The 60,948-nt window shown below is 54.0% G+C and overlaps 1 protein-coding gene across 1 annotated transcript; it reads right to left on the bottom strand.

Moving 5' to 3' along the window:
- Positions 1-33,121: 33,121 nt before the first annotated feature.
- SDC1 (syndecan 1) lies at positions 33,122-55,777 on the bottom strand. Its single transcript, XM_063078600.1, has 5 exons — positions 55,464-55,777; positions 36,845-36,926; positions 35,359-35,837; positions 34,668-34,803; positions 33,122-34,511 (listed from the first exon to the last, which is right to left on the bottom strand). The coding sequence occupies exons 1-5, from the start codon at positions 55,527-55,529 to the stop codon at positions 34,342-34,344; spliced, it is 933 nt and encodes a 310-aa protein (XP_062934670.1). The 5' UTR covers positions 55,530-55,777; the 3' UTR covers positions 33,122-34,341.
- Positions 55,778-60,948: the final 5,171 nt, after the last annotated feature.

Genomic DNA, 60,948 nt, shown 5'->3' on the forward strand with positions numbered 1-60,948 from the left:
CCACTGGAGCCTCCCCATCCTTGGAACTGTCCCCCTGAAATGTCCCCTCCGTTCCCCACCATGCCCCAGGCAGGGCGGGAGAGCCCTTGGCTCTCGAGTCTCCAGGCGAGCTAATGTGAACAGACTTGGGAAAGCTGCCTGCCTGTCCACACCCGGGGAGCACCTCCTCCTTGCTCCGGGCTTCCTTTCCAACTAAAAGGCCCTAGAGAGAACACTCCATTCAGGCCTCTCAACCGCACCTCTGCTGCACCAGCCTTGTGGTCCCTGTCCCCAGAGCATGTGACTTCAGGCCCTCCCTGTGTGGGAGTGGACAGTTCTGAGGGACAGCTGTGACCTGCAGCTTCCCATCAGGGTAGCTGTATGATATCAAGGGCAGACATCTTCTTGTGATAAGAGAGGGAGGAGGAGAGAGAGGCATTTGAGTGTCAGAGTCATGGTCCTCAAGGTGGGGACTGACTCAGCAGCTAGGCGTACCTCCAGCAACACAGCCCTGGGCCTGGCATGCTGCTTTGATGATGATACTTAACTTTTTATAGATAATTCTCCTGCAGCAAGTTAAATCGCATCTGCTCGGGCAGACATCCCGGCCCAGGGCAGGCGGATGGAGTGTCAGGGCTGAGGCTCTGGCAGGCAGGACTTCCTGCCATACTGCTCCTTGCCTGATAGGAAATCCAGGTGGGGTGTGGGCGTGGGCAGCCTGAGTTGCTTCTTTTATGGCCTGAGAACCTCAGATGACATGACTTTTTCTTCTGTAATCTTTTAGTGTGGCTTCTGGGCAAACTTCCCCCTGAGAAAAGCCACAGGTGGGTGGGACACACAGTCAGAGCTGATGTCAGACTGTGGCTCGTACCACCAGCCAAGCAGGGCAGTGGGGACCTCGTCCAGCCAGCTGTGATGGGCCTGGAGGTCAAGGAGGCTGGCCACACAGGCAGCAGAGGTTCCGCCAATGGATGGGGAGCCGGCTGCGAGGAGTGGGGCCCCCAGCGTGGGACCCTATGCCACAGACCCAGCTGCATGGGGGCAGGTTATTGCCACAGGGATTTGGTCACGGAATATGGGGCACGAAGCGGAACTGAGGTGAGGATGCTGCCCTCTAGATCTCCTCTCCCCACAGGGAGGGCAGAGAAGGGGCCCCCTCTGGTCCCTCTGCTGCCTGCACAGCAACCTTTGGTGGGGCCACTACAGCTCACAGCCACCCTCGATCCTGGGCAGTCTGGCCATTCGGTGAGACACTCAGAGACACTCAACATTTACTGGACATCTAACTCTCACCAGACTGTGTGTTAAGTTCTGGGGTCACAAAATAAACAACACAGAGTCCCCTCCCTAGAGGAGTTCCTGGTTTGTGTGGGAGCCAGGGCAGTAAGTAGATAGTGTGATCACACGGGACAGCAGGATGCATGCAGGGAAGGTGGCCATCCAGGTTCAGGGCAGGCTGCAGGTCCTGCTGGGACCACCTTGGGGCAGCCCAACCTCAGCCCACTGCTTCCAGGCCCTCCTCACCATCCCCACCTTCCCGGGACACCTGTCCTGGCCAGCAGCCAACAGGAAAAAGTGCACCCTCCCTTTTGGGTCTTCCCCCACCCGGCCTGCTTCAGGTCAGGACACAGCCTCTCTCCAGGGAACCAGACAGGTAGGCTGGGCTGAGGTGGCTAACCCTCTTCTCCAGAAAGCCCAGACGGACTTAACTGAGCTAAACAGAACTCCTGCCAGGTAGTGACCAGGTCACCCTGTCACATGACCAATTTTCAAGTCGCATGTATTCAGTCTGGTGGAGTGCCCAGCACGTGAAAGGTATTATGCCAGGTGATGCTTACAACTTCCCTTGAAGGCAGGCAGGGTGCTCCATGATTGTCTAATGCTCATAACAAGCCACCCCAAACAACAGCAACATTTACTGTGCTCATGAATATGTGAAGCGGGCAGGGCTCGGCAGGGCCAGCTAGCCTCTGTTCCACTTGACCTCAGAGGGGGCAGCTGGGAGGCAGGTGGCTGTCATCATCCCAAGCTGCTCTCTGCAGGCCTGGCTCCTGGGCTGAGAGGACCCAGTAGCCAGGGCAGGAGAAGCTGGGGTTCCTCGCACACCTGCTCTGTCTCCCTGTTGTTGGCCTCCTGGTCCCTCCAGCACGTTGGCTATAGCCAGACTTCTTACATGTGGCTCAGGGTGTGGGGCATGTGTCCTGAGCAAGAGCAAGCCAGGTGGAAGCTGTAACTCTTTTTCTAAACTTGACTCTGAAGTCATGCAGCATCACTTCTGCCTCTATTAATTCCAAGTGTCTCATAAAACCCAGCCATAGTCGGGGGGATGACTAGATTCTTCCTTTGGATAGGAACAGTGTCAAAGAACATGACTGTGAACGTGTTTTAAAATCACTACACAAGACAGGGTTGGTGTCCTATTTTAGAGAGAGGGCTAGAGAATAAAGTGGCCTGTCCAGTTGGTGCAGCAACTTAGGACTGATGAGAACTCTAAGCCACATCTTCTGGCTCCGAGGCCTTCTCTGTTCACTACTTGGCTTGATGTTGAAGGGGTCAGAGTCCCTTGGAGCATCTGATAAAATCTATAGATCATTTTCCCCCCAAAATAAAAAATTCACATACATAAAAATGTTATGTCTACAAATTTGTGGAGGTGCAGAGCGGTATAACCAAAAATTTAAGGCTGAGCTACCCAATTGTCACCTCAGCCTGCCTCCAGCACAGCCACCACACTCAGGGCAACCAGCATGGCCAGGAACAGGTTCCTGTGCCCTCACCTCTCATTGGCCCAGCCTTGGGGTGCAGGGAAGGCTTTGCTAGTGGTCAGTGCCCTGGGTGGCTTGCTGTGGAAGTCCTGTGTGTCAGCCAGGACCTCCTCCCCACACATACCATGTGGAGGAAACCGAGGTGTTCCCAGGAGGGAGAGAACCAGCATCTAGACTCCTTGCAGCAGCCACCAGTCTTTCCACAGCGTCAGGAGCAGCTGGGGCAGGGCCCAGGGCAGCCACACAAGGGGATAAAAGGCCTTGTGGGGGAGGTTTCATGTTCTGCGTTTGACACATCAAGGGGTAGCATGGGGGTCCCGGCCCTGCTTTCCTTCCACCCACACCTGGAGGAGGAACCTGCACATCAGAACTGCAGGAGGGAGGGGGATGTGTAAAGTCCTCAGAGTGACAGTCATAAATAACTCCCGCCCTAGCCTTGCCGTGGAGAATCACACAAGTCACAGAAGACACAGAGGCTCTATACGTGAAAAACTGGGATTCAGCGCCCAATACTGAGCACGTGACCTTCAACAAGTCGCATCCTGGGCGACATTCCCCTAATCCGTAGATGGAATGAAACGGGATTCCCAGTGCGCAGGATGGGGAGGAAAGTGCCCATCTGAACTGACTTGATGGGGAGTCTCGTAGTGAGTTGCTTTGGTGGTCTGTGGGCAGCCTTTTCCATGAGTTGATTTGCCCGTGGGTTTTCTTCTCCACTTTATTCTACTTGGGGGTGTTGCTGAAAGAAAAGGGAATCCTCAGGTGCAAGAGACATTTGGCTAAGGGGTGGGGGGAACATAGGACAAGGGAGATGTGGGAGCAGAAGGTGCCCTGCCCATCCCATGGGCTAGTGTTTGAGGCTCTGTGGAGAGAGGGGGTTATAGACAAAGACTGGGAATGACTTCATTTCATTTTTTTAATTTTAATTGAAATAAAGGGCTTCATGGGAGCCTGGACATCAGTATCTTGCTACCTTAAAGCCCAGGTGACAAAATGTGATACAGATTGGAGGGAGAGAGGACCTCGATGTAGGACCCAACCCAGTGGGGCCTGAAGGGAAGGCGACCCTGGCTCAGTACCGCAAGGATTTTGCCACTTTGGAATGCAAGGGCAGAAGTGGAAGGAGCAGGTGATCAAGGTGCTTGTGGGGTGAGTCAATTCCACGGGGCCTGTGGGGAGAGAGCATCAGCACCCCAGGTGAGGCTCGTTCTGGAAAACACCTGAGACAGTGTGGGCAAGGAGGGGCCTCTGCACTGCCCTGAGGTCCTGCAGTGGGGACAGAACAGCGGAAGGTGGGAGTTGATGCTCGTGTGACCTCATTTGTACCCACAGGGTGATGGGAGCTGAGAACTTTCGACCGGGTTGGGATGCTGATGGAAGTTTTAATGGCCGGATATGCAGAAAGCAAATAAAGTTGGAAAAATACAGTGAAACCTTGTGTTCAGTTGGGAAAAAAACATTTGAGCTTGGCCTTGAAAGATCGTTAAGGGCTGAGGCATACAGAGATAGAAGACCTGTCATTCCAGGTGGAGAAAATGCACACAGTAGGTGTAAATAACCTCAAGAGCATAGATAATAGTAAAATATTTAGAGAGTGGTGACTTTTGAATACTTATTACCTTTGCTTTTAATATAATTTATTTAATTATGAGTTTAATTTCATTGTTAATAATGAAATTGTTAATAATTTTTAATACTTTTCATTGTTAATAATTTTATTGTAATAATGACTGTGTTTATCAACTGACTCATAAAATCCCTGAAGACTTAACAATTGTTAAATTTGTGGCTCCAGCACACAGCTGATTTAAACCCAGAACCTCTCCCACCAAAGCCCACGCTCTTAACCCCCATTTAACACTGCCAAAGGTACAGAGACCCACAGGTAGTAAGTAGTGCCACTGAGATTTGAAACTAGTCTGACCTCCAAAACCAAGTTCATAACTGCTGTCATTTGTATAATAATCTCCAGTGTTTTTCTTTGGCCCATATGTCATTGGTGGGCCTGACAAGGGAAGCAAGGAAACTTGCCAGGTTCTATGTCCCTGTACCCCAGGCCCCTGGAGCGTCATTAAACCTCAGTCACAGTCGAGCAAGATTCCCTCACTGTAGAGTGGCAGACCTGCCGAGGGTCACATGCAAAGTCTGGGGCTGTACTCAGACTAGAATCCAGGTCTCCTGCATCGCCCCTGGGCCACAGCAGATACACAGCCCCAGTGACATGTGCCCAGTGGGGACTGGCCAGCAGGAGCCACTGCTGCAGACAGATGTGAGCTGGAAGGAGTCCCATAAGACACACAAATGCAGGACATGAACCCCAAGGCCGGCTGTTGCCCAGGCCTGGACAGGACCCTCTTGTAGTTTGAAGAAGAGAGCAATGGTGGACAGACAAGACTCCTGCTCACAAGCCACACTGTCCAACATAATCACCACTAGCCCCATGTAACGATCTATATTTGAATTCATTAACATTCAGTACAATGTAAAATTCAGTTCCTTAGTGGCAACAGCCACATTTCAAGTGCTCAATAGCCACATTTGGTTAGGGGCTATGGTACTGGATAGTGCAGATATGGAACATTTCCATTATCACAGAAAATTCCACTGGACATCACTGGCCCTAGAAGGAAGCCAGATAAAATGAAAATCAATGCTTTGACCCACTGGACTTGAGCCAGATGCCCAGGAGTGGTTCTTGGAGGGAGAAGTCCTTGAAGGCCCACCTGGCATGTGCCGGGTCCCACCCCCAGGCCCTGGCCCTTCCTCCAATCCCTCCCAGCCCCAGCCCCAGGCCTGAGCATGCCTGACCGGAGGCCTGTCTGTAGCTGCCCTCCACCACCCAGGGGCGGAGGATGGGGCTTGTGGAGACCTGCAGGGAGCTGACCAGGAGCCAGCAGTCGTGGGAGTATCAGAGCCCCCATCAGCCTGCAGTGATGCTTCCCAGCCAGGGTGAGGCCCAAAGGAGCAGCCCACCTGCCTGCATCCCAAAGCAGCCCAGCAACCTAACACCCAGAAAAGGAAGGCGCTGGGGGCTGGAAGTGATTCTTTGTGCCTTCAGAAGCCACTCGCCTTCGTCATGATGATCAGCCCAGGGTGGGGCAGGTGCTGCGAATTTGCTTCACGGTGTCTTTGATGCACCTCGGACTCTTTCATGTTGGAGAAGGTCCTCTGCCAAGCGCCCCATGTGCTGTTTGCTCTGGGGTTTTCCTTTTATTCATTTTTTATTCATCTCATTAAATTGGTTCTGTACAGGGCAAAAGAAGGAGCCCAGCAGAAAAGAAATGCTATACAGTTTATAGGGCTGGGAGCTCACTTCTGGCCCGGCAGGTGCAGCCCAAAGCAGAGCTCTTGCTCATCCACCCGCACTTCCAGGCTTCAGCTCCCAGCATGTTCAAATTGCTTAGAATCCTTCTAGAATCTGTGTATACTTCTTATGTGAACATAAAATACTTATGAGGTCTTAAAGGAATCCATTTAGAAGCCTGATAGGACCCCTTTAGAAGCAACATAAAATCCTCATAGAATTCACCAGATTGCTCATAGAAACCTAGATCCCTGCTGGCACGCGCGCGCGCGCACACACACACACACACACACACACACACACAAACACTTTGTCCCCTCTAGGTGAAATAGCACGTCACCTTGAAATTGGCCTCCTTTCCTCTGAGAAAGGCCACTTGACAGATCTATCTCTTATGCAAACACAGGGGCTGAAAACACTGTGGGGAGTTAGGTTCTAATGCCACCATTCGTGGTCTGACCGGAGCAGGTCTCTCTTAAGGCCCCTTGGCCTGTGAACCCGGTCCGCTGGGAAGAGAGGGATAATGTGCATCAGGATCGCAGGGCTTGTGAGAAGAGAGGAGCCCTGAGCCCCATGAAAACTCCTGGGCGTGCTGCCCACTGGAGTGTAAGCCCCGTGAGGCAGGGGTTTTGTCTGTATTGTTCCATGCCCAGCAAGTAGTAGGTCCTCAACAAACATTTGTTTAGTGAGTAAATGAATGAAGGTGCGCAATTGGGAAAGGACTCCAAGGGCCCAACGAGTAGGCACCAGGATGAGGGGGGCAGGCAGGGCACCAACACAGGGTCTGCACCCGGTACTGGCATTACTGGGGACTGGGTAGGAACCAGACAAATGAGACCTCCTTGCTGGGTAGATGGATGGAGACCTGGCTGGTGTGGGGAGAAGCCAAGGAAGGCATTCTGACAGCTCAAGGGTGAGGAGTTTTTGGAAGGCGTCTTGCTGGTAGATGACCAGGAGCAGCACAGCTGGTTTGTAGCCTTTCCTGGGCATGTGGGCTGAGACAGCTGAGGATTATGTCCTTGCAGGGTATGGAAGAATTTTCTAGCTATCTGTAAGTTTTATGTGGCTTTCTTTTAGTCTTCGAAGTTGCACTTTGCCAGAGCCCCCAATATCTACAAAAATATATTTTTTAAATCTATATAAAAAAATATATATATATTTATATAATATATTTATATATTATATTTATATAATATTTGTATAATAATATATATGTAATATATATAATATATTTTTATATATCTACAAAGCATCAGGAGCTTTGCAGAGATGTGGGGACAGGGGCTCACCCAGCAAACCTGGCTGTGGACCTCAAGTTGTAAAGAGGAAAGAAATTCTGCTTCTCCACGCAGAGAAAGCAATTCTTTAGTGGGAACCCTGGGCTCTGAAAAGTCCCTCTGGGGAAGCTGAGGAGCTGACTCTTGTCAAACAAGCTGAGCTGTGTGTGTGTGTGTGTGTGTGTGTGTGTGTGTGTGTGTGTGTGTGTCTGTCTGTCTGTCTGTCTGTCTGTCTGTCTGTCCGTGGGTGGCCACAGCTCCTACACTCTCAGCAGCTCCCTCTGTGCACTGCAGCTGAGCCTCCGCTCTCTGCTCTTTCCTGGGCAGGGCTGAGAATGGACACCAGCCCTCAGCATTGGGGAGTAAGTCATTTTAGTTCTTCAAGAGCAAAGTAGACCCTTGATATATATTTTTAAAAAGAAAGGAGGGAAGAAGAGAAAAACAAAAAAAAATTGGGCGACTTCTAGCCCAGAACTTTTTTCTCACCAAACACCAAACATCCTAGTTCTGCCAACATTCAAATTCAGGTTCCTGGAAGGGACAGCTAAAACTCACGTGAACAAAGAAACCACATGGTTTCAGGTGGTCCCCGGAGCCTGCCAGCACACACACCCCATGCCCCCATGCCCCAGCACTTCCTCTGAGCAGCAGGAAGCGGTGCTGGCCTCCTGGTGGGGGGGAAGGGGTGCAGCGGGACCATCAGAGGTTTGGGCTGAAGCAAGTGGGGCCATGTCACGGAGGGCCTTGAGCATCAGGTTGAGTTGGGACTTTGTGTTTAGACGCTGAGAGCCCTTAGAGGTTTTGAGCAGGGGACTGACTTTTCAGACATGTGCCTTAGAAAGGGTTACGTTTAGGGAAAACAAATGCTCAATGTGCCTGGCTCAGCCCTGGTTTACCAGGACAGTCTCAATTCATACCTGCTCTCCCGGGGTCCAATTCAGTTAACTGCCCATTACACTCTCAAGAGTGGTTTTACTTCCTGGATATATTAGGATATTAAGGAGTTGTTTTTAATTTTAAGATATAAAAGTAGTATAGCTATGTAAAAAAAAAGAATTCTGGGCTGGCCAGTTAGCTCAGTTGGTTACAGTGTGATGCTGATTACACCAAGGTGCAGGGTTCAATCCCTGTGCTGACCAGCCGCCAAAATAAAAAAAAAAATTCCTATCTTTTAGAGATATATATTTACATATTTATAGATGAAAATTGTCTGAGATTTGCTTCAAAATAATCTAGCAGAGTAGGGTGGTGGCACGGAGTGGGTGGGATTAGAGATGAAAAAAATTGGCTGAGTTGATGATTGCTGAGGTTTGCGGTGGATACATGGGGGTTCATTACACTATTCTCACTATTTTTTTATGTTTGCTTAAAGTTTTCTGATTTAAAAATTTAAAAAGAAAGTGTCCCGGAATGAACAATAAATACGGTCACCCTAATTAAATGGCTCTCAACCATGTGAGACTTTACCCCAGGGGACAGTTGACAAGGTCTGGAGACCTTTTTGGGTGTCACAACTTGGGGGGAGAGTATGCTACTGTCACATGGTGGGCGCAGGCCAAAGATGCTGCTGGAAGCTAAATGCACAGGTCAGCCCTCACAACAAAGACTTCTCTCACCCAAAATGTCAATAGTGCAGAGGTCAAACGACCTGGGGGAATTGTCTGTGACTTACTTTAAAGCTCTGCAGTATGAGCGGGAAGGATGATGCCTGTCTGTGAACCAATTATAATTTTTGCTCTAGGGGTGATCAGTTAATACATAAAATAATTTACATTCTAGAAGTGGCTAGCAAGGCTTCAAATATAGTTATCCAAATCTGCTCCACAAAATTCATTAACTAGCATAAAAGGTGTTCGAGATAATTTGTCATTGGTAAAGTGAGTGATGTTCAGGTTTGCCTAAAAAGGATGGTATAGGCATCTATGTCTTTGCTCCAACAAGGTAGAAGAATCCAGCAATCCTGGGTGCCTGACTCCCATGAGCTAGTGCTCTGTGTCCATTCCCATTTGGTCCTGTGTTCCCTTCTGGTCCCCATCTTTTACCCCCTTTGCCCTGCCCCCCACAACTCTGATAGAAGGCTCTGTCTCCTGGCCCAGCTAGAAGGTCGGCTGCTCCTGCTGACAGAGCACAGTCACATCTTTGAGGCACTAGACAAGAAAAGTTAGCATACCTAGGGACAATGGAAGAGGACGCCCCCAAGTTTAGTGGAGGGAGTCAAATGACTGTTCTTGTGCCTACTTGTTATTAAAAGTATGTCATCGCGGCAGAATCTGGTCTGAAGTTTGTTTCATTGTAACATACCTCCTTGTAACAAGGGCCTGAAGTCTCAGCAGCCACCTAAACCTTGGGAACACTGATGTTTACCTGACAATCACTGGATGGCCCCATTGGCTGAGATCAGGAAGATAACAATGGTAGTGAGTGTGTGTGCGCGCGTGTGTGTACAGGATAAATTGAAGAAGAGATTAGACCTTTTGCTTCCTTCAAAATCTGTGCTTCTTTCTCAACTCTTCCAGGTATATCACCTACCTCCCTGGCACAAACAGGCTGTGCCATTGAACAGCCAGATAGGCTGAAATGGAGGAGATAATGCTGGTGGTGTGTGTGGAGGACAGATTAGAGAGGAGATTAGAACTTCTCCACTTCCTTCAGGACCTTTTTTGCATCTTCCACATGCCTCCCTGGCACCAACACCCTGTCTCCCACACACCTCCTCCTGCCCCGCCAGGGTCTCACCTACTTCCCTCAACATCTCTATCTGTGGCTTCAACCATTCCCAAGAGGGGTCTCTGTGCCTGAGTCCTCTAAGGTATGTCAGCAAGCATGTGGGGGAGTCTTGTGGCCTCGGTCTGGCCTCAGGGACTGGAATTCATCGTGGTGGCCAGGATTGGGTTTCAGCTTCCTTTAGTCTATGGCCATGTGTGTCTTCAGTCTCCAGGTGTAGCCAGGCAGGAAAGGCTGCCTTGGCGTCTTATAAAGCAGGGACGCTCCCTTCCTGGAGCTGGGCTCCCTGGTCACAGGCTGTGGCCATGCATTTAGGGACAGGAGGACAGTGAGTGAAGGGTGGGGGTGGGTGCACACAGGAGGCCTTATTTTCAGTTACCAACAGCTCAGGTGAGGTGAACTTCTCTGAGCATTTTCTGAGAGCTCATTTGGATGGAGAGAGGCTGAGAAGGCAGGGGACACTGACCGTTTGAGTGGGGGCATGCCACGGAAGAATGCCAGCACACCGTGGGAGCTGGGAGGATCCAGAGAGGTTTCTGGAGCTGTCATGAGATGACCATTATTAACGTCACTGTTCTGAGGAGCATTGGCACCCCAGTCAGCCCTCAAAGCACATGCACGTGTGTACACACATACACATACACATACACATATACACAGAGACACATGCACATACACATATACACAGAGACACATGCACACACACATGCAAACACACTACACAGAAATACCTGTGCATGCACGTGTACACATGCACATGCAGGTGCAGATATATACACATGCACGCGCACACACAGGTCCCTGAAGCTGCATTCGTTGGTCTCAAGGCCCTTTCTTTCCCAAGGTCTCAGATGATATGTCTGATATGGGTTTTTCCTAGCTGCCAATCCCATGGTGTGCTGGCTCCCCTGGGGCCCCCCAAATGCCCCTACTGGCCCAAGGGCAAGCTGCCTGACTCCGAGGACTCTCCCTCAAGGTGCATCTCTGAAATAGAACAAAGAGCCCCTGGAGGGCAGAGACCCCTCCTGGAGATGAGTGCTCCTGCCAGAGTTCTTAGCAGAGTCTCTGGCACCGTCTCATTGTGCCGTCTCTGCCTATATCACAGCTAGTAGTGGCGCCATGGGGAAGCTTAGGGTGGGAGGGAAAAGGGGATTCTAGACCTCCCATAATTTCTGCAGCTTGCCCCCACCCAAATCCTCCAAAATAAACATACACTGTAGAAAAACAAAACAAAAAGACTGTGCTCCTTCAAGGCCCTTTCCCAACCTTTCCTCCCAGAGCCCCCTAGGGCTCGGTTGCTGTTCTGCTGGCTTCTACCTGGCACATGCAGGGCTCTCCCTGTCTTCTTCTCTGCTGGGGGTTCTCTGGGCCCAGGATCTGGGCTGGGCCTTGTTGATCTCTGTCTTTCTCACAGCGGACTCAGCCCAGAGCCCCTTACCCCGTCCCCACCCCTCCCTGTGCTGTGAGGATGTCAGTGAGTGTGGGCAGAATTTAATTGCCTGACAAGTTCAGGTTTGCATCTTTGATCTGCAAACCTGGCAGTGCTGGGTGGTGGAGAGAACGTGGGATTTGGGTACAGATGGACCTGGGCTGAAACCTGGCTTTGTTGCTTACACCGTGTGACCTTGGGCAGTCGCTTCACCCACACACACACAACACACCCAAGCCTGAATGTCCCTGTCTGAGAAATGGGGAGAGTTGTACCTGACTCACAAGAGGACACAGGCAGGGTGCTAAGACATCATGTGCAAAAGGCCCGGCCCAGTGCCTGGTGGCCTCTCATTTTCCTTTCGGGGATTAGCTGAGTCCAGTGATGAGTTTTAGTCTTGGTTCTGGGCATGGGGGTTTCTGTGTTGTTGGCATAGTAAGCACTTTAAATATATCCTAATCCCACAGCAGTTTTATGAGAGCAGCATTGTCATCCTCATCAACACCTTTTCACAGCCCAGGAAACTGAGGCACAGAGAGGTTATGAAACATGGCCAAGCTCACACAGCCAGTAAGTGGCAGAGCTGTGGTTTGAAGCAAGGCATTTGGGCATTGGTGTCTGTCCTCCAGCTATGCCACCAAGCTGCTTGGAGTCCACCTTGAGAAAGGGAATCTGCAAAGGGATATTCTTTGATTCAATCAACAGTATTTGCTGAGGTCCTAAGGGATTAAAGGAGGTGGTCTTAGCCCCCTGCAGGACGCTCCCTGTGGGGTCCTGGGGAGCAGCTCCAACCCCAGGCCTGCTGGGGAGCTTAGCTGAGACCTGGCAAAGGTGCCCTGCCCTGTCACGTCTTCCTTCACAGCCCACTTGCCTGCCAGAGCACTTGAACAGTGATTAACCATCAGCGGGCAGGCTGGGGCAGGCCAGGGTGGGCATGGCGGGTGAGCTCACCCCTTGCACAATGGCGGCCGCACCCACCGCCCGGCTCAGGGGCCGGCCCAGTGCGGCAAGGCCAGGCAGGCTCCCAGAAGCTGGAGAAACAGTCCTGGGAGGGGACAAGGGACAGCCTGGCTGGACGTGAAGATGTGATCCCAGCCACGTTCTACACCGTGCCCCCCACCCCAGCCTATGCAGACTCTAGCCCCCCCTTGCCAGGCCTCCAGTACTGTGGTGCGACCAACCTTGCCAGAGAAGCTCTTCAAAAAACTGTCACCCCAGACTGGTCTGTGCTGCTCAGCCACAGAACTGAGCCCCCAGACTGGACTGGAAGGGGCTGGTGCTTGCCCACCCACCCCTGCTTCAGCCGTCATAGACAGCTGGCCCCTCTTCCCCTCTGGCCCGCAGCTCGGGGCAGCCCAGGCATGTGCATGGTGCAGGCATGGGCACCCGCTCCCACACCTGCCCTAGGGCCTTCCCTGGGAGCACCTTCCTTGAGTGCCAGAGCCCGCATGGTGGCAGTGGCGGTGGTGGAGTTGAACTCACAGCTCAGGCCTAGACAGATCTGCCTCCAGTCTCGCCGATGTCTCCACACTTGCCTACTCCAGCCTCGCCCGAGGCCCAGGCCTCTTACTTGTTTGTCAAATGGAGCACTAAAGACCTTTGTCCCAAATACACTCTGTGCCTGTTTCAGGTCTGGCTTCACTGCTTCAAAAGCTGGGAGGTCTAGAGAAGGTGGGAGGGGGTGGCAACCCTGAAAGATAATTTTCTGTGAAGATGGGAGGAGGTGCCACAAACAAGGTTCTTCTCCCCACCCTCACACCCATTCCTCGATATTACAGAAAGACGCTCCCTGCTGGTATGATGCAGGGTCTTAGCTGATCTGAGGGGTGTCAAGGCCCGGGCCTGACTGGGCTGCTGGCCCCTCCTTGCAGCCTAGAGACTTTGGGACCCTAACACTCTCCAGAGACTTTTCAACAATAAAAAGAGGGCAGGCTCCTCATGACTAAGAAGCTGTGTCCTGTCTTTGTCCCAGATTCACCTGCCCCGCCTCAGGGACCCCAAGCTCTACACTGTGCCCTCGGGACACCATGTCCTGTTTATTCCTTCACACCCCAAACCGAGAAGACCTGGGTCTTCATCCTCTCAGGACCATGTGAGGCCCCGACCCCAACTCCTCCGCTCGCCCTCTTGGGCCCATTCATTTGTTTCTGAGAACCTCTCTGGGCTGAGCCCTGAGGGTGGAGAGAATAGAAGATGCTCGCTGTGCCCAGGAACCCAGGCCCCAGTGGGGGCACCAGAGCAGAGACAAATGGCAGAATGTGAGCAGTTCCACATTGGGGACACAGGCCCGGGCTGGCTGCTATGACAACGAGGTCCTAAATAGCCCCTTCTGTAGACCAGGCCTTATTCCAAGCAGCTCACAAGTGTTTGTTTATTTTGTCACATGGGCTTCACAGAAAGCCTGTAAAGTAGGTCATTTCATAACCACCCTTTCAGAGAGGAGGAGAAAACTAAGGTACGAAGAAATTCCATAGCTTGCCCAACTAGTAGGTAGCAGGGCCAGGATTCAAACCCAGGCCGTGGGCTCTGGCCCCTGCGCCCTCAGCTTCCACGCAGTGCTGCCTTTGGAGCCACATGCATGTGGAAGGCAGGGCCCGGGACAGCTCACAGACATGCAGATGGTGCAGACGTGTAGACTGCAGAGCAGGTGGGGGCAGAGCCCGGCTCTCAGGTGTGAAGGGAGTTGTTAGGCAGAGAAATAGTACAGGGGCATCCCAGACAGAGGAAATAGTATCTGGAAGGCTCAGAGGTTTTAACAGCAGTCACCCCCAGGGAGGAATGGGAACAGGGGATTCCTGAGCTTTCCCCCATATCCCTGCATTGCTTAAACCTCCTATAATGAGCATATATATTCATAAATTACAGGTGAAATTTAAACACACACACAAGCACAATAAAGACTGAGTAGTATGTCAGAAAGCAAAATCCTAAAACGGGAGTTGGCAAACTTTTCCTGTAAAGGGCCAGAGAGCAAATATTTTACCATATACTGAGCTACTCAACTCTGCCATTGTAGAGCACGAGAGGCTGTAGACGGTGTGTACATGACGGGGTGTGTCTCTGTTCCACTGAGACTTGATTTACGGACATTGAAATGCCACGATTTTCACATGTCACAAAATGTTATTCTTCTTTTGAATTTTGTCAATCATATAAAATGTAGATAACATTTTTAGCTCACACACAAAACAGGCATAGAGGGAGTGATGTGGCCCATGGCCATCGTTTGTGGACTCCTGCCCTAAAGGCTCGGGGAGGTGACAGAGCAGGCAGGCTTCTGAGTACTAGTTACTCAGAATGGCTGGACCCCAGGAGCCCCAGGAGCAAGGGGCAGCGGGGCTGGGCCAAGACTGGGAGGGCTAGGGCCAACCCTGAGACCCCAAGAGGAGAGTCAACCCTGGGCTCAGACTCCAGTGTTAGCAGGTCCCAGCTGTGAGAGGCAGGCGTTTGCTTCTCCAAGCTTCGTTTGCTTCAGCTGTAACATGGGATGTGGCATCGACCTTGAAGGTTCTCGTGAGCATGGGAGGAGAGGGTTTAGGTCTTCAGGCTCATGCCTAGCCCACACGAGAAACCCACAGGGTGCTTATTATTCATTCATACAATTGTTTTGGTTGTTCTCAAGATGTTAAGCAAGAATACATTCAGACATGTGTTCTAGACACATCTCATTGGTGTTATGAGGGCAGGAGTCGGCATCTGGATGGACATCTTCCCTTCACCCCCCCGATGTACCCTCTACCCTTCTCCCCTGCCCTGTGCTCGGAAGACTGACCTGAGTGGACCACATCAACAGGCTCCTTTGCCCTCCCACTGACAGACAGACGTGGCCAATGGAGCCCCAGCTGGAGACGGGGGAGAGAGCCGAACGAGGTTCTCCCCAGCTCCCTCCTGCAGGGTGTCTGCAAGCTGGCCTCATCCTTCCGAGGAGGTCACAGCCCTAGCCCCAGGTCGCCTCACTGGCTCTCCGTGTCTTTCTAAACTCTTCTCAAGTTATCCAAATTTCAGCTCCGCCTGACTGACTGAGGCAGATGGCGTGAGACTGGAGAGAGATACCAGTTAGGAGACCCTTGCTGTCATCTTGATGAAGATGAAGCAGAAGCCCAGGGCACTGGTGGGGAGGGGGAAGGAACCGGGACATATTTAGAAGCTAAATAGTTGGATCTGGAGCACCCGGGAGGTGCAGGATGCTGCAGGAGGAGGTGACTGAGAGGACAGAGATGCCAAGGGGGGACGCCCAGGGAGAAAGGCACGTATTTGGGGTGGAAATGACAAGCTTGAGGTGGTGCCTGCAAGACATATCCAGGTAGACAACTGCACAGGTGTATCCCAGCCTTCCTGAAGCCTTGAATTTCTTCCATCTTTAGCCATGACCCATCCAGTTCTCCCAGACAAGCGCCATGTCAGGAATAGCCCGGGAGCCTTGGCGAGGAGTCCATGAATACATGGTTGGGGGCCTTTTCCTTCCCCTTCAGAGGCAGGGAGAAGGCTGATGCATGAACTGAGCCAGCAGGAGTTCCTGGGGCTCCTCTGAGGCCCCTAGGAGAGGGGAGGTCTGGGAGGTCTGTGTCCCCAGAGAGCCCATCGGTTAAATAAAGCCAGAGCAGCCAGCCCATGATGTTGACCAAAGGCCCTTCTGCCCATCAGCCAGGGAAGCCAGAGGACAAAGCCCTTCCGTGTGGAGGTATTGGGTTTAACACCTCTTCCTTTCAGCCTCCCATCGCTTGTGGCTTGCAGGAGGCGGGAGGTCAGATCTAGGCTTTCCTCCAGGAGTCCTCGTGGGGGTTGACTCCTTCAGGCCTCTCCAGGCTTCCTGTCCTTCATAACTGGGCTGCCTTCTGCTCACGTCGTCCTTCCACAGACACACACTTGACTGAGTGTTTCTCAACTGAGTCACTGTTCGGTTTGCCTCCTCCTGGGAGATCAAACACACCCTGGCTGTGCGTCTTCACCGCTGTCACCACAGCCATGCTTCAGCCTCTCCTGGACAGGCTCTCAGGCTTCTTGACCCCTTCTCACCCACAGGCCCTACGTGCTCAGTCCCCAGAGGGCCTGGGCCAGGGGGGCCCTAGAGGTTTATCTAGTGTCCGCTGCTTTGAGGGGGTGGCAGTCTGCACAACGCTTCTCTCTGCTTGTCCACGATGAATTACCACATCTCCTTCCCCTGAGACGTTGGCCCGCCTTCAAGCCCCCCGCCCCCACACCTCCAGCCCCAGTCCACAGTCTGGTATTCATTAGTGTCTGGTCAAGGCCTGAATCAGCCACATTGCTTTCCAGGCAGCCCAGCGGGAAGACAGCTAATGTCTTGGGCAACCCAGGCCTGACCAACTGGTCAGTCAAGTCAGATGGCGGAGCAGCTAACAGGAACAGCTGGGTGGACTTCAGCCCCAGTAGGCTGAGATAGTGCCAGGGCCCATGGAGCAGTCGCCTGACCTGTCCACCTCACCAGGTGATGTCGAGACCTTGGAAAACTCAGGGAGGCCTTTTTGCCCAGAGAGCTTCCTGGCTCTCGTACAGGCCTGGTCCCTCTCGTCAGTGCAACCTGGCAACTCCTCCTGCACTCGACTGCACAGAGTGCAGGGCGTGTTAGTTGGCTGAGCACTGTGATCTGGATCTTTCTTCTCTGGCATACTGGAGACAGCTGAGGACTCAGGCTTCCAGAACACCCATCCAGGAATCGGCTATTGAACCTACACCATACTGGGCATGAAATAATTAAGCCGTGACTCTAGCATTCCAGTCATGGGGGCCAGACAAAGGCTACACAAGAAGTCAGGGGGTCTATGTCTCTGCTAGAGCATTTTCCTCTGAGAGTCCACACAGGAAGCAGGTCTTCCCACCGCAGAATTCCCCCATGAACACTGGGGTAGGACCATGGGCCCCGCAGACTGCATCCACAGGGCTCAGATTAGAGCTAGGGGCCCCTGGCACACATCAGAACAGCCAGAATTGGGGAGATGCAAAATCTCCTCGGAAATCAGTAGGTAGAGACCCTTCTTAAAGCAAAGCATGGACCTCCCAGCCCGCACAAGCTGGTGCTGAACAAGAGTGTTGAGGTGAGTGTTGCCACCCTGATGCAGGCTTCTCAAAAGCTCCTGGGTATGGAGGGGAGGGCTGGAGACCCAGCTGGGCCTGCAGCCCATCCTTCCAGGCACAGCTCACGGAAAGAGGATGACAACAGCAGTCCTTAACGAAGAGTGGCCTTGCTCAGCCATTCTCAGGGAAACTTCTGGGGCCCCCAGCAAGCCCTGAGTAGGAGCCCAGGGCAGTTTCATACATGCCAGCCTTTAGGGCCCGGGGGCTCAGCACTGGGCTCCCAAGGCCTTGTCGGGCTCCATTTTCCTGAGTGCCCCGAGCAGGGAGGAAGGGCGCCAGAAACATCTTCTGGAGGGAAGATCCACTTCCTGCTTGAGTTCCCCTGTTGACTTCCTGAGCCCCAAGACTATCAAGCTGCTTCTGTGACAGCAGCTCAGAAGAGCACGGGGGACAGGGGAGCCTGGATTCTGGTGCCCAGGTGGGCACACCTGTAAGCAGCTCTGCCTGGAGAAGTCTGACTTCCTGGGGCTCATTCTGACTGTGCATGTGACACTTTTGGGGAGGTGGTCAGGAGCCCCAGGGGCCATCTGAACAGGAAGTTTTCGGGTCACATCAAATGTTCCATGTCACAAACCCTCCATTTAACCCCTTTTCAGGAAGTCATCAGTCTCACAGGCAGGGTGGGGAGGGGCCCGTGGTGTAACTGTCACAAGTCTGAGGTATCCAGTGGTCCCGGCATTCAGTGCTCTTGGATAAAGCCCCAGCTATCTGCACTGGGCACCCAGGGCTGGACTCCCCCAGCAGCCCCCACAACAGCCCAGCATGGGGAGAAACCATCCTAAAATCCCTAGGGACTCCTGGAAAAGCCAAGGAGGGAGCAGCTGGCAACAGAGACCCCTAGACACTGGTATGAGAGCCTGGAAGGCTCCTGTGTCCAGGATGGCAGAGGCAGTGAGGAGGGAGGTGTCCCACCCATTCCTGTCTCTCCCTCTGGGTTCTAAATCCTCCTGGCATGTTCCCAGGCAGCTCACTGGACCTGGAGATGCCACCAGGCAGACAAAGTCCTTTGTCTCTCAGTTCTGAGAACTCCTTAGTCTAGTCCTGCCTTCCTCCCACTGCTGCCATCCTCGCCCCACTCCCACTTGCACCTGAAGAGACTCTGAGGGTCAGAGTGGAGGTTAGGGAAGGAAGGGCCAAGCTGCTCCACTCATAGCCTCCAGGACTGTCTCTGCCTCAGGTCCCCTGATTCCTAGAAGTTTCTGGGGTCACAGACAGGTCCTCCTAGCACTCCAGGATTCATCAGTGACCACCTCCTCCTGGAAGCCCTCCCTGTGAGTGTGATGGTCTTGGAATCAAAGACCAAGTGCTGAGAAAGTAACTGGGAAAAGCAGAGGCCAGAACTACACCTGCGATGGGGAGGAAAGAGCAGGAGGAGAAGCCCAGGAGGCTGGCTCCACTGCTGTGTGGCCCAGGCTCCCGAGGAGTCTTTCTCTGGGGGCCACCCCACAGCATGCATGGAACTGTGGGGTGAGAGGGAGGGCTGTCCTCTACAGGACAAAGGAAGCATCTGGAAGTCCCGGGACAGTGGTCTTCCCAAAGAGGAGGCTCCGGGTGGGCGGAGGACACACTAAATGAGCTCCCCCAGCCTAGGGGCACCAGCAGAGCTGACTAACCTCACAGGAAGCCATCCTGGAGCAGGGAGGGAATGGGGGGTCTGGGGGTGCTTCCCAGCAAGGCCTCTGACCCGTGGAAGCCCACAGCCTCATGATCCCCCAAGCCCATCATGCCCCTGGGGGTGGCTTGCTCTAGCCATGGCTGTAGCTGCTGCAGAAAAACTGCCCCTGGAGAACGAGCACTGACCAGCACCACCCAGAGACACTGGGCTCCAGGCCCTGGTTCCCACCCTCATGCCAACTCACCTTCCTGCCACCCTCGGTTTCCTATTTTTTCAGTCTCCAGACTTTTCCCATGGGGAAATCCTACCCATCCTTCCAGGCCAGCCCGAGAGCCCTCCCCTGACATATCTGCCCCTGAGACCCACAGACCTGGCTCCTGTGGGGCTTAGAGTCCAGCTCACGATTCGCCAAGTCCCCTGGTCTGCTGTGTGTCTTCCCTGCAGGACCGTGGGGTTGCTGAGGCAGGGTACCCATCCCAGAGGGGAGCCGGGGCCAGGCATACCATCGGCGCTCAGCAGGGACTCAGTGATGGACTGAGTCCCTAGTCCAGCCCCTTCTGCACCACCCTGGCTCCCACTCCCACCCGCTGGCCTCAGGTAAGGGCTTGCAGACTTCCTACCCGAGGGTCAGCCCTGTCCCCGCTCTGCACGCAGCACTGAGCTTTGTCCAGCCCAGCACACACCCAGGCCTGACCCTAGGGATGGACCCACTGGGAGCGCTCAGTCACGTCTTTCTGTGGCTGCTGGCTGCCCCTTTCCCTTCGAGGAACTAACTGCTGCTCAGTGAGTCAGTAATTGGGGGCAAAGGGAGGGGGTGGCCTCATGTGACAGCTACAGTCATGGAGTGGGGGCACCTCAGCTTCTCCTTCTCCAAGGGGACGTTCCCCTCCCATGGGGGGCAGGCCCCTGTCACAACACAGGCTCCCTGTGGAGTCCAACCTGGGCAGGTCCAACCCTGTGCAGCAGAAAGAACAGTGGACTGGGAGCAAAGAGACCCAGGGCATCTGGGATCCTCCTGCCCCAACGGGAAAGTCACTCCCCTTCTCTGAACCTCAGTGTCAAGGGTCTCAAGAACACTCAGAACCCTCACAGTTTTGTGGCCTCCGAGAGTCCAGTATGTGGAGAAGCACTGGGGTCAGCCTTGTCCTAAAGGATCCCGTGAGGGGTGTCTCCCGTTAGCATCTGTCTGCCCCAGAGGGACCCTGTGGTGCTGTGATGAAGCTTTGAAGCCAGGCAGTTTCGGGTTCAAATCCCAGCTCTGTCTCTTACTAGCATATTATGCAACTTTCTGGACTTGTTTCCAGATGAGACCTGGGGCCCAGGAGGGAGAGAGACCACCCAAGGTCTTAGGACGAGGCCCTGGGCCCGCTGGCTGGCTGCTGTGTGCTCTCTCCCCTTCTCCCAGTGGTCCATGGTCAGAAGAAGGGCCAGGGTGCCAGGAAGAGTTCCACTTTCAAGGGCTGAAATGAAGGTGTCATGTCTCATAGCCGGCCAGCAAGGCCAGCTCCTCTATGCAGCAGAATCTATGGACACACTGCAGACACCACAGCCACAGAGGAAAGCCCTGAGAAGACTGGCTGGGCTGCCTCCTGGGTGGTGGCTGGGCTGCAGCTGGTCCTGTGCCTTTCATCTCCAGATGCCCGGGCCTCCCTCCCCACATGGTGCCCAGAAGGCGCTTGGGGGCTTCCCCTGCTGGAAGCTGCCGGTGGCAGAACTGTCAGCAGAGGGCCACACCTCCCATAGCCCTTGAAGCTGTAAGGATTTCTGCTTTCATGGTACACTCCAAGTCCCTCACATCCCTTTAAAGGGTGTTTATTAACTTAGGGCTGGGGAGGGCAGAAGGAATGGAAGTTGATAGTTGTATTTCTACAAATGGAACCCTCTCAGTCGGCCACCAGAGGACCTGCTCAGAGCTGCCCGAGGGGGTCTATGCAGATTAGTCACTGCACCAAGGCTGCGTCTGCTTGAAGGAGTGTCCTCTTTTCTAATTGCAGTAAAGGCCATGTGCACCCTCCGAGCCATGTGCCTTCAGGGCTGGATCTGCCCAGAGGGGGTGCTGTTTCTAATGAGCATGCATACAGAGATGCTCTGTATGCCCCTGTGTGCCCTGAGACTGTGCCTGGGAGTCACCCATCCCTGGGCAGAGTCTGGGTGGAGAGGAGGGCTCAGAAGATACACAACAACAGGTGGGAACTCGATTCACAAACTGGCACCCCCTTTCCCCCCTGCCCCGTGCCACAGCATCCTTTTTCCAAATTCCAGCCCATCTGCTTGGTGACCACTGGCACTTGCAGACAGGAATCAGAGTGCTGTGCCAGTCATCTCAGTGCCTGCTGCCCCATGGCTGCTTCTGAGCCAGCCCTGAACCATCTTGAGATGCCAAAGTGAAATGCTACCTGGTTGGAAGAGCCGTCCCACCCAAGGAAACTCCTGCTCTGTTGGTGTCTCCCCCGAGAGAGGGCCAGGTAGAGGGTCTGGAGCCCAGACCCTGCCTCCTGGAGCCATCCCAGATCTCCAGGTTCTAAAGGCCCATGGGTCAGTTCTTTATCTGGAGGCCAGGCTGGACCAGGCCAAGCTCCAGTGGGCTCTGGGATCCACCAAGCCTCCCCTTTGGGATCTCAGACACCCGTTCCCCTACATGTCCTGGGCCGAGTGGGGAGGGGGGACTCAACCTTCTTCCTTCCTGCACTCTCACTGATCACCACCCCCCAACACACGCACACGCACACGCGCACACGCGCGCACACACACACACACACACACAAGATGAACACATGGGAGACCCAGGACCTAACCCGGGTGTGGCTCTGGCACACTGTGACTTGGACCAGAAGCTCCCATAGAATAAGCATCTGTACATTCAGCGCAGGGGCTCAGGTGGTTCCTGGGGGCCACTGTTCAGTGACTCTGTGGCCATGTCTTCCTCAGCCCCTCTTTCTCCTCACCCAGGGCCAGGCACAGCGAAGCAGAGTCGGTGAATGAACACATGCATGGATGGAGCGCGTGCTCCCTCCCCACCCTCGCTTCCAGTCCCTGTTTCCTTTCCCACCCCACCTCACTGGGGCTGCGGGGCAGAGCCCCACATGTTTTTCATTAAGGGTTTTATTGTGGATTCTCAGGCTCTGGCTGAGGAAGGCTGAAGGGCTACCTAATCCTCCGCCCCACCCCAGGCTGAGCCCGACCCAGTAGGAGTCAGGTTACTGCACAGGGGCCTGTCCTCTCCCACCAGCTGGACCCTTCTTGGGCAGCCTCTCCCTCCCTCCAGGAGGTCAGCCAAGGCCCAGCTCCATCCCCAGCCCATGCCCTTCCGCCATCCCGCACACTGCAACAGCCAGGGCAGCCTTCTGGGGAACAAAGAGGATCACCCCATGCCCTTACTTCAAAATCCACCAAAACCTGCCCCACCCTTTTTGTCTAAAACAACTGGCTCCCATTTGTAGCACTAGGCAATGTCCACGGTGTAAATATTCCCATCATGGCCAATTCAAACTCCCAAAGTGAGGTCACACTTATGTGCACAATCCTCTCTCACAAACCAGTAGGAACTGGCTCCAGCACCCCATCACCTACGCCCCTTTATCTCAGACCTAGGACTCAAGCCCTCCTTTCCTTGTCCCTCCAGCCTTACCTCTCACTGCTCTCCTGCCCCCGACACAGACGCTGCATGCAGGGTGGCTCCCTGGGCCCCTGAGTGAACCTAGCACTTGCCAAGGACACCCCCTCCTTCTGTTTGCCTGGCCAGCCCCTTTAGTAATGTCCTATTCAGATGTCTCCTCCAGGCAATTTTCGCTAACTCCCCAAGCTGGATTGGGTACCCTTCATCTGTTCCTACAATACTGCCCTTGGACATGCATATCGTTTAATAATGAATGAGTGTCCTTGACCTGAAGCTGTGGGCTTCAGAGGCCAGGGCTGAGTTCCTGCTGGTGGCTGGGTCCCTGGGCCCTTGACCAGTAGAGGCCTCAGTGACTGTGTTGAAGGGGTGAGATGCACTTAGGGGCATGCTTGGGGCGCAGGGCTCCAGGGGACGAGCTACCTCGGGGGCAGAGCCATTCTCTAGGCCTCCCTTGCAGAGCCCAGTGCTGCTTTCTTGGCCAGTTTCCTAGGATGCTGCAGGAAGAGAGAGGGCACTGCCCATACTCCCCCATTGGTGGGGGCAGTTTCCAGCTTCTGGATCTGAGATACACCAAGTGACACCCCCTGCACATAGTAGCACAGAGCTACCTGGGGTGGGGCAGAAATGAGCTGCCAGCCCACTCCCGGTTGTTTGGGAATTTGTGACCATGGTTCCCTTCAGGGCACATTTATCATTACTGACTGTGGTGCCAGCACCCAGGCATTTCGGGCGGCCACCCTTTCCCATGCCTGGGAATAGCTGCAGGGTTTGCTGGGACAGCTCCAGGCTGGAAGAGCCTCCCCCGCGCCTGTGCAGGTATCCTCTGTGATTAGACCCAGTCAATGGGAAACAGTCGGTCAACGGGAAGCAGCAGTGGTTCAGAGTGTGCTGGGGACCTGGGTCTGCACCTCTGCTCGGCCTCTCAGTAGCTTTATGAAGTAAAGGCTTAGATCTCAATTTCCTTTGTCTATGGGTGCAGGTGAGGACGGAGGTTGGAAAGACAGGGCTGAGGAGAAGGGCTGCTGTTAGGCCTGGATGAGACCGGCCCTGCCCTAACAGTCACCTCTTCAGTCCCCACCATGGGCCACATCACTGAGTCAGGCAGGGGCCCAAAGATGTATCCTGCCACCTCGAGGAAGTCTGTCCGCTCTCCAGACCTGTTTCTTCACCTGTAAGACAGGAGTGGCAACAGTACCCACTCCACTGCACAGCTGCCGAGGTTCTGTGAGAATGCGATGAGCTAATGATCATGCCCAGCGCCGGGCACTGTAGATGGGAGCTCTGTCTGGGGAGGGGCGACCTATGAGCCCTGGGTTGCCAGCCTCGTGTTGAACTGCAGCTGAAAGGCACATCTCAGGGCCAGCCCAGCTCACCAGCAGGAAGCAGGGACTCTGCCAGCACTTTGTGCACAAAGTCTGGTTGGGTTCCCTGCGAGGGAAGCCCTGATTTGTGTCTGGACTCTTAGGCCTGGAAGCCCCTTTTCTGGCACACCGAGGAACCTTCCTAATGGGCTCGAGTGGTAGCACATCTGATATGGCAAAGCACCTTTATTCAAAAGGAAAAAAATAGGTATTTTATATAGCCTTGAGAACCTCGAGGTACAGAGAAAAGCTGTTGATAAAATTCTTCTTCCTCTGTGGACTCTGTCCAGACAGTCATTAGCTGGAACCTGGACAAGTCCAAGTGCCACAGGTTCTGTCCTGGCTCAGGAGTAGCCAGGCTGGACCCACGGGGAGACCCAGGCTGCTTCTGCATTGGGGACCCCTCAGAACACCTATCAGGAGCATGGGTGCTGTGGTCTGCATCATCTAAGTCCCCAGGCCTGGTTCTCATGAGGTCTGGTTACCCTGCCCTGGCAGAATTTTGGAAGGTGTGAGAAGTCATCTCATCTACTGGCACATCCTACAGATGGGGGTAAACTGAGGTCCAGAGGGAGAAAGCACCAGCAAGTAGATGTCCCCTTAGGTTCCTAACACCTTCCCAGCCCTTAGTGCTTTGGCTGGCTCAATGACAAGGATGTCTATCATTTACTGAAAGGCAACAGGAGCCCAAGTGCCATTCATATAACAGCTCACTTCCTCTCCCAGCACCCTGTGAGGTAGATCACACGGCTGGCAAATGGCACAACCAGGATCTTGAGGCCTGCATCTCGCTCCAAAGTCTTTCTCTGAACCCCCATGCTCTCCTGCATCCTCTATGAGCGCTGAAGGAGTAGTCATGACATCACCTTTGCTTTGGAAGCCCTTAGACCTGGGGCAGCTGGAGCAGGTAGTTCAGCCAGAGGTCAGTGCTGGCCAATCAGGGCTCCGACCTAGGAAGGGATCTCCAGGTTAGGGATTGAAGATTCTGCCCTGGAAGTTTCTTTCTGAGGTCCTGACTGCCTGTGGAGCTCTGAGGCCCCTACAGGGCAGCCAGCCCCTGGTCTGCTCCCTCTTACTGACCTCCTGGGTCTGCAGGTCTCAGCACTTGTCAGCCTTCAGGGTGGGAGGCCCCAAACCTGGACTGCCCCATGTGACTGTGCAGGTTCGGCCCGGAGGAGCAAGTGGGTCCAAAATCCTGTTGTCCAGGTGCGAGGCTCAGGGGCCTGGAGGAAAGAGTGCCTTCTCTTACAGAGCAAAGGCGCTGTCTGCTCACTGAGCTGGGCCCCGAGTGGGGAAGCGCAGAGGCACTGCGGGGGGCCGGGAGGGCCTGCCCCAAAGGAGGTCAGGTGGGACTGTCGGTTCATGAGTCCCCGGGCAGTGTCCTGTCCTGCTCTCTGGCCCCGCTCCCTCTCTGCAGGTTCTGGAAGGTCACTTCTCACCCTCAGGCGATACAGACCATGCTTCCTGGATTCTAAATCAGGATTTGGACAAAGGAAGTGTTTTGGTTTATGAATCTAGAAATAAGGAAATCCTACGATTGAAGAGCATTTGGGTTTTTCTAGTTTTGAGTGATCATAAATAAAGTCACCATACCCACACCATGGAATACTATTCAGCAGTAAAAAGGAATGGACTCCTGATGTGCACGACTTGGGTGAAGCTCACAAGCGGCCTCCTAAACGAAAAAAGCCTGACTCAAATGGCCTCATGCTATACAATTCCAGCCATAGGACATCTGGAAAAGGCAAAACTACAGGGACAGAAAACAGATCAGTATTTGCCAGGGGCTGGGATAGGGGAGGGGTTGACTACAAAGACCACAGGGAAGTTTTTTGGGGTGATGAAACTGTTTTATATCTTAATTGTAGTAATGGTCCCACAATTATATGCATTTGTAAAAGAATTGTAAACAATAAGAGCAAATTTTACTGTATGTAAAAAATACCTTAATTTGTTTTAAAAAAGGAAAAAAATACATTTCTTTTTCTGCTCCTTTTTCCACATATTTTGACCTTAACATAAATTCAAATTTTTAAAGAATTCACCTAGTAGATATTTCCGAAGCACCAGCTTTAGGCCAGGTCCGGGGCTCTGTGTAGAGAAGGGAGCTGGACCCGGAGCCCAGCCCTGCAACTGCCCAGGGAGCTCAGGATCCTCCTCACACCTCCTGACACCTGTGCTCAGGCTCGGTGCACCCCATTTCCCCTTTGGGGACTTTGGAGGGCTTCAGCCTGAGGCTGACTGGGTGCTCCAGTCAGTTACTACATGCTGAAATATTGGAATTTCTGAGACATTCCCATGCATTATAGGACCAAAATACTTAACGTGGGAACCCAGGAACCCCTCTCATGCCTCACACAGGACAGTCAGGGAAGGGGAACTACCAGGCAGCTGGGCCAAGGGGACTCAGGCCCATGATGCAGCTTCTCAATACAAGTCCTACATCAAGACTTTCTGGCCCATCTTCCCTGGCCCCGGAAGGCAGTGGCCAATGTTGTTTATATTTTCCCTACTGAACCAAGAGTGCTTGGACTACTGTTCAAAATATCAGTCCACTGGCCAGTCCCAATGGTCCTTCCTGAATATCTTCCGAATCCATTCAGAGCTCCCTTCCCCACGGTCACCACTGGCTTCAGGCCACCGCACCTCTCACAAGGACCCCTGCCCGGGTGCTTCTGCTGACCAGCCCCAAGCACACTCACACGGCAGCTCAGGAGAGTTTGAAGACCTAATGAAGACTGACGTGCTTCTCCCTCAAAATCATTTGCAGGCAAGGAACACATACCTGCCCACAAGGAAAGGGGAAAAAACCCATTAGGAAGAGAAGCCAGAAAATATGAAAAAGCAGTTCTCCTACTTAAAAAAAAAAAATGGCAAAAACATATGAAAAGATTCCTAACCTTATTTGCAATTAAGTAAATGAAAATTAAAACAATCCTGTGATACCATCTCCATCCACCACCTCAGTGGAAAAAAGAAAATAGGATGGTTTGGTCAAATGTGACATATAGGGGGGTGGTCTCTAGGACCCTTACCCATAGTTTGGATGTGGTGACAGGGGTGGCCAATTGGTGAAACTTTGAGAGGGTGATCATGAAGAACCCCTTCTACCCAGGAGCCACTGCTAGAAAGGTCCCCCAGGTGTAGATTCTTAACAGTTCACTAAAATATCCGCATGAAGAAGTTTAGACCGGCACTGCTTACAATAGCAAAAGCCTGAAAATAAGGTGCCCACCAAGAGGGAAGCACTGAGTCAGTTACAGTCCATCCGTACACCTAAATGCCCCGAAGCTATTGCTAGAACAGGGTAGAACCTTCTGCACATGCCGAAATAAAACCCGCTCAGAAAAAAGGAGCTGTAGATCCCTGTGTATAGACCCATCCCTTTGGTGGAACTTTTTAAAAGCATAGACTTATCCAAACAGGTATATTCATGGAAAAAATTCTAGAAACAGCCACCAAAAACCTGTTAATGAAATTGCCTTTGGCGAGAAAGGCAGGTGGGGAGAGGAGAGTTTCACCTTTCGTTTTGTACTTTTTCTGTTCTGCTTGGATTTCTAATCCTGTGCACATAAGCATTTTAATTTCTTAAATGTCATCAGGAAATATCTAGGTGGTGGGATTGGAGGCCAATTTTGCTTCTTCTTTATACTTTTCTGTATCAAAAAGAATCAAAATCGGTGTGCTTAAATGTTTTAAGACAAACAAAAGCCTTCACTGCCCTGGGGATAAAGTCCACGTCCAGAGCACGCCCTGGGAGGTTCCTCAGCACTGGCAGCTGCCTCCCCTCCAATCTCCTCCCTCTAGACTCCTGCCCCACCACAGTCGACCCGGTCAACTTTCTGCACCCCAAAGCCCCTTGTGATCTCTTACCTCTGGGCCTTTGCCCATGCTCTTCCATCTACCTGAATGCTCTTCCCCTCCCGCCAAGTGCTTGTCCTCCCTGAGGTTCCCTGGCACCCCGACCTCCCCTCTGTCATGCCAATGCTCCTGCTACGCTGTGATGGCCTTTCTACTAGCCAGCCTCCCTCACTACCTTGCAACCACCTTGAATGTCAGGACAGGGCCATTGTCACGGACCATGTCCAGGGCCAGCGCTATGCCTGGCTCACAGTAGGTCTCATAAACATTTGTTGACCAAACTGACAGATGACTGGCTGAACTGAATGAATGAACGCTGGCGCCCAGGCCATCCCCAAGCAGGCCTGTCTGTGGGGTGGGATTCCTGGGTCTGGTCGCAGACGCCAGGCCCAAGGGAATCAGGAGGCAATCAGGAGGGCCAGACAGAGCAGCCAGCAGCAGGGCCGCCCGCTCGACTCCAAGGTGGCTTTTATTTCCTCTTCTGCGGGTGCCAAGTCCCTGAACAAATATTTTCCTGGAGTGGAGGCACGGCTTAGCTCCCAGCCTTAAGTGTTGGAAACACCGGCTGGGTAGGGCAGGTTCCAGGAACCAGAGGAAGATGGGGCCTGGCTGCAGCTGGGGGAGGAGGGGGTATTAGGGCTGCCCTCGGGCAGAGCCCACCCTCCTGGCTGTCTGAGGAGGGGGCTGCTCCACCCCCCGCTTCGGGCCCAGGGAAGCGGCCAGCTCGCTCTCTTCGGCAGGCAGCTGTGAGAGGCTTTAGCCCTGGGCCTCTCTGCCCATAAATTAGAATCCTTTGGGAGTCTGAAGAAAACATAGGCCATGTGGGCCTCCCTCATTTTTGCTGAAAAAGCTATAGCGGGGTTTAAAGGAACTAATTAGAATCTCAGAAGCCCTTTTATAAGCTTTTTTTTCTTTAACTTTCTTATTGCAGAATAGCATACACAGAGTACACTCATCTAAGCGTGTAGCTTGATGACTTGTTTACATATATGTTCACCCTTGTAATCATCACCCACATCAAGCCAGAGAACATTTCCAGCACCCTGGAAGGTTCCTTTGCATCCCTGTTTGGTCAATACCACGCCCTCAGCCAGAGGTAGCAATGGGCTTCTTTATGGTCAATTAGTTTGGCCTGTTCCTAAACTTCATCTAAATGGAATCTTGCAGCACAGGCTCTTTATTGTCTGGCTCCTTGTTTGTCGTATATCGCCTGTGGTGTTCATCTGTGTTGTAAGTGTATCGGTAGTTTGTCCTTTTTTATTATTGAGTCGTATTCCATCGTATGAATACACCGTATCTTATCCACTCTCCTGTGGATGGTCATTTGTCTCCAGGTTAGGCGAATAAAGCTGCCATGAGCACTCTCACAGACACTTTTCAGCAGACACGTGCTCTCATTTCTCTTGGATCACAGGGCAGGTGTGTGTTTAGCTTTAGTGGATACTACCACCTAAGTTTACAAAGTCTCTAATCCTAGCCTTCTGGTGGGCGTGTGCTGGGGTCTCGTACTGTTGATAAGCTCCTGAAGATTGCTTGACTTTCAGACTAGGACAGCAGCACCAGACAGCCACGATGGGCACCCCAAAGGCACACTCCCCCATCCCAGTCAGCCCCTGTGTGTTCTGTCTCCTGCATAGTAAAGCACCTGCCCTCTACGAGCACCACAGCAGCAAAAAGCCAACATGGAAACAAGTATATGTGGTAGGTAACATGGCAAGAGGTGGCCGGGGGGAGTGACCCAGAACTTAAGGGGCACAGAGGACTCAGGTGCCCTCTCGGCCCAGAAGTTGAGCAAGCATGGGGTGGAACTGTGAGGACCTGCTTTGGAGCACATGAACATCCATCCTTGCACACGCACACTCACACCCACACACAAGTGGGCGTGGCTCAAGGATAGGTGCTGGGGGTGGGTGCAGCAGTGTTGGGGAGTGGGAGGAAGGGAGAAGCCAGGTGAGGGCTGTTCCCGTGGCCAGGCAGAGCTGGCAGGATTGGACCCTCCAGCTCCCACAGCTTTAGGGCCGGCGGGCCCAGGCAGTTTCTAAGCCCCTCTAGGTCCCTGGCCTAGGTCCCTGGGCCCATTCAGCTCCAGGGCCCAGAAGCTCCCCTTCTCCAGAGGCGGCCCAGCCCCTTCCTCTTCTGTCACGCTGGAGAGAAGAGGCATGGGGAGGGGGGTGACTGGGGACGGGATAGAAATGGACAGGGCACCTCAGAGGTGGGAGCACAGTCCCGGGGCTGCTCCACACAGTCGTTACCTGAAGAGCCATTGAATCAAAGCCCAGCTCTGGGGCTGCTTGTCCCTTCTACCCTGTGAGCACCTGCCCTTCACCGCTGGCTCAGAGGACAAGCTCATCACGGGTGCCTGTTCCCTCAGGCTCCCCTTGGGAACACTTGTAACTGTAGGAGAGCAGGGGCAGGGAAGCACACCTCACAGGTCCTGCCAGTTTTGCCCCTTACATCCTCAAACCCAGCCCCTGCTCTCCGTCCTCTCCGCTGCTGTCATCACCCTCACCTCTTTACTGTGGCTGGGCTGTGGTGCCCCACCCCCACAAGTCCTCATTTCCCCCGCAGACCCCCGGGAGGCTCTCCGCTCTCCCCTGGGGTGGCCACAGCCTCCTTCATTCCAGCTGCTTCCCTCCCTGGACCTGCCAGCACTTCACGTCCAACGTGAAGGCTCTTGAGTCCTTCATTTTGTCCAAGCCATGCCTTCTGCTTGAAATGCCTTCCCCTCCCTGTTTGAGAGGCCAGTTTGAATTTGTCCTTCCAGGCCCAGTCCAGTGTCATTCTGGCACCTCCCATGACCCAGACTCTGGGCTGGGTTGGGTGCCCCTCTCCCCCGTCAGGCCACACCAGGCACTCTGTCACTGACAGCTCCCTTGGCCGCAACCTCCCCGAGCGCAGGGAGCACAGAGGTCCAGGGTCTTTATTCTGGGTGTGGAGACAAAGCCAGAGCAACCCCCCAGAGGCAAGCAAGGCACAGAATGCAATTTTAAACAGAAACCAGCTGCCAATTAAGAAGGCGAGACAGTCAACCTAAGAGAAGATGGCACATGAGTTTAGACAACAACTTTCGGGCTGGCCAGTTAGCTCAGTTGATTAGAATGCGGTGGTGCTAACACCAAGGTCCGAGGTTTGATCTCAGTACCAGCCAGCTGCCAAAAAAGAAAAGAACTTGGAAAAGCTCTTAATAAAAAATCCAGTGAGTCTCCCATGTCCACATAACGTAGAAACATTCACACACACCCAGGCTAGGGCACAAGCTACAGGTGAGGGAAAAGTGAGATATTGCTTTTCCTCCCGGGGGAGGACAGCACAGAGGGGAGGGGAGGGGACAAAGGCTGGGGGAGCCGGACCAGCAGGCTGAGGCCTGAGGAGAGATGGCCAGGGAAATCCCTTGCAGCAAGGGCACCAGAGGAACTTGAAGACGTTTGAACACCTTTACACTTTAGCATCTTCACTGTTAGTCTCAGGGAAGCCTGTTTTATGACAAAACCCTGTCCTGGAGGTGCCCTGAAGTGGGGTGATCCTGGGCGGGAGGGCAGAGCAAGATGAGAGGGAAGGATGAGGACAGAGGAAGGACGGGAGTGCAGTTCATGCTATATGAATACGATGGGAGCACGTGGCCCAGGGAAGACAGGAGCTCAGTGTTAGCAGTGCTTGCTGAATGAATGACCTGGAGGACTTCGTCTCAGCCTCCAAACCCTTGGGAACAAGATGTGTCAGGAAGAGAGTAGAATTCTCCACCCTGCCAAGCTGACTGGAGCCTGCAGTCTTGCCCATCAGCAGGTGCAGAGGCCGTGAAGGAATGGTCTCCCCCCCATGGGACAGGCTGGGGTCTGGACTCAGGGGCTGGCTTGCATCCAGGGCCAGAGGGCGGGCCAGCGGCCGGGACAAGACCGAGTAATGGGAGGCCGCTGGACGCCCTGGCCCACCAAGGCTCCCGCAGTGCACCGTGCTTTTTCATCTCCCAAGTCTTTCACTGGTGTTTTCCCCTAATGTGCAGTTTTGTTAGACCTTTGGCACTTAAGACTGCTTGCTAGTGAGTTTTCAGGAATCACACAATGAGCAGACAGAATAGATAGCAAACTCTAAAGAGTCAGGAGGGCTCCCTCGTGTCCTGAGGGGAATGATCTGGACGGAGCATTAGGGAACGAGGACAGCTGAGCAAGAGTGAGGGCCAGAGCCTGGGGAGGAAGTGAAGTGACAAAGGCCCGCTGCAGGGCTGGGTGAGGGGGGCAGAGATGGACTCGGTCTCCGTTACAGCAGAGACACCACATTAATCCCCCTGTTCTGCACCAAGCCAGAGCACAGCCCAGAGCCAGGCCCCTACCCCAAGGTGACAGGGCAGGACATTGTCAGGCCAACTCAGCCACCACCACAGCATCCACTGCCTGAAATGGCAAGTATCGTTTATTGCAGTTACATGAAAGGGCCCAGCCAGAGGCGTGAGTGCCGTCCCACAGACTAGCAGATGCACAGTCATGGACCCCTTCCCCACCGGAGTGGTGTCTAGTCACACACACCAGGCAGAAAGTCCAGTATTGAACACGGGGCACAGGCTCCCTTTGTTTGGCAGTGAATCTCTAAGCCACAGCCCACCTCTTAGAGTGGCCAGCAGAGCAGCTGGAACATTGTCAGATTAAATAAGCGAGTACAGGAGTTCCAGGAGCCTGGGCTGGGGACCTCTGGACCCAGCAAAGATGCAGGAGGAGAGCCGTCCAAGGTGTCTGCAAGGTAGGCCCTGGCACCGCACCTCTGCCACTGGGGCCAGCAGTCTCAGGACAAGCTGCATTAGGGCCTTCCCGACATCTGTAGCCACTTAGAAGATGGAGCTTTGAGCCCGGCAACAAAGACATTTACATCAGGCCTTACAAAACCTTGGCCGAACCTAGCAACCTCCAGAAGACTTTGAGCCAAAATTTAAAAACAAATAAACCAGAGAGACTCTGGACCCAGAATCTCTCCCCACGGGAAGGATGGAGGTAGAGAAAAGGTGGGCCACCTCCACCCGAGCAGCTCAGAGAAAAGCAGAGGCAGTGAGTTCACATGACTACTTTATATTAAAGTTTATTACATTTGGAAAATCTACTGTACAGGGAAAAACCCATTGGATTAAGTAGAGTTTTGCCAAAAGCAAAAGACTATCACTCTTTGGAAAACATTCCTGATGCCAGACCAGGGTGGGGCTGCAGGAGCTTCAGGTGAACCTGGCCCTGGATGGAAGAGCTCTGGGCCAGTTGTGCCCGGCGCCTCTTGTCAACTTCCAGGAGAGATCGTCATCCTCCAGAGAAGGAGCCAAGGCAGGAAGGGCACAGTCTGCAGGAGAGTCTCCGGGCCTCCTGCCACCCTTCCAGCCAGCCCACAGTCCTCCTTCCAACATCCCAGCCTGCGCCGCGAGATTTGATTCTCATATGGGCTTTTCCAATGTCACAGCAGCCCAGGCCATGTCCGTGGCCCTGAGTTCAAGGACACTGGCATGACTGAGCAAAAGAAGTGGCCACCCCGTGGCAGCCTGGACTGGCCAGCCCACTAACGGGCCACCAAAAATGGGGCCACAAAGCAGATAGTCCATACCCTGTTGCACACATGAGCAACAAACTCAGAGACAACACACAAACTAAGCCTACATTCTGGCTTCCAGATTTGGCTCTCCTAGTTTAAAAAAAAAAAAAAAAAAAGCCTTCTTAACCCTGACACTGTCTCCTGACTGTAGATTAGGGAAGCAAGATGGGGGGATACCAAATCAACTTACTTAACTTACCTCGAAGTAACAAAGTCTACTGGGGCTACTGAACAAAGAAACTAGAGGAAACGTGTGCAAAAACAAGTTGATATCTAAGTCAGACTCCCCATAAAACAAAGTGAATTCTGGTGGAGCCCTGAACTCCTCCCCACTCAGTGGCCAATGCCCCCAAGACTGCTGGTGTCTACCAGTAAGTGCTATAGATGATAGATGTATCAACCCGAAGCCCCCACCCACAGGATCTTCCAGCCACAGTGGCCATCCAGGTCCAAAGCAGTGGGGTCCCCTTTCTCTCCAGAGCTGGGCCTGGGGAGGGGCTGCTCCAGTTTGGAGAAACTGAGTCAGGATGGTCAGACGCCAGGTGCTGCCTGTGGTGGAAAGGTCATATGCGAGAAACCCTTTGTGCCCCAAATCTCTATGCAGAAGTCAGAGAAGCAGAATGGAGGTCCCCAGCACGCTCCAGGGCTCCGGGGTGCTGGAGAGGTGGCCTGGTGGCAAGGAGGCCACCTGCAGTTCTTCACGGAAGAGGCAAGTGGGGGCCTGGTGAGTGGTGGGGGAGGGGAGAATGGCTGCCGCGTCAGGCGTAGAACTCCTCCTGCTTGGTGGGCTTCTGGTAGGCCCCACCGTTGGCTTGTTTCGGCTCCTCCAAGGAATAGCTACCCTCGTCCTTCTTTTTCATCCGGTACAGCATGAAACCCACCAGGCACACGGCAAAGATGAGCCCCACCAGGCCTCCAGCAATGACCCCTAGGGTGGGTGGACAGGGGCCAGCTCAGCTCAGCTGCTACTCGGGTCCCACTGCAGTCCCTCCCCCAGGCAGCCCAAGGGGTGGCCTGGGCTGTGGTCAGCCCCACCCCAGAGCAACAGTTTGCCCTCCTCCCATCCACCTGAGAGAAAACTCACCTCCCAGCACTTCCTTTCTGTCCAGGAGGCCCTGTGAGGCACCTGTGGCCCCTTGATCCACAGGGAGCTGATTCCGATGGTCAGACTCTGCAGCCCCCACAACCGTGTTCTCCCCAGATATTTCGAAGGTGAAGTCCTATAGGAGGACAGGGACAGATCAGACCAGATCTGATCTTGAAGTAGCATCCAGCTCCGTTCCCAAAGCCAGAAGCAGCTCCTGCCTCTCTGATCTCCACTGCCATCTGCTCAGACACACCCAAAACCCAAAGATCCCAAAGCCAATGACTCTTACCATATCACACTGGACCCTGGCTGGACCATGGCACGGATTTCACATCAAGTGATACAAAACACACATTTTTGTATAAAAATAAATAGGCTTATTTTAGTGCCATAAGATTAAAAAATAAGACTTGGTAGAACTTTTTTCCTTGCAGCAGGGGTCTCACCCTCTGCAGAACCCTCTCTTCAGTGACCTTTAAGGACACTTTTGCTCTGATCTCATAGTTAGTCTGTCCTGCTCTGGGTGAGGCCCTGAGGAAGGAAGGTGGGACCCTGTGACCCTGTCTTCATGGTGGGGAATACGACGTGCCCAAAGGGCACAGGATGCCGGGCTTGCCAGGTGCCAGGCACTAAAGGCCACCCTACACACTGGCTACCCAATGTTCCAGGAAATGCAGAGACAGCTCACCTGCTCCCCAGAACCCTCTTCTACCGGTAGCTGATTAGAGGCTCCATCCTCAGCAGCCCTCTCGGTGGCAGTAGGACCTCTGGCCTCTATGCTGGGAGTGTGAGGGTCAGGCTGGCCAGGTCTCGCAGGAGCTGAGGTCTCATGGTGGCCAGGCTGTAGATCCCTGTGGAGATGGGAGGTGGTGGGCACCTGGGCTGTGGTGGTTTTGGCTGCGGAGGCCCGTGGAGTGGTTGGGAGCTGTGTGGTCTCCCTGGGTTGGGGGGTGGTCTCCTTCTCCCCGGCGGTGAAGCCCGGCTCCACTTCTGCCAGGACTGCTGCCTCTTCTTTCTCAAGCCCCTCTCCAGCTGGCAGGATGGGGGCAGAGGTGGCTATGGCATCCCTGCCGGTGGGCTCTGGGGCCATGGGCGTGGTTGTCAGGAGCCACAGGTCCTTCCAGGTGGAGGTGGTCTGCTGTGACAAGGTGATCTCAGGCAAAGCACCTGCAGGGCCAGAAGTAGAGTATGTCAGGGTGGGAGAGGCCCCAGAGCACTAAGACCAGCTAGACTCAGGCTGTGTAGAAGGCCAGGCGCTTGGGCAAGGACCTGGGGCTCTGAATGCCAGGCCAGCAAGGATAGCAACCCTACCTCCTGAGAGCAGCCATGCCCCTGGGGTGGAACTAGTTGAGGCTGAACTTGGAAAGGCTGTCCTTTCCTGCTTGCAAGTGCCTGGGGCAGCCTGGTGCCTGGAACCATGAGAAAGACGCCACGGCATCTGAGAAGGAGCTTTTCTGTGACCACAAGGGTGGGGGTGGGCATCCTCAGGGGCACGACTGCCTTATCTCCAGTGCACATACCTCTCCAGCCCCTCCCTACCCCACTTGCCCTCTCCCCAGGAAGGCCCTTGCTCCTAAGAACAGACGTCTGGATCCCAGCACGCAGCTCTCAGGCTTCTGCCTAGGCCACTTCCCCACAGATGGCCTCGGCCCTCCCTTAGCCCTTGCTGCTCTCCTGAGGTCCAACTCAAGAACCACCTCCACCTCAGGGGAGGAAACAATGTTGAAGATCTACACCCAAGCAGGCTCTGTGCTGCCTTACAGCTCCAACAACCTGGTCAGGTCAAGGTATCATTCCCATTTTACAGATGAGCAAACAGAGGCTCAGAGGAGTCAAATAACCTTCCAAAGTTTGGTTCCAAAGGTTGCCCAGTGAGTAAAGAGGAGAATGAGTCTGTGTGCAGCAGACAGTCCCCAGGGCCTCCTGGAACCCACGGCCTACCCTTCACCTCTGTGCATGTTTTCTCCTCACCCAGGCAGCTCCTTGCAGCATACACCCCAGTTCTTTCCCTCAGCTTCACCCTTCAAACCGCTGGGCAGGGATGGGGCAGGTGGAGAGGAGAGGGTGGAGGTGCACTCAGTAAATGCGCAGTAAACACAGGAGCCTGACTGACCACTGCCCCAGTCACAGCCTGTCGTCGTCTCATGCCCCCCCACCACACACATAAGCCTCACCTGCGCCTGAGCCAGAGAAGTTGTCAGAGTCATCCCCAGAGCCGTCCTGATCTTCAGGGGGCACATTTGTGGCCACAATTTGCTGGGAAAGAATCAGAAAAGGGTGTAAATGGAGGCATGGCTAGGGCCCTGCTGTTCCTGGGTCCCCGCCCTAGACAGCTGAGTGTGCTCTCCCCACCCTGCACAGCACAGGCACACCAGGAGGAAGCCCCCTCGTGTGGCTCCAGGACCCTCGGCTCTGGGCAGCCCTTTAATGCCCTTCCCGTTCCCCCGCCTGGTGCTACAACACAGCCCAGTGCTGGGTGCGAGGGTGTAGGAACACATGCCTGAGCAGCTCAGTCTGGTGTGGGAGCCCCTGGCCTCTCAGAAGGGCAGGCAGAGGTCCGCAGAGGTCCCCAGAGGACCCCATCCCCCAACAACGTTACCGAGAGCACAGGCTGTGGTCCCCAGAGGACCCCATCAGCCCAACCTGTGGTGAGAATCAGGTCTGGGGACCACCAGCCAGGGAGCTTTGGGGTCCAGGACTGCTGACCCTGCCCACTGAGGGTCTTTCAAGAGCCCCCAGGAACAATCTCAGACAGGCAGTCTCCAGGTAGGCTGAACACCAGGATGTGGCCACGAAGTGCCACTTGGGGGAAGGACACACACAGGCACAGGGGTGAGCTGTGTCGAGGCAGGTCTGCCCACACGGGACCCGTTTTCTCATGTACAGTAAGGACTGGGTCCAGGCTCTTGGCTCAGAGTATTGGCCTACTTGAACAAGGAAGGGCAGGGCACCCATCAGGCTGGGGACAGATGAGGCTAATCTTGAAGGGGCCCTGCATTAAGTGGGCACCGGGAACAGGCTGTGGGCCTGTGTGGGCCCCGTCTACAAACAGCAGCCTCAGGAATGCTGCTCACCTGGCCCAGCTCCGAGAAGTTGCAGGTGCCAGAGTGCAAACTTATACCTAGTTCCTGAGGCAGGAGCTGAGCAGCAGGACTGGGGACTGCAGCCAGGGGAGGCGGAGTGTATCACACACAGCTGAGCAGGCCTGTATAGAAACCCTGAGGCTGGGGCAGAAAATCAGGACCACCTCTGCCCCCAGCACTGGCTCCAGGACCGCGGGTGGGGAAGGGAGGACCCAGCAGCCGGGTGGCAGGAAGGGAAGCTACAAGAGTCCTGTTCAACCATGAGACTTTGACCCAAATGATCCTGCTCATTACACAGTCCATCTGGCAAGGACCCCCAATGCCAGGGACCAGAACAAAGAATGGATAAAGAAGCAGAACAGCATAGTTCAGCGCACGGGCTTTAGAGAACCCCAGCCTCTGCCACTTACTAGTTGAGTTGTTCTGGGGATGTCATTGTACCTCTTAAGGCCTCAGTCTCCCCATCTGTAAAATGGGGACAATAGTAACATCTACATTCTAGGAGTGTTGCAAAAACTCAATGAGGTTATGCAAGGAAAGAACCTAACAGAGCCCGGCACATAGTAAGTGCTCCACAAACAGTGGGTGCCCCAGAGTGGCTCACACTAGGGGGCGAGAGTTGGTCAGTATGGGGAAGAGGGGTTCTGGGGCAATGTGCCTGCAAGCCTGGGTGGAAAAACAGTGAGATGGAGGTGTAAAGTGTTTCATGAGAAGGGCGGCAGGATTGGGAGCCAGTTCACCAGGAGCTTCTGCACAGACTTGTCAGAGGGCCCACCTGAGGCTGGGCTCCGGGGAACAGGGCTCCTCAGCCCAAGAAGCCAGGCCGGGTCCTGCCACAGGCCCACCGGCCTCACTCTTGACTGGAACAGAGTGGGGAGGGACAGACAAGACCTTTGGCCTCCTGAGGCAGCTTTGGGGCAGAAGTGGACCAGGTGGAGGCTGCACATCCAGAGGCCCAGGTCAGAGAGACTCATCAGACACATGTAGAAACCGCAAGGCTAGAAATAACCCTGAACTTCCTTCTGACCTTTGAAGGGCCTTTCATGGCTCATCTGCAACACACAGTCACAGCCCATGCCCCCCATCCCCACACCAGGCCACAGCCCATCTATAGCACCCCCAGGTGGTCTTCAAATACCTCTGCCGCCTCCACAGAGCTGTAAAGCTGCTCCTGGCCTCCCCCAAGCCTGTCCCCTTCAGCGACAAAGAATACTGCCCACGAGGCAGGCACTGAGTGGCAACCGTACCCACACTCCCCAAGATCATGGCTTCACCCCCACCCCAGGCCTCTGCCACACCCTCTCCTGATGCAGACTCCCCTCCCTTGGAGAGAAAGCTCAAGATGGGGCAAGGGATCAGGGCTCTGACCAGATGAGCCTCAGGTGCACTGTAAAGAGCATCGAATCTTCCAGCAGAAACCACAGTCATCGGGTCCAGGCCCTATTCAACAGAGGAGGTAACTGAGGCCTGTAGAGAAGACACACACTCTGGGGCCCACGTACAACCTTGGAGGCACCACCCAGTGAGACCCAGGCGAATGCCAGGGAGGCTAGCCTCCCACTGATGTGGAGAAGGGTCAGCAGCGTAATAGTTTCCCAAGAGCAGGGCTTCTCCCATGACTAGATAAGATTTGGGGTCTGCACAGTCCCTAAAAACAATTTGTTCCAAGCTTATCCCTCCATGATCTTGTTTACACAATAAGCTCTTAAAGCAAACGTTTTCTCCACTGAAACCAGCTGCCTCGCCTAGCCTCTCCCCTCTCCAGGCCTAGGGTCTCCTCTACTGGGATGGGCTATAGTGACTTCCCACTTGGCCTTTCTGTGACCTCAGATGAGACAAATTCAAGACTTCAGCCCCCTGGGGAAGAAATTAGCAGAAACAGCTGAGTTCAAACCCTGACTACCAAGGTGCCAGCTGACTCTGGAGTTTCCGGTGAGACTTCCAGTTTCATTAAGCAGGCCTGCTGTGCTAACAGTCTGCAGCAAACTGCCACCATGGCCTCATGTGAGGATGTCCTCAGCATCAACTCTGACTACATCCTCCCGAGACTGCTTGGCCACTGCTCAGGGGCAGGGGGGCTCAGCTTGGAGCCCAACTCATGCTACCTGGGGAGGTGGAAGGCAGGCCAGCCCACACCTCTAACCTCAGAAAGGCCCAGGAAAATCAGCTGTTTATGTAACAAATCAAAAACCCACACATGGTAAGGTCTGGACTTCCACGCTTTCTGTTTGAGCAAAGTTTTAAGGACCGATTTGCTCCTTCCCCACCCACAGCGCAGACCTGGAAGCGCAGACCTGGAAGCTCAAAGCCAGAAGGTATGGCTCGCCTGGGGGTTGGTGGGTGGTGGGGCAGACGCATGAGTCTTTGGAACAGGGAGTAAGACAGGGGCATCAGCCCATCTGTGTCTCAGCCACGCTGGTCTCCTGGCCACACCATGGGCCTGTGTGGGAAGGGCCCTGGAGAGTCCTGGGGTCAGAGCTCTGGCCCAGCAGGAAAGAGGGTGTGAAGGAATGAGGCCCTGTCTAGGGCTAGAAACACTTTCCACCCATTACCCTTTGATTCCTACACTCACCTGCAGACAAGGCAGGCAGGGCAGAGATTAGCATCTCTGACAGATAAGGAACAAAGGGTGAGGGACCTGCCCAAGGCTCTTGCTGTCTTCACCTGCCATGCCATCCCTCTCTCCCTCTGCCAGCCCTGAAGGGCTACCAGGCTCAGCTGAACCCAGCTGTTTTAAGAGAAACTTGCCTAAGGCTCTCCCTGAGCCCTGCTCCAGCAGCTGAAGGGCCCAAGGTGCCAGGCCACACTTCAGAGGTGGAGGGGGAACTGCACAGACCAGAACAGGTCAGGGCTGAGAGTCTTCATCACCGGCTGCCAGCCAACCTCAAGTGCACATCCGGAGTCTGTGGGCGGAGGGCTGGCAGAGAAGCTTCAAGAAGGCAGCCTGAAGCCAGCTCCTTCAAGCTCTCACCCCCGCACTGGCTGTGAGGAGGGCCATCCTCCTTGGCAACGTCCCAGCAAAGCCCTTGCCCTGGCTGGCCCTGGGGTTGAGGGGTGGTTGTGCGGTAGCACCTCTCCAAGACACCCTGTGCATAAGAGTTCCTTGGCTGCGCCACAGCGAGGACACCAAGAGGGCATCTCAGAGAGGTTCAAGTGGGAATAGTGGGCCCAGCTGTACCCAGAGAGGTTGCCCGTCTGCCCCCAACCCCACCCCATCAACCTGCAGCCACCAGGACTTAAGACCTGTAGTTTCCAACATGCACCCTGAATCATTAACATGCGTCACCCCCTGCCTAACTTGAGTGACAGACCAAACAAATCCCTTAAAGAACATTACTGACATCACAGGGTCACACTGCTCTTTAGCCAATGCACACTGACGTACAATAGCATGTAAGGAGGTCACGGAATTGTGATATTAAACAGGTGCTCGGCTTCAAAAATCCCTGGCTTCTGTGGGTGGGAGGCAAGTCACTGAGTCAACAAGCCCCATTAGTCACAACAGCAGGGATAAAGAGCCGCCTCTTATCAAAGGAGCTGGGTGATGGCCTGTCCCAAGCAGCCTAGATACTGGGCCTTGGCACTTGGTGGGGGGCTGGTGGACAGGAGGGTCCCAGACTTGTTCCAGAAGCCCAGGCTTCAGAGTCAAAAGGCAGGAGAGCCTCACAGTCATGCCAGAATAAACCCTCGTCACTCCCAACCCATAAAGTCTCCAAGCAACCACAAACATCCTCAGGAGGCTTCAAAAGGAGTCATGGATTTTTATAAATCTATTTTATCCCCCTCAGTTTCTTGGTCAGATCTATAGATCGAGGGGAAACACGCTGACCCACTCCCACCCCCTGTCAAGACTTCACAGCTCTTGGGAGCTGAGGTTTCCGGGCTGCAGAATCCACACTGGCCAAGGGTGGCATCCAAACCATCCATCACCTGTGTCCAGGCCAGGGGCTCTCAGACTTGAGGAATCCTAGGAATCACCAGGAGACTGTCACACATCCCAGAGGCTGACTCTGATGGTTTAACAAGCTCCGGGTCCTGCAGGTGGCCCACAGGCTACACTTTGACAATAGTCTAGAGAGGAAAAGGCCTCATCCAGAGAAGTGACAAGACCTCCATTTGGGCTTTTTGACGGAGTTCAATGTTCTAAGACGAGGCACCAAATAGCAACAAAGCCCTGTAAACAAGCAAGCTCTAGGGGCAAAATGCCCCAGGAAGGCTCTGGAATATTCTCTCTACACTCCCAACAAATCCTCTCTTCACAGACAGTACACTGTGGTGCCGGCCTAGTCACCCTCACCCAGGGGCTGCGGGAACCCCTGAACTTCCAGAGGCACCAGCCCCCTTGATTCCAAAAATACAAGCACAGGTCACAAGGAAAAGCAAGAACCATCTGTGCTGAAGCTGGGCTGAGACTCCTCCCTGCTGGGGTCAGCAGGGAACCCCTCAGTGTTCCAGGCAGCTGTCTGCCCTGCCCGGCACCTCCCATTAGCTGGCTGGGTGCAGCAACCTGGCTGAACCCAGCAAGAGAGAGCCGCTGGACCTAAGAGGCCCTTGGTGGACCACAAGGGTGTGGTCTTCCAGGGATACCACTGGGGGGACAGGCGGTAGGGGAGAGAACACCTGTTGCAAAACACCCACTCCCACGGCCCCCCAAACGTCCTGGTGCCCTGCAGCCAGTGGACTGTGTGACTGCTTTCTCTTCTCCATGTGGGGCATCATTCATACCCTTTACTCTAACCCTGGCTGGAATGGCCTAAGCACTGACCAGGCAGGTCATACCCAAAGTATCTCAGACCCAGAGCAAGGGGAAAGGGTCAGCTCCAGCTCTACCATTCATGTGCTGAGTGACCTGCCACTCTCTGTACCCACTCCCCACCTGGACAACGGAAGGGGCCTGGCTGGATAATCCTAAACTCCCTAATGGTTCTGACCAGCTTGGCTCGGTGGTATGGGTGGTGCCCGACCCTGCTGGGGGTAGGCAGGAGGGGCAGGGCCACTGCTCAGGGTCCAGGGGATCTGCAACACCCACCTGCCCCAGGACACATTACTCTTCTCCCAGGACATGTTTTCTAACCACAGCCCGCCAAGGAGGCATGCTGATACCACAGCTCCCTCCACCCCCCCCACTTGGGCCTCAAGACCCTGAAATCTCCCCCACCAAAGCCATACCCACGAGGGAGGGGCCCCACCATGCCTCGAGGCAGCATCAGCATTTCCGGCCAGGCACAGTGATTTATCAGTTCACTGTCTCTCCACCGAGAACAGGCAAGCTGGGACCTGCCGAGGGCAATGAGTATGACGGGCAGGGAGTGATGGGCACAGCCCAGAACGGGCTGGGGAAAGGGCGGCGGGGGAAGAACGCACATCCCTGAGAGCACTAACAAGGCCCCCACCTGGCAGCATCTCCACTGGGAGGAGCACCTTTCATGGGACGCACTGGGTACAACCCCCCCCCCCACCTCGCATACACACACACAACTCCAACTCAGCAGTCCCCACCCTGCCACTCAGAGACAGACACCTCACTGCCCCGGGGGATTCCAGGGTCCAGAGACGGTATCCATGCTTGGCTTTAAAGACCCCTTTCCATTTGGTGTAATGTGAGGTCAAGGTCACAGTGGAGCCTCCCAGCGCAGGTTGTCGAAGTACCCCAAGGAGCCAGTGTTATTTGTTGAGGGAAGGGGATCCTGGCAGCCTAGTGCCAGCCCCGATGCCCCAGCCAGCTCAGTGTTGCCACCAGTACCCCCATGCCATCCATCCACAGAGCTGGTGCCTGTTGGGGAGGCCCACATGCCAGGACTCGTCTTAGAACAGGCTTGGCTGAGGGCTGGGTGCAGAGCCCCTGGAGCTGGAAGACCAGTTCCTCTGCTTTTCCCCACCTGCACAACCCGGGCCTGGCCAGGCAGGGCAAGATCTCACTTGGGCATTGAGCAAGGCTGCCCAGCCCAGGCCCAGCCCAGCCTGGGCGTCTATCCCCCAGGACTCACAAAACACTCCTCCTCAGGGACCCACAGCACTGACCACCAGGGGGTGGCTGAGGAAAAATGATCAGACCCAGTACAGGGAAAACCTGGTCACCATCTAGGCTCTGTTCCTAACTTACTGGGTGACCCTGTAAGAAATCTGGCCTCAGGTTGCTTATCTGTACAACGGAGTTTGGCCAAAATGGTGACAAGAGTCACCCTAGGCCCCAGGCTGTGGCTCCTACTCAGCTCTCTGGCTGGGGAGTCCAAGCTCACCTTCAAGGGGCAGCCAGAGGCAGTGGCCATGCAGGCTGCCCAACTGAGCGGTGGTACACCATGAATGTGGTACTCAGCAGCGGGAGACCCAAGACAGACAAGGAGGGCAGGGACACCTGATCACACTGACTCGTCATCAGCATTCTCAAGCATCCCAAGGGGAATCATAGCCCAGGCAGGATGCCGGACATGTCTCAAACCAAGGTGATTTGGGATGGCAATTGGCAGCCTCCAGGACAGAGTAGGCACCCCCTGGGACAGAGCAAGCAGCCCAGGCCTTCAGAGCACTGTCCCTCCCCCAGCCCTGGCTATCCTAATGAGCCACCTGAGACCAGAAGCTCAGTGCCAATTCCCTCAATCAGCCCCTGCTGAAAGTCCAGCCCCATAGCCCCCCATGAGGTCCTCCAGAACTGCTATTTGGCCAATTAGTTCAAACTTCACCGAGTTTGAGGACCTGACACCTCTGGCATTTAGACTTTTAGTGACATCCTCCCCCTGCACTGGCTATAAGTGGCTTCGAGTTTCACAGAGGCAGAAACTGCAGCTTCTGACACACCTGCAGCCAGCTGGGGTTCCAGCTGTGTGTGCATGGGGGAGAGGGAAACTTGCTCCAACTGTATCACCAAATCTCTCCTATCAGTTTCCCTACAGTTGCACAATATCCCCTTGAAAATGACAATGCCTCTGGGAAGGCTAAGGGGTGCTAGTCACTCACAGCATAGCATAAGTCTGTTCCACCTGGGTCAGGGGCTAATTCTGGAACTGGAGCACTGGGGGTGGGTAGGAGCTATGGAACATGGGAAAGGATTACAAAAGGGTGGCTGGAAGATTCCAAGAGCATAGTTTTTAACCTTTGTCAGAATGTAGATGCCAGCAATGCCATAGCCAGGAAAGACTCAATTCCTTTTGCTACCCCTTTGCCACAAATGTACGTGGCTTCTCCTCCCACGTACAGAAGAACAATGGGCTAGCCTGGAAACCTGCCTCTCAGATAAGCTTCAACTCAGACTGAGTAGACACTGAGGCCACTGGGAAGCTACTGGAAAGAGGTACAGGGAGGGCAGAGGATCCTCAAAGGGGTCACCCAGCAGGGTGGGACTGGTACCGTCTGGCCTGGGTGCTGGAAGACAGAATCTTCCATGAAGAGCATGTCTGAGTCGCTCCCTAGATTACTGGTGGAGCCCAGCACAAATGGGAGCAAAGCAGCCAGGCTCTTTCACTGTGTGCTTGCCCTCCTGCCAATAGGCAGGCAGATCGGCACAGCCTCAGCCCTCGCCACAGCTGCACACAGCAGGTGCTGAGGTGGCTGAAAGGGAGACTGTGGCCACAGCTCAGAGTGACCCCAGGAAAGGGAAGAAGCCGTAACACCTTACAACAACTGACTTAGACCTTGGAGGAAAGTCATCGCAGCTAATATTTACCGAGTACCATGTGCCAGGTACTAGTCTAAGCACTTTCTCTGAATTAATTAATTTAATCTTCACAGCAATTTTAGATTCTAGTGCCACGCCTATCTTACAGACAAGGAAACTGAGACAAGGGGGATATGCCATTTGTCCAAGGGCACATAGCCACCTCAGTAGAGCGAGGCCAGGCAGGCTTGCTCCGGCAGCACAGCCCGCAGGGCGCGCCCACCCTCAGGAAGACAGCAGCCAGCACTTCCACTGGAGGTGCACAGGGGAGGGGCCCTCCCCCTACCCTGAAGCATGGCCCAACTTTGGTGGCGCCAAAGAAAACCCAGCTCCTTCTCCACGGCAACCTTCGGTCTGGAGTTCCGGGCACAGGCTGCTGTGCCCCACAATCAGGGGCCCTGCTCGTGCCCCAGCCTCCAGGCTCACCCGGTCTCCTCCCATGCCTGCCAGCGCAGCCCACACCTCCTCCAGTCAGGAGCCGGCCCCTGGCAGCGGCTCAGGCAGAGGGGAGCAAAGTCTGGTCTGCCAGGGAAGGCTCAGGTTTCTGAGAAGGGGCAAAAGCCGTGTTTGCAGGCCCTGTCACGTCAGCACCACCGGGGTGAGATCAGCCAGCCACTGACACACACACAGGGTGACTACCTGCACAGCTGGGTCAGTCCTGGACACCAGGGACCCTCCCCAGGGGCCTCCCCTCAGCAGGTCAGCCTCAGTGCTCCAACCAGCCCCCAATCACATCACATATGTTAGTTACTTCATTGAATCTTTTCAAAAGTCCTCTGAGGCAGGATATGAGAAATGCCATTTTACAGATGTGGAAACAGAGGCTTAGAGGCAGGAGAAGAATCAGGGCCCAGACTACACAGGGAGGAAGTGACAGAGGCCAGATGTGATCCAGGTGTGCCAGACCCCACATCCTGTGCTCTTTCCAGTCTCCAAAACACCTCTCTCTGCTCCAGCTGGAGCTGGAATTAACCAAGGCAGACTAGCCAGCTAGTTCTGGGTCCCACCTCACCTGCCCAGCCCCAAGGCTTCAGGATCCCAGACTGGGACCCCAAGGGCAGGTAGTTCCAGGCATTCAGGTTCAGGTAGCTGCCCTTACATGGGGAAGACAGGTGGCCCAGGGCCCCACTAGTGTACCCAGCCCCTAGACAGGGGTCCACAAAAATGGTCCTGATTCCCAGGGGCAGGAGTAGGGGGATCTCTGCTCCTCCCACCATCCCTTGAGCCCAGCATGCCTCAGTCACTGCCTCAGATTTACCCACAGACACCTCAGGAGCTGGTTTCCTGAACTCGACAACAACCAGGCCTGGCCCCAGGGAAAACTCCACCTGTAGTCATCCCCAGGCCCCAGGGACCTGTAGGGGTGGGAAGGGGAGGTGGGGGGCAGAGCCTGAGGATCTCACACAGCCCTGGCCAGCCTGGAGGTCTTGCTGCCCGGATCCTCCCCCACGCCCCATCCTGTAAGAGACATGGTCACCACGACAGTGGCACCACACCCGGTGGTTTTCTCTGGGAGAAGGTGGAGTGACATCAGCCTCTACAACGGTCTCAGAGGCTCCTGAAACACCCCACAGCCTGGGGCCCTGCGAGTCCAAACCTGACCCCTCATCCGTCCAGAACATTCCGGGGGAGACAGGCCCTCCATGGCCCTGAATGGTTTCCTGGGTAGCATGGGGATGCTGAAAAGCTACTGGAGAGTAGGGTCAGTGCCACACTGTGCCCTGCATGGGACTGACATAATCAAGTAGTCCCCAACCAAGTGAGGCCCCTGGACCATCAGCAGCCACTGTGGATATCAGTGGCATGGAGACAGTAAGGCCAGAGCTCAAGTCCTAAAGGGCTTTCGGGGACTTTCTGGAACCAGCACGTGCTAGATGCCACAGACAGACATGAGCACCCTGGTCCTCCAGAAGTTCCCTCCCACCTGGCCACATCCCACCCTAGGGATGTGTGATCCTCACCCTACCCACCCACCCCCACCAGGCACCAGAATCCTGTCTCCTCACCTGCAGAGGAACATAGAACATACCCAACAAGGGCCAGCACAACCGCAGAAAGCACCAGGTAGTCCCCAGTGGAAAAGACAATGAACTCAAGTAACATCATTGTCGTGGGAGAATTCTCTTAACACCTTGGGAGATCAGCGGTGCCCAGGAACAGCTCGAGAGCAGGACTGGCACGTCTGCAGCTCCTGCTGCCCCATCAGGGAGACCCCTACCCTAAACACTTCCCATGGCCAGAAAGGTGCCCTGCATGTTTAGAGTTTCAAAAGATGTCCTGCCTTACAGCCCAAGCTCCTGATTTTAAACTGCTGTGTTTTGGTACTCTGGGACAAGGCCCTCCCTCTGACTGAGGACACACGAGAAGTCATAATCGTGACTGTCCTCCATCGTCACTGACCCTCTGGCCTATCTCCTGTCTGATTCCAGTAATGGCCACCTCTCACGTGCATCCCCTGGACCAAGCGTGGACCCCTCCCCACTGCACAGAGCTGTGAACACAGCAGGTGCTCAGCTTTGGGCTTTAGATCTGGCAATCCAGGTAGGACTCATGAACCCCCAGAGCTTGAGGCAGAACCCTCCCAGGGCAGGTAGAGCACAGGCAGCTACCACAGACACCTACCCATCACATGAGACAGCCACGAGAGGTCACAAACACCCAAAGGCATGACCTCACCTCTGCTGCTCAGCCCCTGCCCCCATTTCAGACAGGCTCATTGAGGCCAAGAGAGGCCCACATACAAGGCCATTCAGCAGTGAAGAGACAGGGCCAGGGCTGGAAGCCAGGCCCCCAGGCCCTAGTCTGTGCCTCGCTGCACTCCTCCACCTGGTGCTGAGCACACAGTGGGCTCACAGTGGGCCAAGGCTGGTTTGGTGAGTCTCAGCGGAGGACCGTGGGCCTGGCACCATGACTCAGCTGTTGACAGGAGCAATAATCACACCCACCTTCCCCACTGCCCCAACCTGCCCGGCCCAGGTTTCATTCCTACTGATGAGCGGACCTCAGGCAGGTGCCAGGATGCCTGGGTGTGTGTGCAGAGAACATCACCCAGCCCCCACCCCCAGCGTGATGGTGCCCAGGAGCCCCTGTCCACCCTGGCTCACACACTGAGCTCCAAGTCCACCCCTCTAGCAGCCTGCCCTGACGTCCACCTCCACATGGTCCATCCTGCAGATGACCCCTCGGCAGCTAGTTCTCCCTCTCAAGTCACAGAAGGAAAAATCGGAGAGGACTGTGAGCCCCCAACAAGTCCTTCAGTGCCACCTCAACCACCTGCCACCACATGGCTCTCAGAACCGAAGAAAGGAAGAAAGCATCTTGAGCAGATGGAGAAACTGAGGCCCAGAGGGGCAATGACCTGACCAAGCCACACAAGAGTCAGGGGCTAAGCTGGGACTAGAAAGGACAGGTGTCCTGGCTGCCCTTCTCTGTAGGAATAACTTCTGCAGACTTCTAAAGCCTGGGACACAGGGAGTGTCAGAGCTGCAGTTAAAAAGGGAAAAGACCACCAGTAAGGGTGGTAGAAAGCAAGCAAGCTCCCTGGTTTCTGAGGAGGAAGGTGCAGACAGGTGGTGACCAGGTTTCCCAAAACCTAGGACTGCAGCCTAACAAGCAGGAAAGTCCAATGAGGAAAGCGAGTCAGGACTGCCCAGGCAAAACCCAAAACCCAGCTGTAGTTGCAACCCGCCTCACACCTGCATGTACACACACACACACACACACACACACACACACACACACACACACACACACACACACACACACACACACACACACACACACACACACACACACGGCTTCTCATGGGGCTGCAACCCTCAGGTGAGTCATTGGGCAGAGTTTTTCCCAGGACTGAGGGCCAGTGGAGGCGAAGCCTCTACATATAATTAGGCAGCCCACATTGCCATAAACGCTGGGAAGGTAGAGACCCTTGAGGGGCTCCCAGTGAGGAAATGGCCCAGGGGCGGGAGGGGACACTTCTGGAAGTCTTTGAGTTCACAAGACAACAGGAAAGGTCACTGGGCAAAGGACTGAGTGGAGGAGCAGGTCTGCCCACCACCCCCTCCCCTCTCCTGACTCAATGGTCCCACGCCCCAAGATTTCCCTTGCCCTCTACACTTACGGGCCCTGCCAGATCTCCTGGCTCCCTAAACACACATGGCATGACAGGCACCAGGACACTTTCCAGAGGAAGCTCAGACCACCCCTTCCCCAGCCCCCCACTCCCCCAGCCCCTTCTCTGGGCTCCCGCAGCACTGACCACAGGAAAGCTGAGCCAGTGTGCCTGTCTCGAGCCTGGGAATGCTGGGGACTTTCTCGTACCATCTCTCCACCCAAACGTGAGCTTCCTGAGGGCGGGTAGAAGCAGTAATATTGCACAGACAAAGCTAGCCCTTCCAGGGGGCTGTGGAAGAGCTTCCTGTGTCCACCTGGCACTGGAAACTACGCAGTTTCTGAAGTGGCCCCAAGCTCAGGGTCTTGCCTCCGTTGCCTTACCTCCATGGCCTGTGCCCCAAATATACCTCCTTGTGGTGAGGGATATATACACATGCCTGCCCCCCCTTGGTGCCTGTCAGAGCACTCATGCCCCATGCAGTGGAAGGTTCCAGAATGCACTCTCCCACCCAAAACCCAACCTCTGCTGGAACAGCTGAAAGGGAAATGACACAGTGCAGACTCTGTTCCAGGGCACAGGATCCTGGCACCAAAAGGCCTCTTTCCACAGATTCCCTTAATTCCATTCTTTCTCTCTAGACATACTTAGGCAGGGCTTCAAGGGGGACTTTCAACCCAAAGACTCCAAAACTGTTGGTGAAAAGAAGGTGGCAATCAGGAAACAGTTCGTTCTGTAAAACTACCAGGGTTCTATGACTAGAAATCATTTAATAACAATTCCTCATGTGCCTGCTCCCCCAGCAGGACCTGGCATCGGAGGGGACCGGAAGTGAACTTGGCACAAGAGCCCAGGGTCCTGGGTTCTGGCCACCCCCTTGTGAGACGGCGCCCACCTCCCAGGCTTAAAAAAGGATCTACCAATTAAGCAAATGTTTCCCTAGTCCCAAGATGAAAGATGATATATGCTGGTGCTGCCTGGGGTCCCACTTGAGGGTGCCATCCAAACTGGCGACTCCATGCTTGCCACCCAGCCAGAGACATATGGGCTTACAGGGCCCCAGCCCCAGGGACACACATTCCCCACCCTCCTCTCATGGGTCGCCCTGCTGTTTCCTGACCTTGGTTTCCTGTTAGGAGCTCTCTGCCTGTCCCTGAGCAGCCATCGGTTGAACCCAACACAAGTCCAGGATGTTCCCAAAGCTCAGGGTTTGCCTAAAGGTACTGTTCAGGCCAGCTCAGGCCAGCTTAACCCAGCCCTCCATCCACAATGTTCACCAGGGCTGGCCAGTTAGCTCCATTGGTTAGAGTGTGGTGCTGATAACACCAAGGTCCAGGGCCTATCCCTGGACCAGCCAGCCCATGGTCCTCTGGGATAGACTAGCAAATACCCAGTAGGGTCTTGCAGGGTTCAGCCAGTGCCCGTATGCTGGGCTTCTCAGGGGAGACTTGACAGCCCTACAATGTAGTCACACCATGCACACACACACATGGGTATGCACACACAGACACATACACAAATCCTGGTACTGCCACTTCTGCCCCTTGAGGGGCTCACCTCCACAGGCCTTAGTGTCCTTATCCACAAAACAGGAGTGATGATATATATTGTAAAGGTTTGGGGTAAAGATTAAACAAGAATGTAGGAAAAGTACCAAGCACTCAAAGTAGGCGCTCAATAAAAGGTAACCTTAATTACACTGACAGCTAACTTTCCTCGGGCACTTTCATTACAAAGTACTTTCGCACATCCATTATGAAATGGATACGCAAATGACAGAATGAGGACAGGGAGAACAGGTATGATGATGTCCGCTTTACAGATGAGGACGAGATTTGGAAGGAAAGTGACTCACCCCAGATTATGCAGTAAATTAGTGGCAGAGTTGAGACTCAGTCCCAGAGCTCTACTTAATCCAAAGCTGTTTCTGGCCTGCCAAACAGTATGGGTATAGATTCTCCAGAGACAGGAATTAAAATACAAATATAACATATGGTGAAGAGATGGACACAGGACCAAAGGTGAGAGTAGTAGTCAAGGCTAAAGAACACGGGCCTTTGCTATTCAGGATGGATAGCAAGTTAGCCTAGCCAGTCCAGGCTCCCTGTGACTGCCAAGTCACTTACAAGTAAAACCAGGTTGAGGAACTTGGAAAATGGGGTCACAGGTGCTTCTCCCAAGACATTATTCCTTTCTCTAGGTACAGGGGATGGTGAGGGGCCAAGGGGAAGGGCAACATATTTCTGGGCATTTAGCCATTACACTGCAGAGGTCCCAGCTGCGGTCCATGAAGGACACAAAACCCATGTATCACACATCGTGAAACATTACTCACAGGGGAGAGCCTTACTCAGAGCCTAGAACTTTTTTACAAATAATTCTAAGCAATCTGATCTGTTTCTTAGTATTGGTGGAGACAAGTAATAAATGACAACTGAACAGAAAAGCTGCTTGCTACACGCAGGCACACAAATGTCACTTCTGGCTGCTATCAGACCGGGATGGAAGAGGAAAAAGGGCAAACCAAAATTCAAAGCCAAGCAACCTGAGGGCACCCGTCACAGGAGAAAAGTACTCTTCGGGACACAGTAAACCCAGGAGACGATGCCCTGAGGATCCTGGCATCCAGAAGAGACTAAATCAAGCGTAGCATTTTGTTGTTGCTGATAAAGAAAAATAAATAATTCAGAGAGTCCTACACAAAGTAAGAATATTTTTGAGGGTAATACAGATTCTTAGCTCACTGAAAAACCCTGGATACCAAGAACACCTCATTCCCAAGGACTTCAGGAATCCAAATTCTGCTGCAACGGAAAGATTCCTCTATAAAATATTGCAAAAGTCAAGCTTTCCATTAATTCTTTTCAGTCCCTCTCCCTTCTTACCCCTCTCCCCACCAATCTGCGTTAACGAGGTTTTATTGGAACCCATCGTGAGCCACAGGTAGAGACTTAAACCAACTCCACCCTCCCTGTGGAGCTGAAGCCAGGGGTGACATCACCTCTAGAAGGCTCTGAGCCCAGGCATAGGCAGCTAGTGCCTCCCCCACCCCTCTGCCAGGCCGTGGGGAAATGTCTCTACTAGCCCCCATAATTAAGGCAAAAGGGATTTTATGCCTTTCAGAAAGAGAAGAGAAAAAGAGAGAAAAACAGCAAATACCTATTCCAGAACAAGCAATGTTTCTTACATGGCAGAAACAAAAGAGCAAGGGAAACACACAGAGAAACCTTTTTAGACAAACCCATTCTAGTCTCTTGGGAGAATTTCGAGCAGCATCCCCTTGCCCATTCAAAGTCAGGTGCCCTGGAGTCACTCCCTACCTCAGTGGTCCCCAGGGAGAATTCTAACCTGCTTCCCACTGGGGCCAAAGGTAACCTTTGGAGAGGGCCAGATCTCTGCAGCCTGGGGACACCTCTCATTTTAAGCGAATGCCAACTGCCTTAGTTCTTTTAGGAAAGGGATAGCGGAGGGCTCTGGGAAGGTGCTTTATGCCACATTATGTACCCACTCTTAACTAAACATGGGGATTCACATAAGAGTAAAAGGGCAGGACTGGGAGAGAGAAAACAAACTAAGCTTTATAAAATAAGAGAAAGGAAAAAGAACACCTAAGCTCCAAACCAGAGTTTGACCCCAAAGCTCAGGCAATGCTTTAAGGTTCAGCTCAAACACCTTCCTGCAGGACGCCTTCCCTCCTGCTGCAACTCTAAGGAGTGCCCCTTTCCCCTGAGACTCTCCTGCCTCCTGGGTCCTGTGTCCCCACCAAGCGTCAAAGTTTCTACATGAGAAATAATGTCTCTGGGCAAATAATTTCTCTGGGCGAGAAATAACACTGCAGCATCTGCCCTAGCCAGCACACAGAAACCTCCAGGAAACACATCCACAGAGACCCCTAAGCTCCATCTGCCTCCCTAGTGTTAACAAGAGGAGCGCTGGGATCCGAGCTCACAGGAATGCCTGCCTCACCCAGGGCAGGCAAAGAAGCACCACCCCTCCCCATTCTGGCTGGAAAAAGGTGGAGTCCCCCACCTCAGCAGCCCCTCCTGGGCCCCATCTTGGGCCCAGGGAGAGTGGAGCAGAGAGGTAATGCCAGGCGGGTCAGGGAGGTGCGCCAAGCTGCGTCTCTTCTCCAGAGCAGCACTGTAACTAGGATTCCAGGCGCAGCCAAGTCCCGCAGAAACCACAGCCTCAGGAGCAGCTTCTTGGACCTGAAAGCCAGGAGTGCACTGGAGACCCAGCCGGGAAATCATATCCCTTCTGTGGCGCTGGCGCTCGCGCTCTCTCTCAAATCAAGAGACATCAGGGACCTGGACTTCAAAATGCTCGGAAGCACAAGTCGCCTGGGAAGCAGGGAGGGGACTTTACACATTAGCCTCAGAAACAACAGTACATACCTCACCTCATTCCGCCAGACCCCGTAAAAGACCCCAAAACTCTCCATAACTGGTAGCTCCTATTATTATAGAAGGAAACACTGACAGAGGGTCAGCGCTGCTCAGAGACTTGTCCAGATGCCACATCGTTAGTGGAGGACCTGGGTGCCCACCCCCGCCTCTGGCCAGCACTCTTTCCCTGCCCACGTGCCTCCCTTTGCCAGAACTAGGGAAGTCGAGCTGTCCAGATGTGGTGGCGAGAGACCGCCACTTCCGGAAGGGGAAGAGCCCCTGGCTCCGCACCTCCCTTCTGCATCCCAGGGGATGGCCAAGGCGGCCCGCCGGGAGCACCCCCGGGACTGCAGCACCGGGGGTGGGGGCTGGGGGAGGTGGACGTGGGCACCCGGCGGCCAGCGCTGACACCTGGCGGCGGCCCAGGTCCCAGCCCACGTCAGGGGCCAGCGCGGCGGGGCGGTTCCCAGGAAAGGGTTACAGGGGCCGAGAACAAAGCGCCCCCATTGGGGAAGGCGGGCTAGCGGACGGCGGCGGGGGCGGGAGGGCCACTTTCTGGGGACCCTCACGCAGCTCTTTGTCGGCCACGTCCCTCTTTAGAGGAGACCGACCCCCGCCAAAGGTGGGTGCTGCATCCTACCCAAAGGCCTCCCCACCCAGCCTCGAGCTCCACAGTTGTCCCTCTTTCCCCCAGCTCTACTGGGCGGGCCAAGGGACCCGCCTTCCCTCCGCGCGGCTTCAGCACAAAGCCGAGTCGGGGGCGGGGAGAGCCATTCCCGGGCCCCCTCGCGTGGAAGGCGCCCGCGCGCCTCGCCCGTGCCCGGCACAGGAGCGCGCCCCTCGGGGGCAGCCCAACTTTAGCAGCCCACAAGTTGGGCTCCTCCGGGTCTCTAGCGTTCCGAGGCAACTTCCCGGAACCTCCCGCTGCCAGCTCGGCCCTGCTCACCTCGGGCAGCCAATAACCGAAAGCCCGAGGGCCCCACGGCCGCCCGCCCGCGTCCCCCGCGCAGCCCCGGCCCGGCTCCCTCGGCCACCGCGCGTGCCGTCCGCCCCCTCGCCAGCTCCGCTGTGCCCAAACTTGCCTCGGCGGCGCTGGGGGCGCAAGCCCGCGGCTCTGGTTTGAATTAGGGTCTGCGGGAGGCGCGCTGTGGCCGCGGTCACTGCATCCCCCCTCGTTACCGGCGGGGGCCCGGCCGCCTCGGTGCCCGGGGCGAGGGGGGGTGGGAGCGGGCGACACCAGCGCCGCTGCGGGCTGGCGGCCTCCGACACATGTGGAGACGTTTTACATAATTGAGCGCGGGGCCCCGGCGCAGGCTCCGCTCTGCAGGGCGCCCCAGCCCGCCGCCCCGAGCGCTGGAACCGGCGCGGGGCCCACCGACGGCGGAGGGAATTGGGGAGGGAGCCCGGGACTCGGGGGTCACCGTCTCGGGGTCCTCCAGGCTAGCGCGGGAAGAGGGTAAGTCCCCGCTCCCCTCCCCCTCCACGTGCGGCCGCCGGCATCTACGGGCGGCGAGCCCCGGCTTCCCGCCTCCTTCCCGCCCGGGCCAGGGCCGCACTCACCGGGAGGGCCGGCTGCAGGCGCAGCGCCAGCGCGCAGAGCCAGAGCCAGAACGCCGCGCGCCTCATGCTGCCCGGACCGGCGGCGAGAGCGCGGCGGGCTGCGCGGGTCGGGGCTGCGGACTGCGCGGGGCTCCGGGCTGGCTCCGCCGGTTGCACGGCGCGCTGTCCCCTCGGGCGCCTGCCCAGCGCGCTGCTTTCCTAGGCGAGGGCTGCGGGGTCCGCCGGCTGGAGTCCGCTCTCTACCGCCGGATTCCTCTCTGCTCCGCTCGGCTCCAGCCCGTACCTCTGCAGCCGAGCTCCGCCTTATAATAAACCCACAGGCCCTTTGCCGTTGCAAATACTAGCCCCCCCACCCCCAGCTCCGCCAGGTCCCGGGGCCAGCCCCAGTCCCCACCCCCAGGACCCCGCCCCCTGAGCCACTCGCCCCGCCCCCCGGTCCCGCCCCGCCCCCTCTGGCCAGGGGCAGAGCCCGTTCTTCTTCCTGAGCCGTTGTGCCGTCCTGCCGTGGTTGCCGGCGTTTTAGCAGGGCTGCTCCGGCGATGTCGGGGGCCGGGGCGCACCCCCTTCCGCCCCGGCTCTGGGTATCGAGCCGCTGCCCAGGAGAGGGGCGGAAGGGGCGGGAGTTGGTCGTCTTGGGCGTGAGTCTGCAGCGCCCTCTGGGCGTAGACGCCGAGCGCCCTCCAGGTGCGCAGGACTCGCAGATCGCGTTGGGAACGCTGTCTAGGGCAGTGCTGGGGCCCGAAGCGGTGGCGCGTTAAACCGATGCACACACACACGCACACACCCACACACCCCGCTTCTCCTCCATCCGGCTGCTGAGGGGCTCCCTGCGCCCCGCCAGCACAGGTCCCCACAGGCGCTCACGTCCTCACCAAGTGCTGGAAACTCCAGGCCTTACCTTAAACAGCTGGACACACTCACAAGGCCTGTTTTTAAGGAGTTTTCAGCGTCTTTCTATAGAAGACAATGCCCTCTCCGTACTCCAAACTAAAAGGAAAAATAAGTGCTTTGTTCTCAGGTGACCTCAGGCATGCCCATCTGAGAAGCACCAGGGTTGAGTTCCTGCTCCCTCGTGATACCCTGCGAGGCCCTGGACCCCAGGGTTTCCATCACTCAACAGGCACCTCATTCTAAAAAGGCCAGGGAAGGCCTGCGGGTGTAGGGCAAACGGGCGTGAGAGCAAAGGGGAACAACTGGACGGCCCAGGCCCACAAGCTGGTAGGCAGGAGAGATGGTGCCAAGTGACCTTCGCACCTGGACTTGGAGACCAAATATGGCGTCTTCCTCACTCTCTTCCCCAGGCAGTGGGCAAGGCCACCTCAACGGGCCTGAACTGGGAACCAAGAAGGTCTCCTAAGGCTTCTTGGCCTCTCCAGAAGTCTCCACTATTTCCCTTTAAAAGAATTAAACCTTCCTGGGTCCTGGGTCATGAAGGAAGGGACATTGGCTATGGACCCCTGGATTCTCCTCCACCTGTCGAGCAGTTTTCCTGGAAGATGCAGCCTCCTGTATCTTCATCTCGTGCCACACTCCTTCACCATGGCTGTAGAAGATGGTGTCCACCAAACACCACTCAACCCTGTGTCTGCCCCTGCTCCTGAATACCTGTTTGGCCTTAAGCAACTCTCTCTTTTGGGGTCCCAGTTTCCCCAGGTCAAAGGAGGATGACAGATCCTCATCAGGATTCTGGGAGGCTGAAGCTCCCTGAGTGTCTTGGTCAAGGATCATCTGACACATGGTACCACAGAAGTCCAACTAGGGCCTCTCCAGGAGTGCAGGGAGTCCTGGTGGGTTAGAAATGTCCTTCTAGAAGAAAGCCCTCACTATGTCTAGCAGAGGGTGGCTCTATGGGTCAGAAGTCAGCTCTTCAGTCCTTTCAACCAACACAATATAGAGGAAAAATAGGTCAGTTTGGAAAGCTACCTTTCTCTACTGCTCAAAACAGAGAAAACTGGAGTCAGGGAGGGTTTGATGGGGTCTTTTCATATTTTAAAGTTCATCTGTTTGGTGTTTCCTTCAAACTGAATAAATTTGCCCCAGATCAATGTGTCTTTTAGGGGGTGGACTGGAAAAAGGAGAAGTCCTACAGAGGGGCTCCAAGAGGGATACATACAAAGAGAAGAAAAGTAGAGGGTCAGGGCTTGCCTTTGGCCCAGCTGACCCCTGTCCAGCTGCTTTTCCTCCCTGCCCAAATTCTGCAAGAGAGCCTCTTCCTCCAAGAACCTCTCAAGGAGGTTCCTGGAATAGGACCAGGGATCTGTGCCTCCTGGAATCTCCTATAGCGCTCTGCACTGGTATGGCCATGCCAGTGTGGACTCATCAAGCCCCTTCCTTGAGACTCCTGAGGTCTTCGTATGATCTAACAACTGAAGGGAGCCTCTGGCCTCCCATCTGGGGGCAGTAAGACAAGGCCTCCATCCTGATTTGTGTTCTTCCCATGGGTATTAAATATTTCAATATCATCCCTCATGAATTACTACCTTAAATGTTGCTTCCTTTCCCATGAAGAGCAAGGAAGTTCCTGGCAGGGCCAGGGTCTCCTCTTCTCATTTCTCTCATTCTTCCCATGGACACACGGGACTTCCCTCTGGGAGAAGTGCACACTATTGCACTGGGGTGGCAGCCGGTGGAGAGTGGGTAGGAAGAGGGAGAGGCCAGCACCCAAGCACAAGGCTGCCCCGTTGGTACATTAAGCACCTAAGCTAGCATAGGCATTCTTTGGGCATGTCAACAGCATCTGTCACAACTTAAAATGCACTTATCCTTTATCTCAGGAATTCTACCTCGGAGCATTTACTCTTCAGAAATATTTTCACCAGTGTCCAAGGAGGCATGTCTATTGTTCATCTAAAGGAAAAGTGAAATAAACATGAGTGTTCCCACACTGTGGAATACCATGTAACATTTGTTAAATGGAGATAGTTAAAGTCCTGACATGGGAACTTTCAAAATTTATTGTTAGGTGAAAAGAGCAAGTTAAAGAATGATCTAGATATAGTAATGCCCCAAAATTTCTTGAAATAAAAGCATGTGTGTCATGTACATATACTATATATGTGTGTAATAAAAAAAAAGGTCTAGGGGAAGAGGGTGGGATGGGGACAGCATCGAACTTTTATGTTTACTCTGTATTCCTAAGTGTTTATAATGAGACTATATACACGAGTATTACTTGTTTAATTTTTTAAATTAGAAGCTACTTACAGAATCAGTTAAGATGCTTTCAACCTCACCAATAACCCCCTCCCTCAAGCAGCTTGAATAATAGGTTGTTTATTGCTTGTGCCTGTACCTGCATTACCCACTGTACGACCAAAAACTCAACGATACCGAAACTTAAGCTCCTTCCACCCTTCAGCTCTGCCATCCCTTGGGTGGCTTCATCCTCAGGATGGTAGCACGACAGCAGAATTCCTTCTAGCCATCACAGCTAACACAGCCATGTCCAGAAATGAGGCCATCTCCTTCTAGTGTCTTTCCTAGGAGTAAGGAAATTGTTCACTGACGTCCCTTCCCTTATTTCTTTTTCTATCTCACTGGCCCAAAGTGGGTTCCATGACCTCCTGAACCCATCAACGGTAAGGAGAGTTTGATTACCAGTATGTGTTTAGATTAATCTTCAAGAGACTTGGATTTGGAGGGGCCACTACCATGCCCACTAAATATTTTGACTTCTTAAAGAGCACCAGATGCATGTAAGTGTATTCTAACAAAACACAACTCCTTTCATGCCAACTTCTTCCCATTGTGAAGCATTTTAAAAGACAGCTAATGGTTTTATCGTGAACTATTTCAAACATGTAGTAAAGAATAATATAAAGAACACCTGTGCAACTACCACCTAGTTTATCAAATCTTAATAGGATATCTTTTTTCTTTTTATTTATTTCTTTATGAAGAAACATTACCAAATGCAATGGTTAATTCAATGTGTCAACTTGACTGGGCTAAGGGTTGCCCAGATAGCTGGTAAAACATTATTTCTGAGTGTGTCTGTGAGGATGCATCTGGAAGAGATTTGCATTCGAATCAGAAGACTGAGTAAAGAAGATCCATCTTCACCAGTGTGGATGGGCATCACCCAATTCATTGAGGGCCCAAATAGAACAAATACGTGGAGGAAGAGCAAATTCTTAATCTCTCTTCTTGAGCTGGGATACTCATCATCTCCTGCTCTTGGACATTGGAGCTTCTGGTTCTCATGCCTTGGGACTGAATTACACCATCAGCTTTCTTAGGTCTCCAATTTACAGATGGCAAATTGTGAGACTTCTCAGCCTCAATAATCCCATGAGCCAATTCCCATAATAAATGTATGTATATGTATTTATCTCCTCTATTAGTTCTGTTTCTCTGGAGAACCCTGACTAATACACAGATACAAATGAGTTTTCCAAATTTATGTTATGTTTTGAGATTTATCCATAGTCATACAGGTATATCTGGTTCATTTATTTTAATTGGTGTATAATAATTCATTGCATTTATTTACATTATAAAAATGCCACAATTTGTTTAACCATGGACATTTGGTTGTCTCCAGCTTTTTTTTTTTTTTTTAAATATTATACACGATGCTGGAGTTAATTCTTATACTTGTTTCCTTGAGTCTATGTGTGAGACTTTCTCTAGGAGTAGAGTTCCTGGATTATAGGTACGAACATCTTCAACTGTATTAGGCATTGTTCTAAGCAATTTTTCTAAACAAATTGCTCTCCAAAGAACTTGAAGCAATTTACACTCCCAACAACAGTTATGAGAGTTCCCATTTTTCTATATCCTCTCAATGATTTGATATTGTCAAACCTTTTATATTTTGCCATCTGATGCAGATAAAATGATATCTGGTTGTTTGATTTTGAATGTGCCTCCCATTATGGAAGCTTTTTGCTGGAGCCTTTCGTTGCTGACTAGTTGGGCACACACTTTTGGTTGTTTCCCACATCTGTTCTCTTTCTCAGTAAGAGATCCTCTAAATTTCAGCTGGGCTCATGGCCAATGAAAATAAAGACTACCTTTCCAGGCATGTCTTACAGCTATGTGTGACCACGTGATTAGGGTTTTGCCAATGGTACATGAACAGAAATGGTATGTTACCTTCAGGAAAGTGTCAAGGGAAGGAGGCATGCACTTCTCCTTCCTTTTTCTCTTTCCTCCTGGCTGGAATGCAGATATGATGGCTGCAGCTGGAGCAGCCATCTCAGACCACTAAGTGAACTTGAAAACAGAGGCCATGCACGGCAGGGGAACAAGTTAGAAGGGTGGGTCCTGGCCTATGGAGCACAGCACCAACCCTGGACTGTCCCCTTCCCCCAACTTATACATGATGGAAAAGTATACTTCTTTTTTGTTGTTGTTTAAGACACTGTTATTCTGGATTTTCTGTCACTTGCCAACAAATCAAATCTTAACAATACACTGATAAATTCAGTCTTCTGCATATGACTAAGTGGATAATCCAATGAGACTGTGGAAAGGACATCTG

The sequence above is a fragment of the Cynocephalus volans genome, chromosome 14 (genome assembly GCF_027409185.1).
Source record: "Cynocephalus volans isolate mCynVol1 chromosome 14, mCynVol1.pri, whole genome shotgun sequence".
NCBI classification, from domain to species: Eukaryota; Metazoa; Chordata; class Mammalia; order Dermoptera; family Cynocephalidae; genus Cynocephalus; species Cynocephalus volans.

Coding starts and splice junctions, on each gene's coding strand:
- SDC1 (XM_063078600.1), bottom strand. CDS start 55,529: ATGAGGCGCGCGGCGTTCTGGCTCTGGCTCTGCGCGCTGGCGCTGCGC. Junction 36,927..55,463: donor GCCTGCAGCCGGCCCTCCCG/GTGAGTGCGGCC, acceptor ATTCTTTCCCAG/CAAATTGTGGCCACAAATGT. Junction 34,512..34,667: donor CAGAAAGGAAGTGCTGGGAG/GTGAGTTTTCTC, acceptor CACCCACCCTAG/GGGTCATTGCTGGAGGCCTG.